Source organism: Lathyrus oleraceus, chromosome 2 (assembly GCF_024323335.1).
Source record: "Lathyrus oleraceus cultivar Zhongwan6 chromosome 2, CAAS_Psat_ZW6_1.0, whole genome shotgun sequence".
NCBI lineage: Eukaryota > Viridiplantae > Streptophyta > Magnoliopsida > Fabales > Fabaceae > Lathyrus > Lathyrus oleraceus.
Genome location: NC_066580.1, coordinates 26155934 through 26228022, shown reverse-complemented (window position 1 = coordinate 26228022; position 72089 = coordinate 26155934). Strand labels below are relative to the sequence as shown.

At 38.2% G+C, this 72089-nt stretch overlaps 1 protein-coding gene and 1 non-coding gene across 2 annotated transcripts; one reads left to right on the top strand and one right to left on the bottom strand.

Annotated features, from left to right (window-relative positions):
• Positions 1-21143: 21143 nt before the first annotated feature.
• On the bottom strand, positions 21144-21250 carry LOC127124249 (small nucleolar RNA R71). Its single transcript, XR_007803867.1, has one exon. It is a non-coding gene; the product is annotated as a small nucleolar RNA R71 (small nucleolar RNA).
• A 21542-nt stretch (positions 21251-42792) lies between these two features.
• Positions 42793-49636, top strand: LOC127121725 (L10-interacting MYB domain-containing protein). Its single transcript, XM_051052171.1, has 4 exons — positions 42793-43116; positions 45153-45692; positions 45927-46097; positions 49601-49636. Exons 1-4 carry the CDS (start codon positions 42793-42795, stop codon positions 49634-49636), a joined length of 1071 nt encoding a protein of 356 aa, XP_050908128.1.
• The last annotated feature ends 22453 nt before the right edge of the window (positions 49637-72089 follow it).

Here is a 72089-nt window from a genome sequence, read left to right as displayed (position 1 = left end):
TTGTGTTATTTACTGCACTTACTGTTAAGTTCTGCATAATTCCTGTCTGTGCAAAATTGGATGTCATAACAACCCGTGTGACATTCAAAGTCTGATAACTAGAATTTCAATTGGCATCAGAGCAGGCACCCTGCCTGTGAATTTCTGGGTGAGATCTAGGGAAGTTACTTTCTAGTACCATGGACAAGGATTTAGGACACTCAAACAGACCACCCATGTTGGAAGCCTCGTATGATAGCCTTCTTAAGGTCTCTAGACAGCAAAGTCTGGAGAGCTGTCAACAAAGGATGGGAACATCCAATGAGGACAGGTGAAGATGGAGTCAGTGTGCAGATTCCTGAAGAAGAGTGGGACAAGGAGCAAGAGGCATTAGCTCTTGGAAATTCCAAGGCCTTGAATGCATTATTCAATGGAATCAGCAAGAACATCTTCAGGCTGGTACACCACTATGAACTAGCTAAGGAAGTTTGGGATACCCTCAAGGTAACTCATGAAGGTACTTCCAAGGTGAAGATGTCCAAACTTCAGATGCTGACCACCAAGTTTGAAAATCTGAGGATGAAAGAGGATGAGACTATTCATGACTTTCACATGAATATTCTTGAAATTGCAAACACCTCTGGTGGACTAGGTGAGAAAATGGCTGAAGAGAAACTTATAAGAAAGATTCTCAGGTCCTTGCCTAAGAGATTTGCTATGAAGGTCACAGCCATAGAGGAGGCGCAGGACATCTGCAACATGAAGGTGGATGAGCTCATTGGTTCCCTCCAAACCTTTGAAATGGGCTTGGGTGAGTATGCTGAGAAGAAGAACAAAAGCATAGCTTTTGTATCTAATGCTGAAGAGGAGTCAGAAGCAGGATATACTGGAGGTGATGAAAGTATATCAGAAGCCTTAGCCATGCTTGGGAGACAGTTCAACAAGTTCGTGAAGAAGATTGATCAAAGAGGTAGACCCAATGTCAAGAACATCCCGTCTGACATTAAGAAAAGATCAACTTCTGATGAGAAGTTCAATCACGGCAAGGGAATCCAGTGTCATGGTTGTGAAGGGTATGGACACGTCAGAGCTGAATGCCCTACTTACCTCAAATTGCAAAATAAGGGGTTAGCTATCACATGGTCTGAAGGAGACTCTGAAAGTGAATCTGAAGGAGAATCTGCCAAACATGTCACTGCACTAACCAGTGTTTGTGCCTCTGAAGATGACTCAAGTGCAGATGAACTGACCTTTGATGAACTTGCTGCAGCCTATAAGAAGCTGTGTTCCACCAGTGCAGAAGTGCGTGGACAAGGAGAAAAGCAAAAGAAACTCATCAAGGAACTGGAAGATGAGAGACAGAAGCAACTGTCTGTCATAGAGGGTCTAAATGGTGAGATAACCCTGCTGACCTCCAAGCTGAATCAGATGACTAAATCCATCAGAATGATGAATAAGGGAACTGACACCTTGGAAGAGATTCTAAAGGTGGGACAGCAGTCTGGAACCAAATCTGGCCTTGGATTTGGGAAAAGATCCTCAACTGAACACAAACGCCCAAAGGCTAAAGTTCAGAAGTTCAAGCGGAAGTCAAAGCCAATGTCTCAACATCGAGGAACTAGGATGAATGATCATCAGAAGAGGAAATACCAGGAGTGGAGGTGTCACCACTGTGGTAGGCTTGGGCATATAAAAGCCTTCTGCTACTGGATTCATGGTTTCCCTAACCAAGCCTTGCATGTTAAGCCTAAGCATAAAACACATAAGCGCTATGTTCCCATTAAGAAGCAACAATGGTATGCTAGGATAGCACACACTGCTCTAAGGGCTTCTACCAGAGAAGACTGGTACTTTGACAGTGGATGCTCAAGACATATGACTGGTATGGAAAATCTACTGGTAGATATTCAACCTCACACTACCAGCTATGTGACCTTTGGTGATGGTGCCAAAGGAAAAATAAAAGGTGTGGGCAAACTGGACTGTTCTGGAGTGCCAAAACTGAATAATATGCTGCTAGTAAGAGGACTAACTGCAAACCTCATCAGCATAAGTCAGCTGTGTGATCAAGGGTTTCATGTTCATTTTACTAAGGAGCTATGCATTGTGACAAATGGTGACAATCAGGAAGTTATGAGAGGAACCAGGTCCAAAGATAACTGCTACCTGTGGGAACCTGAAGTCTCTAACTTTTCCACAACATGCTCCTCAGCCAAGGAAGAACAGGATGTGAAGCTGTGGCATAGACGTCTTGGACATCTCCACTTACGGGGAATGAAGAAGATTATATCCAAGGAAGCAGTCAGAGGAATTCCAAAGCTTCTGATTGATGAAGGAAGAGTCTGTGGAGAATGCCAGGTGGGCAAGCAAACCAAGATGTCACATCCGAAGCTGGGACATCCCACAACCTCCAGAGTTCTGGAACTGTTGCACATGGACCTAATGGGACCTATGCAGGTTGAAAGTCTTGGTGGGAAGAAATATGCATATGTGGTGATGGATGACCATTCCAGATACACGTGGATAAGCTTCATCAGAGAGAAGTCAGATACATTTGATGTCTTCAAAGACCTGTGCATAAGACTTCAAAGGGAAAAGGACAGTTGTGTGGTCCGGATTAGAAGTGATCATGGTACGGAGTTCAAGAATTCCAAGTTTGATGAGTTTTGCTCGTCTGAAGGAATAAGTCATGAGTTCTCCTCCCCTATAACTCCTCAGCAGAATGGAATAGTTGAAAGAAAAAATAGAACTATTCAAGAATCTGCCAGAGCAATGATTCATGCAAAGAAGTTCCTCATGCACTTTTGGGCTGAAGCAATGAATACCGCATGCTATGTTCACAACAGAGTCACCTTGAGAAAAGGAACCTCCTCCACTCTATATGAAATATGGAAAGGCAGAAAACCCACTGTGAAGTACTTTCATATCTTTGGAAGTAAATGCTACATTCTCACAGATCGTGAACAGAGAAGGAAGCTAGATCCCAAAAGTGATGAAGGTATATTTCTGGGATACTCCACTAACAGCAGAGCCTACAGAGTGTTCAACTACAGGACCAATGTCCTGATGGAATCCATAAATGTCATTGTGGACGACAAAGAGGAAGGAACCGATGTCATGGAGGATGTTGAAACATTCCTTGACAGTTCAACTGACAGTCCAGTCAAGTCTGAAGAAGTACAGGAACCTCCTCCTGAATGTGAAGTAGATGTAACCACCAAAGTGCCATCTATCAGAATTCAGAAAGACCACCCTAAGGATCTTATCATAGGGGATCCCACCAGTGGTGTAACTACTAGGTCAAGAGGAATAAACTCAAATTCCTGCTTTGTATCCAAGGTTGAACCAAAGAATGTGAAGGAAGCCCTGACTGATGAATACTGGATCACTGCCATGCAAGAGGAACTTGAGCAGTTCAAAAGGAATGAAGTCTGGGAACTAGTTCCAAGACCTGAAGGGACCAACATCATTGGTACCAAGTGGATCTACAAAAACAAATCTGATGAGAAAGGAGTAATTACTAGGAATAAAGCAAGACTAGTAGCTCAAGGATACACTCAAGTTGAAGGGGTAGATTTTGATGAGACATTTGCTCCTGTGGCTAGGCTTGAGTCCATCAGATTGCTGTTGGGGGTAGCATGCATCCTGAAGTTTAAGCTATTCCAAATGGATGTGAAGAGTGCATTCTTGAATGGCTACCTGAATGAGGAAGTCTATGTGGAACAACCTAAAGGGTTCTGTGATCCTAACCAACCTGAGCATGTATACAAGTTGAGGAAAGCCTTGTATGGGTTGAAACAAGCACCTAGAGCATGGTATGAAAGGTTAACCGAATTTCTGACCTCAAATGGATACAGAAAGGGTGGCATAGATAAATCCTTGTTTGTGAAGGATGAAGAAGGCAAAATCATGATAGCTCAAATCTATGTTGATGATATAGTCTTTGGTGGAATGTCAGAACAAATGGTTCAAAAATTTGTTCACCAGATGCAGTCTGAGTTTGAAATGAGTCTAGTGGGAGAACTGACCTATTTCCTTGGAATGCAAGTAAACCAAATGGAGGACTCTATGTTTCTCTCCCAAAGAAAGTATGCCAAGAACATAGTTAAGAAGTTTGGTATGGATAATGCTAGGCACAAGAGGACTCCTGCTCCCACTCATCTGAAGTTGACCAAAGATGATGGAGGGCCTAGTGTTGATCAATGCCTGTATAGAAACATGATAGGTAGTCTGCTGTACCTAACTGCAAGTAGACCTGACATTTCTTATGCAGTTGGAGTGTGTGCCAGATATCAAGCAGAGCCTAAGGTGAGCCACTTGAATCAAGTCAAACGGATTCTCAAGTACATCAATAAGACCTGTGACTATGGGATGCTGTATTGACATGGGTCTGAGCCTGTCCTATCTGGGTACTGTGATGCTGACTGGGCTGGGAGTGCTGATGACAGAAAAAGCACATCAGGTGGATGCTTCTTCTTAGGAGACAACCTCATATCTTGGTTCAGCAAGAAGCAGAATTGTGTTTCTCTGTCCACTGCAGAGGCTGAATACATAGCTGCTGGAAGCAGTTGTTCCCAACTGGTTTGGATGAAACAGATGCTCACTGAGTACAATGTCACTCAAAATGTCATGACATTGTTCTGTGATAATCTCAGTGCCATCAATATCTCCAAGAATCCCATCCAACACAGCAGGACCAAACATATTGACATTAGGCACCACTTCATCAGAGATCTGGTGGAAGACAAGGTGATCACTTTGGAACATGTAGCCACGGATCTTCAACTGGATGACATATTTACAAAGGCTCTGGATGCTACTCAGTTTGAAAACTTAAGGAGCAAACTGGGAATATGTCTCTCTGAGACCTTATAGCAACCACTGATGGTTGGGATAAATTGTTTAATATCTCTGCCTATTAAACAATTTATACTAGGCCATGATTGGTCAACAGATCATAGCTATGCTACTTGCAACAAGGGTGGATACAAGAGGGTAAGGAGACACCCTACTGTGAGAAGGCCAATGTACCTGCAGGAGTTCAAGGATGTTGTTCATGCAGGAGTGGTTCTGGATGTCAGAAACAAAATCATGGCATCTGATATGGTGGTACCTACTGTAAAGCAAAAGTGGGTGATTACTTGATCAAAGCTGTGAAGCAAGATCAAGTGGATGGTAACTTGGTTGAAACTGTGAAGTAAAACCAAGTCTGTAACTCTGTCGTTATTCTCTGGTTATGTTGTTGGCTTTGGCAACATTTTTGACAAAAAGGGGGAGTAACCCCTGACAAACAGAGTGGGTCTCTACAACAGACTCTCATGACGATAGATTTCTCCCCTGCAGCGATTGTGTGTTGAAGTTTAGATTTAACTTCTGTATGTGTGTGCTGCTGTGTGAAGTTTTTATTTAACTTCCATGTGTGTGAGTGTGCTGCCACTCTGAGTGTATTAGCTAGTATTAATTCCTGCTAGGTGTGTAATTCCGCTGCTATGAACTCTGTTATGGGGATCAAAGTGTTTTAGCCAAAAATTTGCCAAAGGGGGAGTTTGTAGGTGTTTAATTGGCTGCATTATATGGTAAAACACTAGATGGGTACTAATGTCTTGACTGATGTCATGACATGTATGTGTGACTACATTGTAGTCACTGCAGGACTAGCTAACACAGGATTTATTGAATGTCAAATTGGAAGCTGTGACATTCATACCTGTCAACAGATACTAAGGAATAGAACAGCAGGTGTTATGTTAGAACTTAGTATTTATTTCCAGTCTGGTTATCAAGGAAAGACCAGACCTGGCATAAGGCCTACTGACTGAATGTCAAACTGGATGTTATGACATTCATCATTGACAACAGCTACTGAACATTAGACAGAGTGGTGTTCTGCTATACTTCAGCATGTAACTTAGTTTGTTCTTCAAGAGAATAACAGAACTAACTTAAGGCCAAATGTGTAAATGTTAAGTTGGACACTTTGACATTTATTAATGTAAGCTGTTACTGTAGTATGGTCATTTTGATCATGTACAGGTCAGCAAAATTGTACAGTCTGTTTTCTGGAAAAACAGACTCAGCATATGGACCTTGATGTCAAGCTGAATGTCGTGACATTCATTCCTGACAACATATGCTATATTGTAGGTTGTTCAGTTTTCTGTTTCAGCTTTTTCTCAGACTATTCTTTAGGGATTCAACAACTGAGAGAAAATCCAGGAAATCAACAACCAAGCTACATTCAATGAACCTAACAAATAGCCTATTTGTTAGTAACCTAAATGTTGAATTTATGGGAACTCGCGTGACCTTAAATTCAGGAGAATACAGGTGCAAAAGCCCAGGGTACTGCAATATAAAAGGAAGGCGTTCCTTCAATCAGTTTCAGGGATTTTGAGGCGTGAAGATTTTGTGTGTCCATCATACTTCACTGCTGTATTTTTGTGAGTCTTGTATTAGACGTATCTTGTAAGCCAAGCCATTATCAAGTAGATGATAGCTTTGGCATAGGGTGTTCATTGAGTTGTAAGTGTTGTGTCACTCAAAGCTTTTAAGCGTGAGTGCTGTGTATCTTGATTAAAGCTGTGAAGCACAATCAAGAGTTGTTTGAAGTGTGACTTCAACTTGTCTTTAATATTGTTTAAAGATAGTAATCACTGAGGTGATTGAGGGGGAGTGAGTAGGAACTCTGATCTTAGGTTAAGATTGAAATTGCATTGGGTAGTGATTAAGTGATAAGTTGTAAACGGGTGAGTTTAGCTTTGAATTGATACTACTAATAGTGGATTTCCTCCCTGGCTTGGTAGCCCCCAGATGTAGGTCATGTTGGACTGAACTGGGTAAACAATTACTTGTGTTATTTACTGCACTTACTGTTAAGTTCTGCATAATTCCTGTCTGTGCAAAATTGGATGTCATAACAACCCGTGTGACATTCAAAGTCTGATAACTAGAATTTCAGGTACTTAAAGGTCTTATAGGAGGTAAAAAAAGGCTTTTAAGCTCATAAGTGGCTGCAAAAAAGAGAACAAGGTTATGCTTTAGATAAGGAACAAGATTCAATTAATTACTTCTTTATGCACCATGAGATAAGATACTTGCCTAGGAAGAAACATTGGCGTGTTATGGATCTTCAAGATTCCACACAACTAGCCTAATATGCATAATTGAATCCATTCTATTTCACTAAGGAATCTCTAGGAAAGAATAAACCTTAGATATGAAAGTGTTTAAGGTATATGAATATTTTGATGGTTGCATTTTAATGAGAGGTTATTGGATTGTTGTATGACGAAAGTGTTAGAACAAGATTTTGGTTCTGCAATTTATCTCTAAATTTTGATGATAACAAATGATGAAACATTTTGGTACCCTAATAAAATTCTCTAAGTGTGCAGGACTCTAACGAAAAACGAATCTGATGAAACAACATCTAACGTCACAAAAGTCCAGAACAACTGCCTTAGAGTTAAAGGTATTCGCTCTGACTCTGAACACATCGATGTCCACACCATCTGTCATCGGAAGAGTCTGAAACTCTACATCTGAAGGATCTCACATATGAAAACTCTGTTGATCCCTACATCAGAAGGATGTCTAATCAGAGATAAGTCAAGAAATTCTGAAGAAGACACTATAGTCAATTATCTGAAGAATACAAAGATCTAAGAAAAGAATCTGGATTCCACACACTCTGAATCACGCCCAACAAAACAGATTCAAGAACTTAACAACAAAGTATTCCAAATATAGTATGAATCTCAATATGGATAAACATTGAATACTCTCCTAAACTGCTATAGAAATGACAATAAAATTAATGTCATTAAGTCCCATTATTGGTAAGATATCAACATCAATGCTCCATTCAACGATATCATCTCCAAGCACTATAAAAATGTCCAACTATCATCATACCAAGACACGAAGCTATCCCACAAGAATTCTGAACATCAAAATTAAAACATACACAAAATTCTTGTTTTACGTTATCACACGAGTTGTTGCTCTTAGTGTGATTTTCTATTGTTCTTATTGTGTTCATATTGCTTATCTAGAAGCACTAAACACCTTCTTGTATTTCTAAAATAGTCATTGTAAAGTTCCTCAAGTGATTTGTGAAGTATGTAGACTTGAGAGGGATAAGAGATCATTGTACTCTTAGACGTTTGTTGTAATCTTTCTAGATTATTGGATTAAGTCCTTATTGAAGACGAAACCACCTTGGTCAGGTGGACTGGAGTAGCTTTGAATTTCAAGCGAACCAGAATAACTTTTGTGTTGTTTGTCTTTTATTTATGTGTGTGTAGAAACTCCAAAAAAATTTATTGTTTATGAAAACAATTCAAACCCTCATCTCTTGTTTTTTTCTACCTTCAGAAAGTTATATTGGTTCATGTAATTATGAGGTATATGATTCGACTAATTAATCACATGTATGAAGGCATGTTTTTGAAATCTAGGCTCAAATCATGGTGCAATTTGGTAAAGGGGTCAGTCGGGTTGAAAGTGGTTAAGATTCCAATAAGATGTGCATAAGACATTATGGCTTAGTAGTATTTTCGCTGACAAAGTAAGATACCTGGATTGGAATGAGGTACCTTAAGGCCTATAAAGTATTTGAGTTAGCCCAAATTTTTGATATAAAATGTTTGGTGGAGTACATGCTTGATCTTGTCAAATTCATTTAATTAAATGCTAGCAATAATGATTTCAAATTCCGTCAACGAAATTCATGCAATGACGATATCATCTACGTATACTAATAGAAAATCAAAGGACTCGTGAGTTTTTGTGATAAACAAGGAATAATCTGAGTTTTTTTTATGGAAGTTGTAGGAAATGAGCAATTATACGAGTCTTTCATACCATTTTCTACTAGTCTTCTTTAGGGCATACATTTAACACTCTAAACCCCAAAACTTATTTAAAATGATTTGCACGTCAATTTAAGGTGTCACCAACGACAACCATTTGAAAACACATCAAATCATTTGAAACTACACAACAATAGAAAATTTCATAACAACTTCAAAAATAAAGTAATAACTTCAAAATAAGGAAAACAACATCAACTCAAAAGAAAACACAACAACTCTCGTCCCCGATGTTACATGATCAGAGCACTAAAAACCACTAATGTATGTTAACGCGAGAAATAACAAAACGAAGAGTAGCTACAATAAGCCACATTTCATACACAACAACAATAATCACTCCTGAGTATCTACAAGATGTCCATGGTGGACAACATCCGGCAAAGGGGTGAGAAACACCATTCAATATGAACAATGTAAGGATGCGAAGGTAGAGAAATATGCGGCATAACGCACATTCAAGACACAATCAACATCAAGATAGTATCACACCCATTCATAACAACATGCACATTCATCAAGTATACACACTATTCATAATAATTCATTAATTGCGTCAAGTATTTCTTAACCAATCAACAACATGATGAATAATCAATTACATATGTAAACATGTATGCAATATGTCATACCCTAATTTTTACCCTTAAGATCCCATCTCATTTTCATCATTTTCATAGCATCAAACATCTCATATGTGTGTCTTTTATACATTACTAACCTCATGAAAATACAAAAATATGTTTTGTGTTGTTTGATTCTTTCACAAGGTAGGTGTGTTGGTTTAAGGAGCTCAAGTGATTGACTGGTCAAGATTATGGGCATTCCTCAGTAATTAAAGCTTCTCATTCATTCACAATAGTAAAGTGATTTCCATTCTTCATAATTAAGTTCAAGATTGCATCCATTCAAGATCAATAAGTTCCAAATTCATCTGATGCCTAAATTAGGGTTTTGATCAAGATTACTCTGATGTTGACTTTTTGATCAAGACATGATCTAATGGTTTGAAATATGATTCAAGGTCCTCAAGTGCTTAATTATGATCCACTCATGTGCTTCAATTGGCTAAAGAAGTTTGATTCATCGATCATTGAAGATTTGGAATTCATCTGATGAAAAGTCAACTGCTCAAAGGTCAAAGTTTGACTTTTGAAATATTTTGGTCAACCATGGGTTTCTCAAGTCAAGAATAATGAAAATATGGTTTATGAATGCATTTTATTAAGTTAAATCAATAAAATCAAGAAAAAGTTCAAAAATGTCAAGTTTAGGGTTTTTAAAATTTCTCTAAGTTATGAAATTGCATGTTCATGAAGCATAATTTACAAGTTTGTAACTTCTTCCTCAAGCCATCATTTTTCATGCTCAAAGGATGTACTTGTAGATGATGTTCCATTCTTCAAATTTGTAGAAATAATGAACCAAAGATATCATAAGGATTAGAAGATATGAAGTGATGAAGATGAGATCTCAAAGTTGTAAAATTGTTCAACACTTGGAAAATTTTCCAAGTTTTAGCAGTTAAGATTGTCAAAGTTGATATTCAATTATCTCCATGGTCCAAGCTCAATTTCTTCAAATATCCAACACGAAAGTTGTAGAGGATGGGAAAATCTTCCCAAAGATCCCATTGGCATGGATTTATCACACTTGAGCTAGGAGTTTTGAGAAGGAAAGTCACCATGTTAGGCCAAATTGAAAGTCCATCTTCATGTCAAGTTTCATGTTCAAACCAAAGTCAAACCTCAAGATATTGCTTTGCAGCCTATGATGCTTTTCAATATCAGCATAATGAGTGTTTTACACAAACCATTGATGCATTTCACAAAGGCTTGGACCATTATCCAGACAACATACCATTCATGGATCATTTTGCCATAAAGCTTCATTGCCATTTCCGTAAAGATCATTCTTCTTAACCACTTTTACTTGGAGCTTTGTAAATAGATTTTTCTTTGATCCTACTCTATCTAAACACCAGAAGCAAGACCCCTAAACTCAGGAAAAACACTCATGTTCTCCCTTAATCACTCCATTATTTCTTGGAACCATAATGGACCATTAACCTTTTTTTGTAACATGATGGACAAACTAGCATCAAGACACAAACAATACCAATTCCATTAAGTTCTAACACCAAAATCCAACTCTATAAAAATGCATCAAGGGCTCATAACTCAAACACACCAAGTTTCACACGAAAACTCCACAATTGAAATTTCAAAAACTCCATTTTCGAATTCCATATTTTCTCCAAGTTCTTGGTGTTTTTTTCATTGAATCATCATCAGTACACTTCATACAAACTTTTGTATGCACTGGAATTGATCTGAAACACCTCCATCACCATACCCATCTCTCACGTATTCAAGCTTGCAACTTGACATGGTCAGAAGAATTGAGAAGGTGTCAAAGCAAACTATCCATTGCAATACATTCTTGGAAGTCCAAGGGTGCTAAAGAAATCATTTTCCACAATTGAAAGTGCTTGAATCAAAGTCTCCATCTTCACCTACAAGGTACATTTTCGTGCACTTTGGAATCACTCATTTGAGCATCATTTTCACTCATTCTTGTTACCATTATGTTTGTTTTGACATGAGGAATGAAACCCCTAGGCTATTGTCCATTGATTGTTGATGTATCTCATTTAATTTTTGTTTGAAATTTTAGGGTTCATCTGGTTTTGTCAAAAATCCGTGAGTTAAAGTCAATATAAATGAAAAATAATATTATATTTGAATTCCTCATGAAATTCTAAGCAAGATGCTATATTCATATGTTTGATTTTGTACAAAACGAGAAAGTTGTATTTAAAAAAAGTTATAGTAACTATCATGAGGAAGATGAAGTTCTGAGTTTTTTTTTATATTTTATTTTAATATATTTTATGTTGGATGCACATTGTAATTGGCAAACCAGCCTTGGCACAGTGGTTGATGTGTTATATTTGTGACATAAGGGTCACGGTTTTGGTCCCTCCTAAACCCCATTTTACTCCTTTTTCTCTTTTTCTGTTATTTATTTTAATATTTTTTTCCTTTTTATTTTATTTATTATATCAATATTGAAAACCCAAAAACAATTTTATTCATTTATTTTCTTTTCTATATTTTTATATTTAAAAATAATATTTATTTTGTTATTTAGTTTTTAATTTTATATTAAAAAATCCACAAAAAAAACTGTATTATTTATTCCTTTTTATTTTTCATTTAAGTATGCTTTGATTCAATTTTTCCCATGATTAATTTGCTCCCATTTTGATTCATATGTGTTGAATACCTTGATTATACTTGGACTTAAACTTGATGATAACTTGTGTCTTTGATTTGTGCTTGAAGTACATGGATGTTTATGGTTGATGACTTGCTTTGAAACCCTAATGTATGAACCTTAGAGGCATGAAGCTTAATGACTTAAACCCTTGTATGATGTGAACTTTTATCATAAAATGATGCTTTGATGTGCTTTGAACTTACTCATAAACATTGCTTTAGTCTTGATGCATGACATGGTTGTTTAAGATTTAACATGCTTATATGCTTGTATGATCCATGTGTTATGAACTATTCTCTATGCCATACCTTTTTCTCAATTCTTTATTGATGGTCTTGATTAGTGTCTTAAGATGTTTAAGCTTGATACATGGTAGTGATTTTGTTCATATGTTTGCTTAGTGCATATTGTTAATCCATGATATTTCTTGCATGGTACTTGTGTTTATGTTTCAATCCAAGGGAAAGGGATTATAATTGACTTATTGTCACGTGCATATTCATTGTGTGTGTTTGTAGCTTCCTTTACTCAACTGGTTCCCTTTAGCCTCTTCTAAACCCTAGTCCAATCTTAGGATTTTTCAAACTTGAACTTCTTTCATAAAAATACCTTTACTTTAGGTCATTGAAATTTCAAACTTTCTTTCTTCATAAATGCTTTAAAAACACTTTAAGCATATGAAACTCTTTCTATAAGACAAACAAAAACACAAATCTCATTTAAAACTTTTGCCACTTGGTTTTATTTTTTATTTTAAACCCTTTCTCAAAAGAGACTAGACATGAATCATCTTTATAGTTGAGGTATAAACCTCCTACCCCATAGTAATGATTGAAATTGATGTTGATTCTTTTCCATGTGTAGGATTTAGTGGCATACTTGTAGATTTTATATCCAAGTTGAAGCTCTTCCTTCATAATGATGCAAAGATCCATCTTCTGATATTTGTGGTGGTTTAGATGAGTATTCTCCTTAATATGACAACTTATATCTTCTTCTAAAATTAACTAAACAAACCCTTTTGTTATTTGTATCCTGAACTACAGGATTTTGATCCTTCATTGGTACGTAGGCACAAGACTCTATGTCTTTTCAAATCAAAAAAGCAATAAAACACATTTCTCTTCTCATATCCCCAATCTTTAGCAAACAACAATAACCAAAGACAAATATCTCAAGAGGTTCCTATAGGATACTATGGATGATTAGGGTGCTAATACCTTCCCTTTTTATAACAAACCCCCGAACCTTCAATCTCTTTATTGCACTATTTTGCATTGCATATTTATGAGTTATTTAATCTTTTCCCCTTCCCTTGGATAAATTAAAGTTCGGTGGTGACATTTTGTTTTGAGAGTCAAGTTAACCTAATAGCTTGGTCTCGATTCTCACCGCGAAAGTGAGATCATAATATCTTATGAGTTTCCACCATGCTTCTGCGGTGGCGTGCAACAAAGATCTCTAGAGATAGCGGCGCAGAAGGAGCGCAGTGGAAGATCGTGAAATCGTGGAAAGGGAGATCTATTTCATAGTTGGAGAATTCGTTCAACCCACTTAGACCTGACCCGGTCCAACACCCATTGAAGGAAGATAACCTTTCAGCTTTTTCCCCCCAATTGTTTCACATTAAATTTGGTCGTTTTCATCATTTAAAGGAAGAAACTATTCCTTTCTACAAGGCTGATTTTTTTAGGGGAGAGTTAGGGTTAATTAAAATTTCAATTTGGGAAATATCAATTTATTCAATGATTCAATTATACCATTTATCCTATTCTTCCTTTCCTTCTAGGAATGGTCACCATTCCTTCTTCATCTCTCATCAATCATACGTTCGGAGTTATACGATTTCTATTCAATCGTCAATTTCTTATCTTCTTTATCAGAGTTATATGATCTCTTATCATACCTTCTATTATACCAAACTTGTTTTCAATGTCTTCATCAATTTTAGTTCGTGCATCCTCATCTGTACCACCAAAAGTTCAAAAAAATGCTCCTAGAAGCAAAACTTATATTGCTTTGAAGCACGATGTCCCTGTTGATGGAGGAACACAGAAAATCAAATACAATTTACTGTTCAAAATAAGTGATCGGAGGAGTGTACAGGCTGAAACATCATTTGGCTTGTACACAGATAAATGTTGGTGCATGTAAGTCTATACTTGAAGATGCTAGAGTCCAAATGTGGGAGATTTTAAAACCTTTGCAAAACAATTTACTAAAAAAACAACAGAGGGTGCAGATGAAATAGTAACAGGAAATAGGACATTGGAGGAGGATGGTAATGCTACGCCTGCAAAAAAATTCAAGAATAAGGGAATGAGTACTCAATCCCCCATCAACTCCATCTTCAAAAAGAATTTGAGAGAAGAAGCATGTCTTGAAATTGCTTCATTCTTCTACAATAATGACATGGCTTTTAATGTGGCAAAAAGTGTAGAATTTCAAAAAACGTTGGAGATGGTTTCAAGGCATGGTCTTGGATTCAAGTCACCTTCATACCATGAAATTAGAACAAAGTACTTGAAGCATAAAATGGAAGAGAAAAAGAAAGTCATTGAAAAACACAAGCTTATTTGGGAAAAGACATGATGCACTATTATGAGTGATGGGCAGACACACAAAAGAAGGAGAACAATTTTGAATTTCTTAGTGGACAACCCTAAAGGTACAATTTTTTAAATTCCATTTACGCTTCACACATTACAAAAATTATTGATGTAATTTTTAAGATGATCGATGACATTGTGGAAGAAGTGGGAGAAAAAGATGTTGTGCAACTGTCACTAACAATGCTGCAAACTACAAAGCAGCAGGTACAATGTTAATGGAAAAGCGAAAGAAGCTCTATTGGACACCATGTGCAGCACATTGCATTGATCTTAGGTATGAAAATAACTCAATTCATTTATTTAAAGTCTTCCCAAATTTCTTTATTACAAATTCATACAAAAGGAAAGGATTTAGTGAGACCCGCGATCGCTCGATTTGCGACATCATATTTAACTTTGGGGTGTCTCATAGACAATAAAGGAGGATTGATAAGAAAGTTCATATGTTATGAGTGGACAATGTTAAAATAAGTGAAGGAAAGTAAATTGAAGAAGTGGTTATGGATAAAGAGTTTTGGAAAAATATTGTTGTTTGTTGCAATGTTGCTTATCCACTAATCAAAGTACTTCGTTTAATGCATTCTGATGAAATTCCAATAATGGAATTAAATTATGAGGCAATGGACTGTTGAAAAGTTTTTTTCAGTGAGTATTCCTTTTATCGTCTCCACAAGGATTGATGTGATATTACCGTCGTTCTACAGTTTACAATGTCTTAAGCAAGGGTTTCGAATGGTTTTAGTTTGGTGAAAGTAACATTCATAAGAGTTTGTAGCAATGATAAAATTTTAGAAATATTAACATTTTAAAATACATATCAAGACTAGATTTCATCAACCTATATGTAGTGGTAAATTCATGATCATCAAGCTATGGATAAGCTAGAGATCTAATAACAAGAGTCGCCACCGCGCTTTTATTGTTTCCAAGGGAATAGGGAAAAAGTACAAACAAAACCCAAAAGTAAGAAGTTTTCAAATCAAAACTAATAAAATGTCAGAGATTACAGGTAAGGGGGTTGGTTACACAGAGGGAAGGTGTGAGCACCCAAAGTGTCCTAGGTACTCCTAGGGAGCCCTTTTTGTGTGCATATGTATTTGGTACAAAATGATGTTTACAAACAAATAGAATGGGGGGATGAGAAAAGAATTCATTAATTATATTTTTGTGTTTGACAAGACCTTCGGACTTGTGTCTACATACCAACATAAAAATGAGGGATCAAAACCTAGTAGTTCGTGATACAAATTTCAAAATGGATGCATTGCTTTTAACAAAAATTAAGTTTGAAAGGCACAAAGGCCTAAAAATTGTTTGAATGAGTTAGTTCTTTTTTGGCTTTTTGAAAGGTTAAGTCAAGTATATTTAAGTTTATTTACAAGTTTGATTTAAGAAAAGAAGTTTGAAAATACAATGGCATAAGGCCAAAGTTTCTATCTTTTTGCAAAGTGGTCAAAGTTTAGAACAAAGTAATTTCAATAAAAGAAGATTTTGAAAAGGGAGGGAGAGATTTTGAAATTAAAGAAATGGAGATAAGATGAAGAGACTAATCCTATGCACAAAATTAAAAGTTAAGAGTTGAAAAGATCTGACCAAATGGGTAGCAATCCAATAGACAAGAATGTCAATAGAAACCCATAATTCCCTTGGACATTTAGAATCAAGCAACACACAAATGCATAATTATATTATCTTGAAGAGCAAAGGCATCAAATAAATATAGCCACATCCAAGCTTTAGCCATTCCATGATCTTCTTTCAAATTAACCCATGTAACAGATGAATTCCACAAGTCACATGTTCAAAATGACAGCTTCACAATGATCATGTTGCAGATGAACTCAGAGGGATCTTGAATGATGTAACAGATGAAGTTTCAAATTGCAAACACTTGGTTTCACAGAAAGTTGGCATTGACCAAGTCCTTTAGCATAGGAATGTTGCCTAAGTTCTAAGTCCATTTGTCCAAGATCAAGCCAACAGTCCACACAAAAGTTTTTTAGGGTTTTTGTTGTTATTATGTACATTAATGGTCAAAGACCACACAAACAAGCAAAGTGTACACAAACAAGATATATCACACAATATGGTCCAAATGGACAAAGTGAAAATTGCATTAACATAAACAATTAGAATGGTATGAATAATGGCAAATGAATAAATGCTAAAATTAAATGACTTTAAAGTAAATGGCTTGAAATTAAAAGTTAGTTGTTAATGAGTTAGAAGTTAGTATTATTTTGCTTTTCATTTTTAGACATTCTTTGGAGAACACTCAACCCACTTATCACAAGCATGGATCCTTGAGTCAAGACATCTTCCAAAGGAAGGAAAAAAGGCCAAGTTTCCACACAATACCATGAAAGAGGGGAGACTTACAATCTCACTAACAAGAATGATGTGCCTCTTGTGTTACAAATTTAGCGCTATGTTAAGCAATCGTAATTGGACTTATGTAAAACTCACAACTATTTGAGGCCGGGCAATAGAATTTTGGTGTTAATGCATGTTAGAGACATAGTATAATGGACTATGCTCATGAAACATACCACACACAAAAAGAAATATGAAAAAGAGGTGGCCTAATCTCATCCATACTCATGTTAATTTTTCAATCAACTAGCTTTAAGACTTTGAGATATCATAGACCAAATGAAATGGATGCATAAAGAAGGGGAATGAGATGAAGAGGGAAGGTAAAGGATCAAAACTCAAATTGGTCAAAGGAGGACTTTTACCAAATTAATATCATCCATTCATTTTGGGAGATGGAATATACATTCCATCAATCCCCTAAATCCAATGATATTAACTTGACAAAGTCAAATCAACTTTGACCAAGGCCCAACAACAAGAGTCAAACTCAAACAAGTCATCACAATTGGTCAACAAAATTATTTGGCATTTATTCAAATTAAAAATACTAAAATAATGCATTTAAATTAAATATGGTTTGTCAAATTCCTAAAATCTCATCAAAACACCAAAGAAATGGCCATGAGATTTATCATAGGTCAAACAAGGTCAAAGGACCTTGGAGAAAAAATTTCAGAATTTTTAAAGACTTAAAAGTATTCTTAAACAATTAAAAATAATCAAAAAATCAATTAAATCATGAAAAATATTAATACGGATCCAAAAAATAAATTTAATTCAGAATATGAAAGAGGAAATTATTTGAATTTTTTTGGTGAAACTCATATTTTTTGGATCAATATTAAAATTAATATGAATTAATGAAAATAAAAGGATTAAAACAAAATTCAGAAAATAGCAAAAAATGTGAGCCACTTGATCTCCCTCATTAATTAAGGTGGCAGATCAAGTGGACTACAATGCGCGTTCCATGATGGAACCTAGTCAGCGCGCCACACGCGTGGTAATTAAAACCAACGCCTCAGATTAAAACATAATGGCAAGATCATGTGGTTGGGAGACGTGTCAGCGCACGACCGAAGCTGTAGCTCCAGTCTGCTTCTCCGGTGGATCTCACCGTACTGGTCCACCCTCAACCATCACTAAAATAAAAAAGAAGGACATGATCTGAAAGAAAAAATGGCGTAGAGCACGAATCTGACCTAAATTTTAACTAACTCCACATATATAGAAAGATATGAGGAGTTGAATTTTGAGGTGTGTCAACTGAGTTGCTTCGATTTGACCTCTAAGCAACTCAATCTTCTTGCCTACATTGGTAGGACTTCAGACAACCAAAGATCCAAGAGAATTGAGTAGAATTGAGAGAGAATCGAATAGATGAAGTTTTTTGAAAATTACCTTCAATGTTGTGCAGTTCTTGATGTTGCTTGCTCCAAACACGATCTGATCACACTTGAGAAGCTAGCAGGAAGTGATTGATGAGGTTGCAAGGCTTTGGATCCTGGAGTTTTTGAATCTCCAACAGTTGAGATTCAAACTCAAATTTCAAATTGAAATTTATCAGGTTTTCCTTTGGAATGAGAGGGTTTCAATGGGGGGAAAAGCTGGCGCGCAAGTGATAACATGAAATAATATCACATTTTTGGACTCGATTTAATTAAATTATATTATTATTTGTTTTGATTTATTTCATATCATTCGATATTACTTGGTATTTTCCTTCTATTTATTTCAGGTAACATTATTTGAAGCATAAGTGAAAAAGAAAGAAAAGGAGGTGCAAAAAAAAGGATAAAAAGCAATCCACTAAAGCCCAGCCCACAACTACAAGGAGAGGCGCTGTGATGCTGTGACGATCGCCACACAAGGTGTGACGAGCGTCACGCCCCCTGCTAAGTGTTACGAGCGTAACGCATGGTGTGACGGGCGTCACACCCCATTCCTATATTTTTGGCTTTGACGCGTAACAGAAGCACGTTCACCTTTTTCTTCGCTTGACCAGTTGACGCGTGACAAAACCTACTGAAGGACTTTGGAAGAAACGGTCACTTGATGGATGGATATAAATAGGACCAATTATGGAACCCTACAGGCTCTCTCAATTTTTTCCAGTTTTCGGCACCATGCATTATTTTTACCGCTTTTTAATTATCCAGCACTCTACTTTCCTAGCAATTTTTATTTCCTTTTCTTTTCCAGTCAATTTTCAAAGCATTCAATTAATTTTCTCACAATAGTTTCTACACCGGAAACTATTGTGTAACTTTTACTGGATCTAACCTTACGTTAGATCATAGTATTTTATTCCTTCGCCTTTATTTTACTGTCTGATCGAAGATTGTGAAGAACAAATCGAACCGGCTTGTGGTGGAGTGTTCAAGCATCGAAGCTAGGAAAAATCAAGATTTCTATTGATTTTACAGGTTCATCAATTTATTGTTTTAATTTATATATGCTCTGTACTACTGTTTATCTATACTGTCTGTCTGATATGGCTGTATTTAAGTATAATTATTGTTTAGGCTTATTTAGCATGTCCGGCTAAATAAACTTAGATATCGGTATGTAAAGTAAGCGGAATAAAGGAATCAAAACTAAGTTGGTTTAAATTTATTTAAAAATATAATCACTCTTTTTATGGTCCCAATTTACAGAGTTAATACCAAAGTCTTTGTACGAGAGTAAAAAGCATAAAGAAGTTAAAATCAATAGAACGACGGTTTGAGCTTTTAACTGGACAGTGTAAATTGGACATTAACTTTAAATCAGGGCGAAAGCAATTTTTAGAGTTAATTAAATTCTAATTATTTTCAAAAAGTATTTTTAAAGGTTAAATGTGAGGACGAGAGTTAAGCATTTAAGTTTAATCATATAATCTAAGTCAACAGAGCGAGAGTTTGAGACGAGGGTGTTTAAACGGTTAGTATTTTAATAAAAAGAGTTTCTATAGATTCTATTGTTTTCAAAAAGTGATTTTAGTTTTAACTAAATAGTGAGAGCGTACGTTAAGGTAAAATCATAGTCTATTCAACAGAGCGAGAGTTTGAGAAAAGGCTTTTAATCAATAGTGTCTAATGAAAGGACTTATTTTAAAACCAAGAAACCAACGAAGATTTGATTCCCTAATTACGACGAACTACATACCGATATCCGCGTTATTTGATATTTAATCTAGATCCAATTTTAGTTTTACTATTTCCCCTAATCATCAAAGTATCATCCGCCTTAGCTTTACGAAGTAACCCTAGAAAAACGGTATATCGATTCATTAAGTCCCTGTGGGATCGATATCTTTTATTACTACGCGATTAGACTGTGCACTTGCAGTTAATACCCCAATAGACTCATAAAGTCGCGATCAAGTTTTTGGCGCCATTGCCGGGGACTTTTATTTAGTCGATATCGTAACTCTTCTGTTACGCTGTAGAGACTAAGGCAATTTTTACTTTTTTTCCCTTGTTTTTCGTTGATTTGTATGCCACATACTCGCTCACAAGGCGAACCGTACTACTTACGAATCAACGATGTTGAACGATATCTCCGAGTCTTATGACGAATTCGAGAGTATCGTGCAACAAACAATCTTCCTCCAATCGAAATTCCTGATTTCAAAAATCTTCTTCCTTCGCCGATACCCGAGATGGCAGAACCAGCTCGTGCCCTTCGAGATTACGCCGCTCCATCGCAAGATGAGCCGCATTCGAGTATTGCTCCACCCGCAATCGAAGCAAACAACTTCGAACTTAAACCTTCGCTGTTACAAGCAGTGCAACAGAATCAATTCTCTGGAAATCCTACTGAGGATCCAAACCTTCATTTATCCGTATTTGTCCAATACGCTGATACTGTTAAAGCTAATGGTGTCACTTCAGAGGCAATTCGACTTCGTCTCTTTCCTTTCTCGTTAAGAGATGAAGCTAGAAGATGGCTTCAGTCTCTTCCTTCCAACTCAGTCACCACATGGAATGAGTTGAAGAAAGTCTTTCTTGCCCGATATTTTCCTCCAAGAAAAACAGCTATGTTGAGAGCGCAGATAAATGGATTTAAACAGAAAGATAACGAGTCTCTTTTCGAAGCCTGGGAAAGATACAAAGACATGATGAGACTTTGTCCACACCATGGTTTAGAGGACTGGTTAGTAATTCATACCTTCTATAATGGTCTCTTATACAACACAAGATTAACGATAGACGCCGCCGCAGGTGGTGCGCTTATGGATAAACCTTACGCTGACGCTTATCAACTTATCGAAAGCATGGCCCAAAACCACTATCAGTGGGGAAGCGACAGAACAATGGTAGAAAAACCTCAAACGAAAACTGGCATGTACGAGATAAGTAGCCTTGATCATGTTAATGCAAAAGTGGATGCTCTTGCCCAGAAAATTGAAAGTTTAAATGTATCACCTCCAGCCACCGTGGTTGCCGTAACTCAAAATTGCGAAGTCTGTGGAATCCAAGGTCACACTCCTACAGATTGTCAACTCCTAACAGGAATCCAAGCAGAGCAAGTGAACTATGCTCAAGGAAATCCTTACTCGCATACCTATAACTCAAATTGGAAGAACCATCCTAATTTTTCATATAAGAGTAATAATGCTTTATACGCACCAGGACAGGCTCCCAGTCAAGCCCCAACTATACCTCCTGGATATCAAAAGCCGACCCCATCTACGCCTAACAATAACGTTCCTAGGAAATCCAACTTGGAAATCATGATGGAGAACTTCATAGCTTCTCAACAGCAAACCAATAAAGATTTCTTAAACCACACACTAACGAACAAATTAAACAACTAGCAAGTAAAGTAGATGCCCTGGCTACCCATAACAAAATGCTGGAAACACAAATCTCACAAGTAGCTCAACAACAAGCGCCTACTACTGCCCCAACTGGTACATTTCCTGGACAACCCCAACCTAACCCGAAAAGCCACGCTCATGCAATTATATTAAGAAGTGGAACAAAGGTAGAAGGACCATCTGATCCAAGAATTGAAAACCAAAACTCTAAAAAGTCAACTGAGGAAGAAAATAAACCTAAGGAAAAGGAAGAGAGTAATAAGGAAACCGTAGAAAAGAAGGAACCTTATGTACCTCCACCGCCTTATAAACCACCTATCCATTATCCTCAGAGGCTAATTAAAACCAAAGACGCGGGCCAATTTAAAAAATTTGTTGACCTACTGAAACAACTAAACGTCACCATTCCTTTTACAGAAGCTATTACACAGATGCCCTCATATGCTAAGTTCTTAAAAGAAATTCTTTCTAATAAAAGGAAACTTGAGGATAGCGAAACCGTTACACTCACTGCTGAATGTAGCGCTATAATCCAGAATATGCCTCCTAAACTTAAAGATCCTGGTAGTTTCTCTATACCCTATCACATAGGAAAAATTGTCATAGACAAAGCTCTATGCGATTTAGGAGCCAGTATCAGTGTTATGCCCTTGTCCATATGCAAGAAACTGGAAATGGGAGAATTAAGACCAACTAAAATGTCTGTGCAATTAGCAGATCGTTCCGTTAGATATCCCGTAGGAATTCTTGAAAACGTTCCCGTGCGCAGAGGTCAATTCTACATTCCCACCGACTTTATAATTATGGACATAAGAGAAGATAAAGTTACCCCCATTATACTGGAAAGACCCTTCTTAGCAACCGCCGGTGCTATCATAGACGTAAAACGAGGACGACTCACTTTCGAAGTAGGAGAAGAGAAAATTGAGTTCATTCTTTCCAAATTTTTGAAAGCACCTGCAATAGGTGACACATGTTACTTCATGGATATCATCGACGAGTGCATAAAAGAAACAGAGTTAGAAAATGACAAATTGTCTGACTATCGCGCAGAAGACAGACTAAACCAATGTTTAGCAATAACACCAGATACTACGCAATGCCTTAAGAAACCAACCCTCGACCTGAAAACACTTCCCAAAAATCTGAGATATGAATTCCTAGACTCAGAACTTGAACGACCAGTGATAGTTAATGCAGACCTAGGAAAACTCGAAACCGAAAAACTCCTACATATCTTAAGAAAATATCCAACCGCACTAGGATACAACATCACCGATCTTAAAGGGATAAATCTTTCTATTTGTATGCATCGCATCATGCTAGAAGAAGACTGTAAAACTTCTAGGGAACATCAGAGGAGATTAAACCCGATCTTGAGTGAGGTAGTGAAGAAGGAGGTAACGAAGTTATTAGAGGCAGGTATCATATATCCTATATCCGATAGCAAATGGGTTAGTCCTGTACACGTAGTACCAAAGAAAGGAGGTATAACAGTTATCGAAAATGAGAAAGGAGAAACTATAACCAAACGAATCGAATCGGGATGGAGAATGTGCATTGACTATAGGAAACTAAACAAAGCAACCCGAAAAGATCATTTTCCTTTACCATTCATAGACCAGATGTTAGAACGATTAGCAAAGCATTCTCATTTCTGCTATCTGGACGGTTACTCAGGCTTCTTTCAAATACCAATTCATCCTGATGACCAAGAAAAGACAACGTTCACATGTCCTTTCGGTACCTTCGCTTATCGACGAATGTCGTTTGGCTTGTGCAATGCTCCTGCAACCTTCCAAAGGTGCATGATGGCAATATTCGCCGATTTTCTCGAAAACATCATGGAAGTCTTTATGGATGACTTTTCCGTATGCGGGAAAAGTTTCGAAGAATGTCTTGAAAACCTAGAAAGAGTTCTAGAACGATGTGTAAAAGTAAACCTAGTACTTAATTGGGAAAAATGTCACTTTATGGTACAAGAAGGAATTGTTTTAGGACACATCATATCAAATAGAGGAATTGAAGTAGACAAAGCCAAAATAGAAGTAATCGAAAACCTTCAACCTCCGAAAACTGTGAGAGAAGTACGAAGCTTCTTAGGACATGCCGTTTTTATCGACGATTTATTAAAGATTTCTCTAAAATAACTAAACCTTTAACCGGACTATTAATGAAAGATACTGAATTCATCTTCGACAAAAAATGCTTAGAAGCATTTCAAACGCTTAAACAAGCATTGATCTCCGCGCCCATAATACAGACCCCGGATTGGAATGAACCCTTCGAAATAATGTGTGACGCAAGTGACTACGCCGTAGGCGCTGTTTTAGGACAACGAAAGGATAAAAAACTTCACGTCATATATTATGCGAGCAGAACTCTAGATGAAGCGCAAATGAATTACGCCACGACTGAGAAAGAACTTTTAGCAGTAGTATTTGCACTAGATAAATTTCGTTCCTACTTGGTCGGAGCTAAAATAATCGTTTACACTGACCACGCTGCCATTAAGTACCTCTTAACAAAAAAGGATGCTAAACCTAGACTCCTAAGGTGGATCTTGTTGTTACAAGAATTTGATTTGGAAATCAAAGATAAAAAAGGAACTGAAAACGTAGTAGCAGATCACCTTTCTAGACTTGAAAATCTGGAACCGGAAAGAACATCAATCAATGATGACTTCTCGTACGATAAACTTATAGCTAATTTGGAAGAAAATAGAGCTGATGAACAGGTAGAGACCACCTTGGTTGTATGCGTTACACCATGGTACGCCGACTTTGTCAATTATTTAGCTGCCGGAATAGTTCCACTTGATTTATCCTACCAGCAAAAGAAACGATTCTTCCATGAAATGAAACATTATTATTGGGACGACCCTTTACTTTTCAAAAGAGGCCCCGATGGTATTTTCTGTCGGTGTATACCTGAAGAAGAGATAGAAAGTATAATCCAACATTGTCATTCCGTTCCTTATGGTGGACACGCAAGTACATCCAAGACCTGCTCTAAAATCCTACAAGCCGGTCTCTATTGGCCAAACATATGGAAGGATGTGCATGCTGCTGTCAAGAAATGTGATAGATGTCAACGCACAGGAAACATATCTAGACGTGACGAGATGCCATAAAAGGGCATTTTGGAAGTAGAGATTTTCGATGTATGGGGAATAGATTTCATGGGACCTTTTCCACCTTCTTTCGGTAACAAGTACATACTCGTAGCGGTTGACTACGTATCAAAATGGATTGAAGCTATAGCTTCTCCAACAAACGACACACGAGTAGTAACTAGACTCTTTAAGAATATAATCTTTCCAAGATTTGGTGTCCCAAGAATAGTAGTCAGTGATGGTGGATCGCATTTCATATCTAGGATACTCGAAAAATTATTGTTTAAGTATGGCGTAAAACATCGAGTGGCGACACCTTACCATCCTCAAACCAGTGGACAAGTGGAAGTGTCTAACAGAGAAATTAAACAGATATTGGAAAAAACAGTCGCCACCTCAAGGAAAGACTGGTCATCAAAATTACCTGAAGCTTTATGGGCTTATCGAACCGCTTACAAAACTCCCATAGGAACAACCCCATTTAAGCTTATTTATGGAAAATATTGCCACCTCCCAGTAGAATTAGAACATAAGGCCTATTGGGCTATTAAAAATTTAAATTTAAACTATAAGGCCGCCGGTGAAAAGCGAATTCTTGACATAAACGAATTAGAGGAACTTAGACAAGACGCCTACGAAAATGCCAGAATCTACAAGGAAAGAACGAAAAAATGGCATGATAAACGTATATCAAGAAAAACCTTCAAACAGGGCGATGTAGTCCTTTTGTTCAACTCTAGACTTAAGTTATTCCTAGGAAAACTACGCTCTAGATGGTCAGGCCCTTTCCAAATCACCAATGTCTTTCCCAGTGGAGCTGTGGAAATTAAAGGAAAATCTATTGAACCATTTATCGTAAACGGGCAGCGTCTAAAACATTATCATTATGCTGAGAACAATGAAGACTCGCAAGTCCTGCACTTAGACGTAATGCCCCCAGAATTTATAGATTAACATTTAATAGTTTTATGTCGAGCTTGCGACATTAAACAAAGCGCTTCGTGGGAGACAACCCACAAATTTTTATTTTTATTTCTTCTTTGATTATTCTCTTTTTAATTTTATTTAGTTTTCATTCTCCGTATTCTTTATTTTAATTAAATTTTTCTTCTTTTTTTTCTTCTTTCGGCATTTGGCCAAATCCTGACTAAAACTCTTATTTTTCTTTTCTTTAGTTAACACTAACCTGATGGGACAAATTGAGCGTATGGGTATCAAATTCAGAGGGAAAGCTCAGAGACAAAAATTCTAAGAACTAGCAGAGAGAGAGATGCACCCAAGTTTCTATGCTGATGATTGGGCAATGACTGCCCTTGGACTAAGAGAGAGTGTCCTGTATCTGCTGAGTCAAATAGGGTGGGAAACCACACCTATTCGAAGATAATTTGTTACTTACCGGAGGCTAACTCTAGAATTCCTTAGCTCCCTGATCTATCTACCAAACCATGGAAAAGGAATAAGCCGAGGTTTCATTCAGTTCGGGATGTTCAATATGGAGTATCAATTTAACATTCAAGACTTTACTAACCTTTTAGGGTTCTCTACCTCTTTTGATACATTCACCATGAGCCAAGAAGACCTTTTTGAATATAGAGAGCTTGAACATTTTTGGGGAAGCTTGACGGGTAATGACGACCCTGAGGAACATGAGTTTCTTTCTGGAAACATACATAACCCAGCTTTTCGTTATTTCCACAAGATCCTAGCACACACTCTTTTTGGGAAAAAATCAAACATCACCACAGTATCACGTGATGAACTCTTCATAATATTTTGTGCTTCTCAGAACCGTCCAGTGAATGGTGCCACCTATATGTTGGCGAGCTTCGACCGTCTTATTCAAAGCTGACCGTGCACTGATCCTAATAGGAGGACTGATAACCATGATTGCTAATGCTATTGGATTGCGCCAACCCATGCTTGATTTGAACCCTTTCTGTGGCATTGAGCCTATGAATATACCTTTCCTCTTCAACACTATGTTTATAGGAAACCTTGGACCTGAAGAGTTTGAACTAATAATTAATAACCAAGCTTTCTACCTATTCACCATGCCTAGTCCGATGACTAGTGTCCATAACCGAAACAATTGGCTCTACAACCTGAATGGAATACCTTCCCCTGTTAGATCTATTGAATCCATCCAAGACTATGAGATTTGTGACGACCAGATTCCTTATGCTGAGTCTGATCCACAGACACCTACAGGTTACCATGATGTTGCCTCTCCACCTCATCCTATCCCGACCGCGGAATCGACAATACCTGATCTTAGACATCATATGCCCGGAACTGATTACAACACCGCCATTCAAGCCTTGATGTCAGAACAAGATGCCATCAGAAAAGAGTTAACTAATATGGGACATGAATTTCTGGGATACATGAGTAGTATGACAAATCAATTTCATGAGTTACTACACCGTGTCAATTCCTTTGCCCCTCCGGCCAGAGATCCTGCAAGTGACTAGAAGTTTTTAGTTAATTAATTTTAGTTTTAGGGAATCTATAGTTTCGTTTAACATTGTTTTAATCTTAGTATTTGTTTTTCCATGTTTTCTTTTACCTTCAAATGTTACATTATGTTTATTTTATGAAGCTATTGCATTATTGGTTAAATTTTATTTTATTTTGATTTATGCAATACTGTATGCTGCTTACATAGCCTATTAGAGAAAAAATATTTATACACTATAGTGTGTAGTAGAGTAGCATGCATGGCAGTACAAAAATATAACAATAGCAAAATATAATAAACATAAACAACAACAAAATAAAAACAATAAAATAATAATAATAACAAATTATGAAGCACCCACGTAAGTGACCGTTGCAAGCTGACTGGCGTGACGAGCGTCACACAATCCATCACGGTCGTCACGCAGGTGCATGTGACGCCCGTAACACCTTCCGTCACGAGCGTGACAACTTCAGAATAGGTGAACGTTGGTGACCGTTGGGGACACGACCGTTACCCCCACCTTTTTATTTTCCCCATTCATTCACATCTTTACTCCATCCCACTCACATTCCTCCACATTTATTTTTCTCTCACCCACTCCTCTTCCAACTTCCAAAAACTTTTCCTATAAATACCTACATTCCATTTCTCCCTAAACCACATCATTCCAACAAACCACTCTATACAAATACATTTGCATCCTCTTTCCTTCTTTCAACCCACCTATCAATATGGCGGAAAACCAACAGTTCAGAAATATTATCTTCCGATCCGAAGATGATAATTATCAACGGGAGCAGTTCGATCGGTTTCAACAACGAGATGTCGTCTCCACCAGGTATCCTGATTTAAATTGTTTACAAGAATTAGGCTTACTTCAAGGTGTGCAATGAATGCTTCAGCTTGCTGATTTAACCTTTCTTTACACACACAATCAACCTACCTACCCATCACTCACCTTAGAATATTTAAGTTCCTATTCATACACCACTCCAACCGGTGAAGACGAATACTTAACCGGTACCGCAAATTTCCGCATGTTCAACACCGAGTACTCACTATCCCAAGATCACTTGAGTGCATGCTACACTTCCCTGTAGGAGGCCAAGTCCACCCAAGAATCCCTCTGAACTCACAGTGGCACATAAACGCCTTCGGCCTCTTTAGAAAAATATCCGGTGTGGAAACAAACAACTGGGATGTACTACTTGCTTCACACATACATAACCCAACCATTCGGTATTTTATCCGCATCCAGCAAAACACCATTTTTGGTCGACCCAACAACAGCAAAGTCAACGCGAAGGAATTATTCTTCCTCCACTGCGTCTTTGAAATGGATACAAAGGTAAACGCCACTTCTTTCTTACTTCACCATATTCGTACCCTTTGTGCTAGAGGTCGTCAACCTTTTGTGATTGGAGGATTGATAACCTCCATAGCACTTGGTCTGAATCTAGGGGACCGACTTCAAAATTTACAATCTCTACCACCCCTATTTATGGATATAAGCTATTGTCGCTCCAGCCGCTTAATCAAAAATAGGGTAGGCGGAAGGTATTATCTTATGGTGAATAACCAAGAAGTCCCAAGCGTTGTTTTGCCCAACATTACCCTCACAGATGTCACAAACCCCGACCGATTCATCTACGATCTGAATGCTCCCGAACCTACCGAGCCTACATAAGCAAACCCGCCCCCGGACGAGTTTGAGGAAATGGAGCAAGGTGATCACGGCCCTAAACAATAGTCAGCCCCGCTTCACCCTTCCGATAATGCAACTGGTCCATCCTCCCGACGTCGTCGAAGAAGAAGGCCAGTAACTAAGGATGACATCATGGATGCTATTGATGCTGTGCAGGCGCAAAATCTTGAAGTGATGCAACTGATGCGCCAGATGCAACATCAACAGGAAGCGAGGAATGCAATAACCGACCAGCGGTTCACTGACTTTCTCAACAGGTTTGATGACTTGGAAGTACGTCAACGCTCACCGGGTCCGAGAACAAGAGGACGCAGGCAAAATTGAGCATATTTATTTAATTTTCCTTTCTTTTCGCTTTTCTTTAAAACATTGGGGACAATGTTTCATTTAAGTGTGGGGGGGAAAACTTTGTTGCAGTTATTATTATTTCTCTTTCAACATTTCTTTTTCAAGTATGTTACTTCCCTTTCATTGTTATTTCCCTTTCATATATATAAAAAAAATATCTTAAGTCAAGTCCCTAGTGTGAAAATTTCGTATTATCTATTCCCCTCAATTTTCTTGAGCCATAACAAAAATTTAAAATTCAACACACTCAATAAGTATAAAGGTTGCTTATTTTATAAAACTTGAGTGAAATCAAGACAAAATTATTACCACCTTAACGCTCTAAAAAACCTCAACATGTTAGATCGGGATAAGTACCTATTATATCAATTCCTTGTACTTTTAGTCTTATAGTAACCCCGAGTAGTTTATATGAGAAGTCGGCACCATCTTAATAGCAAACTACGTGGAGAGCCGATGAATATAAGTGAATGATTCTCAAAACCAATAAAAAAAATATATATAAGGAAATGCACTAATTAAGTTAGGTGATCCTTACCAGATCATTTAATCCAAAGGTTGCGGACCCTACAACAGCACAATATGAAAGATCCATTATGAGTTGGTTCAGCAGGTATCTGGTGCTGAACTTGGTAGGGCGGACTACGGTCCGATCCCCCGCAATTTGCAATGGACTAAATAACGAAGTTATCCAACTTATATACCAGAACTTCCAGCTAAAAAGGGGAATCAGAATCGCTAACCGGTTACTCCACTATGTGCGCGAAAAGATAAAGGGCTTAATGTGATTTCGCTAGAATGAAAACGGGTGAAACAAGAGTAAAAGAACTAGGCTAGCTATAATAGCATGACTCGAACTGGTTTGCATAAGGTGGGGTTATCTGAGGTTGTAACGGTAGTTGTTGATGTTAAGATTAAGCTCAAGTTATTTTTTTTAAACAGATTTACTTGCGACCTACTACGAATTGATGAGTGTTTGGAAATTTCATCTGGCTAGTATTTTAAACCGATTTCTACATTGAATCTTGCTTGAGGACAAGCAAAAGTCTAAGTATGGGGGAGTTTGAAAACATGAAATAATATCACATTTTTGGACTCGATTTAATTAAATTATATTATTATTTGTTTTGATTTATTTCATATCATTCGATATTACTTGGTATTTTCCTTCTATTTATTTCAGGTAACATTATTTGAAGCATACGTGAAAAAGAAAGAAAAGGAGGTGCAAAAAAGAGGATAAAAAGCAATCCACTAAAGCCCAACCCACAACTACAAGGAGAGGTGCTGTGATGCTGTGACGATCGCCACACAAGGTGTGACGAGCGTCACGCCCCCCTGCTAAGTGTTACGAGCGTAATGCATGGTGTGACGGGCGTCACACCCCATTCCTATATTTTTGGCTTTGACGCGTAACAGAAGCACATTCACCTTTTTCTTTGCTTGACCAGTTGACGCGTGACAAAACCTACTGAAGGACTTTGGAAGAAACGGTCACTTGATGGATGGATATAAATAGGACCAATTATGGAACCCTGCAGGCTCTCTCAATTTTTTCCAGTTTTCGGCACCGTGCATTATTTTTACTGCTTTTTAATTTTCCAGCACTCTACTTTCCTAGCAATTTTTATTTCCTTTTCTTTTCCAGTCAATTTTCAAAGCATTCAATTAATTTTCTCACAATAGTTTCTACACCGGAAACTATTGTGTAACTTTTACTGGATCTAACCTTACGTTAGATCATAGTATTTTATTCCTTCGCCTTTATTTTACTGTCTGATCGAAGATTGTGAAGAACAAATCCAACTGGCTTGTGGTGGAGTGTTCAAGCATCAAAGCTAGGAACAATCAAGATTTCTATTGATTTTATAGGTTCATCAATTTATTGTTTTAATTTATATATGCTCTGTACTGCTGTTTATCTATACTGTCTGTCTGATATGGCTGTATTTAAGTATAATTATTGTTTAGGCTTATTTAGCATGTCCGGTTAAATAAACTTAGATATCGGTATGTAAAGTAAGCTGAATAAAGGAATCAAAACTAAGTTGGTTTAAATTTATTTAAAAATATAATCACTCTTTTTATGGTCCCAATTTACAGAGTTAATACCAAAGTCTTTGTACGAGAGTAAAAAGCATAAAGAAGTTAAAATCAATAGAACGACGGTTTGAGCTTTTAACTGGACAGTGTAAATTGGACATTAACTTTAAATCAGGGCGAAAGCAATTTTTAGAGTTAATTAAATTCTAATCATTTTCAAAAAGTATTTTTAAAGGTTAAATGTGAGGACGAGAGTTAAGCATTTAAGTTTAATCATATAATCTAAGTCAACAGAGCGAGAGTTTGAGACGAGGGTGTTTAAACGATTAGTATTTTAATAAAAAGAGTTTCTATAGATTCTATTGTTTTCAAAAAGTGATTTTAGTTTTAACTAAATAGTGAGAGCGTACGTTAAGGTAAAGTCATAGTCTATTCAACAGAGCGAGAGTTTGAGAAAAGGCTTTTAATCAATAGTGTCTAATGAAAGGACTTATTTTAAAACCAAGAAACCAACGAAGATTCGATTCCCTAATTACGACGAACTACATACCGATATCCGCGTTATTTGATATTTAATCTAGATCCAATTTTAGTTTTACTATTTCCCCTAATCATCAAAGTATCATCCGCGTTAGCTTTACGAAGTAACCCTAGAAAAACGGTATATCGATTCATTAAGTCCCTGTGGGATCAATATCTTTTATTACTACGCGATTAGACTGTGCACTTGCAGTTAATACCCCAATAGACTCATAAAGTCGCGATCAGCAAGGTGTGATTCAAATGAGCACAAAGGTCATGTACTTGTAGCATGGATGAATGATATTTGCACACTTTCAAATTTTGTCCAAATTTAGCAATGTTGATGGCACGAGTGCATGGGCATGTGCAGGCCCATGATGCAATGCAAAAAGGTCCAAAATCAATCCAAATGAAGTCTGAATGGAAGCTTGATTGGAAAGGCAAAGTGAACTGAAGTTTTGAAGTTTGATTCTTTCCAATTATGCAGCCCTGTTAAAGCCATGTGCAAACCTAGCAAACCTCATCCAAAATGCATGAACTTGGGTTCTTTGGAAAGCTTAGATCAAGGGGAACAAGTTTTATGTTCAACACTTTTCATTTGGAGCTTGGAACATGGAGAATTTTGAGGTGGAAGTTTGGAAATTTCAACATGTTGAAATTTTTTCTAAGTATCAAGCCATATATCTCAATATTCCACCTTGCTTAACTTTTTATGTGAGCTTCAAATGAGAAAAGTGTCTTCATCAAAGTTATAGATATTTAAAAGACCTTCAAAATGGTCACAAATGTAATGTCATTTGGATTTGGAATGATAGAGTTATGCATTTTTGAAGTTTGGAAAAATCACTTGTTCAATGGTATAGGTCAAAAATGACCTATAATGTAACCTCATATCACATGCTCATAAAAGTTGAATTAGCTCTCACTCCAAACATAAAAGTTGAAGTAGACATCTTGAATTTTATTGTAAAACTTGGAAATATTTCATATCATAAAAATTGAGCAAGGTATGGCCTTGGGAAGTTGACCTTCAAATTAGGGTTTAGACAAAATGACCTATAATGTTTCAACATAGAAAATGATTTTCCAAGCAAAACTAGCTATAGGCCTCAACATGAAAGTTGTTTGGAATGTTATTTAGAGTAACTTTACTCTTGTAATCATTTTCATATGGTGAAAATTGTAGGAGATAGGGTCTAGGGAGACCCAGTTTTGATTAGATGAATTCATATGGCCAACCACCATCAACCAACTTGCTAACCTTCAATTATTTGGACTTTCTTGGCTCATGGTAGGTAATATATGCATAATATGATGAATTTTGAAATTTACCTTGAGAGATTTGATCAAATGGTAAGATAGCTTGTTGGAGAAGTTACTCAAGATACCCAATCAAACTAGGGTTTCCAAGGCAAATCACCTTCACACTCTTGAAGAAAACTTGATCAATATAACATGTAGGAATAAATGGAACTCATATATGATGCTCATAACCCTTCTTGGATCAATTCATGGTTGTGCTCTTTGTCATGAGGGTCTTAAACACTAAATATGAACTTGATAGATCAATGGAGATCATGCCCTACCTACAAAAGATTTAGGCAAATGCAAAGACACATTTTTGGTATTTTGGTTAGTAAAATGATAATATACAAGTATGATACAATCAAAAAGTGCTTGGTGATCTCTCTCAAAACAAACCCAATGAATGAGGGGTAAAGAGAATGCCAAGGTATGATCCCAATGCTAATGCTTATGATGAAATTGCATGAGGGATCTTAGGGTCAAAATTGGGCTCTTACACTATTTTATATGTATTCGATTAATCAAGCATGTGAACTTCATTTATAATCAGCATAACCATATATCGCTCATGTCTAAGACTGTATTGCGAGTTTTACCATATTGATTAATCGATGATGTCTCAACCTATTAAATAATACAAATAACATTTATGATCTGATACAAAGTGAATATAAAATTCAACTTCCATGTCTAGACATGGTCTTTGATAGATGATAAACTTAGGTCAAGACTTAAAAGATCTTTCTCAACAATGATTTAAACCACAAATATTCAATAAAAGCAAAGGTTATCATCTACATTGATTATCAAGTTGTTCAACAAGTAAGATTGATTACATCTAATCTTGATGCAAGAGGGTTTAGCCACCAATAACCATGGTAGCTTCTTCAACAAGTAACAAGAAGAGATTCACAAGCATCAACATCGAAAAACTCGAATATTGATGCTTTGAAACCTTGATTATGAGTTCTTGATGATTTTTCGTTTGAAAATTCCTTTGGGATAAAGTTAGAGTGAGATCTCCCCCAAAATATCTAGCTAAAAGTATATATAACATGGGCCAAAAAGTGAAATCGCGCTAAGCCCCGTCAGAGCCTGCTTAGCACGATCGACAAAAAATGAACTTAAACCGCCTTGATTCACACTAAGTGCGCTCCTAGCGCATTCCTATAATGAATTTCCAAATTTCCTCCTGTCCCTCTTTCCCTAAGCGTGCTAAGACCGCGTTTAGCCTGTTTTGGAAAACTTGGAATCTTCACAAATGTAACTTTGGGTCTTGCTTGGTGCCTTTAGGTTTCTCATGCTTCTAATATGCTTTGAAACCTACAAATTTGCACCAAAATGATCAAACAAAAGCTATTTACATTGATAATGTTAAAAACTACATATTTACATATAAAACTAAGGTGTTAACAAGAAACTCCTTTGAGATCAAGTGGAAAGAGCCACAAAATACTATGGATTATTTACACAAATTAGCCCTTAACAACTCTCCCCAAGTTAGAACTTTGTTTGTCCCCAGACAAAAGTCTTTCAAACCCAAAAGAACCAAAAACAACCTCCAATAAAACGGGAACAACAAGTTGTTAAGAACGAAAACAATTTTATGGTTCAAATTCAAAAGCATAACCAAAGTAAAGTTTACCATTATTCTCAAACAAACCATGCTTATGAAACAAATGATAAGTGCACATTTCATACCAAAATTTCTAACACAATGCAAATTCAAACATGAATCACACCTAAACACACATTCATCAGTGGATGAGAAACAAACATGAGGGACGTTTACTCTCATCCAACAATCCTGCTAAGATCCTGATCAAATTACGCATTCATCAACAAATTATATCGAAATCACAAAAGCATGAATCACTAAGGACTTTCAAGGGTTATAACTTGGCTTGGGTAACAAGAAAGAGTCATTTCTCAAGTTTTTGAAACGAAATTGCCTAATCTTATGAGAGAATTCACACCCCACATTCTTAAACAATCACATTATCTTTACCCTTTTTCTTTAATTCATTGTTACAACCATGAGCTCACTTGTTGGCATAAAATTCTTGCCATTTTCTTTCTTTTTCAAAGCTCTTATTTGCATTGCTTCTTTTCTATTAACATTTTTTTCTTTTTTTTCAACCACTTTATTTTTCAATCTTATCAACCAACCTCTTTCTCCCCAACTTTGAACACAACCACAATTTATGGTTGAAGGTTCAAGTGTTCTCCAACAAAAAATCAAGATCCACTTCACAACTCAATGATGAACTTATTTTTCATGTACAATTTTCACAACTCAATCATCAATATGGATCTTGAAACAAAAGTTCAAAGGGGTTAAACAAATTCTCACTCAGTCACAAGGTAGGTTGATGCTTTTTCTAAGCCAAAAGGTTATGCTCAATTAATTAAAAAAATGCCTTGATCACTTTCGTGCTTTTATAAAAATCAACAAAAATGCATGATTAAACATAATAAGATCGAGTTAAAACAAGGAATGTTGGTCTCCTGCCTTTAGTGCTCAATCGATAGCTTCCTCACACTTGTTTAGGATCTAAATCGATTCATCTATGAACATGCATTGCAAAAGAATTTATGGTGTGATGCTTCCACAAATTACAAGTTTCAAATTCATGGTAAGCTTAGAAAGCAAATAAACATGTACCTTATACGTGTTACTTCTTTTAAGCACTATCATTACCATTCAATTGTATGTTGATCCACTAAATCTTGAAATGATCACTCGGTTCCTTCAAGTTAATAAAACTTAGGAACAAACACAAAAGATTCAACTTAATTGAAACTAGACTTTAAATTAAAATACACCACATAGACTATAAAACTTAAATTAACAACTTAATATATTAATCAAAAGCCACCAAAACATGGTGTATCCAAAATTTAAGGAGACATGTAATGCCCTTAAGGTGTTCACAAATCCTCATCCATAAAAGGATGCTACAACACAAATTCATTAAACATAAAATAGCATAAAAGTTAACTTCTACACAAACATTACAATACTACTTAAAATAAACAACAATTACTAAAAACCATGATCAAACCATTCAACCCTCATCACTATCGCTCGCCTCCTCTAGGTTAATGGTCTTTCCACTAGACTCATCCTCAGCACCGCCAACATGTCCAACATCGCCACCCCTAGTTGCCCCTACAAAATGAAATGGCATGTCTCCAAGCCAATCAACAAAAGAAGAAAATTCATCTCTGGTTGGTAAATGGTGGTCAACACGAGGCTCGCGAATATGTAAACTACAACCTGCGCATGGAATCATGTAAGTAAGAAAAAGCTTTATGGTTTGCCTGGAGCATATCCCAAGTGTACATGCATGTGAATCTCTCATCATACTACTGCTGCACAGGAGGAGGTGGTGCTGGTGCTGGTGCATTTTCAGGAAGTATTCCTCTAGGTGTACAATGCCGACGATTATAATAATCATTCACAACTCCTTCAATAGTTTCATGAACCACTGAAGGAATTGCAAAACCATCTCACGTACATAAACCCATAATAAGTCTTGGAAAAGCTAAGGTGGCCGGAGTTCTGGTACCCAACCTATGACCACTCGAGGCAATAATTATGATCTCATTAGAATTAACCCGAGCGACATCAACCTGCCTCTTATCAAGAATGTAATGCAACAAACAAGCAGTGTCGATATTAATGGATGAGGTATGACTCTTGGGCCTGATGTTATAAAGAAGCGGGATCTTGATTACCTGAGCATTCACATTCATATCCTTCCTTAGAAACTTGACTGGAAGCCCTAAAGCATTTATAACATACAACCTTCTCGGAAAAATCAAAGCCTATTTGACAAATTCTATGTTCCAATCAGCAAGACGCACCCTCTTATAGTAATCACACTCTTCACCCTCCTCTAAAGTAAGAGGGTTGTCCATATAGTCATTAATATTATCTCGTGTGAAAGAGACTTCTTTTCCCCTTACAAAGGTGGTGAAGGGATACCTCATACCTTCAATAGGAAGCACATTGGAATAGAATTCCCTCACAATCTCGTAGTTCAAATTTGTGGGAGGGGTTAACAACTTGTTCCAGATCTTGCATTTTATCAAAGCAAGTCATCCTCGGTAATCCCCTTAAGGGTTGATGTTTAACGTCCTCTCTAACCATATGTTTTTAGAAGCCAACTCAGGGTACCGTGCTTCTTGCTCAGCCCCTAAAAAAAATTCTCGGTTGAATGCAGGAGTGCTCTGTAAAGATGAGGAGCCAACATTAGTTCTTGCCCTCTTTGAAGAAAGATCTCTTTGACACATATGCCAAAAAATCAGAAAAACCAACATACAACCAGTAAAGATAAGCATACCAATTTAAAATAACTCTATACACCCTCTCTAAACCTCGCATCATGCACCACATAACAACAATTTTTAGAAAAAAATTGTGCGCACTACATGGTGCATTAATCCCCAAGGAGGCGCGCTAAGCACGCTCATGAAAACTCCAAAAAATCTCAGCTTTTTCAATGGTTCTTTCTATACCCAACCACTACACACAGTCCAAAAACATTGCAACCTAAATTTACCATATACTCTTGACACAACAATCAATTTCACAGAAATTACATGTTCCTAACCTAGGGTTTGAGAAGCATTCCTAACCAAATCTAACATGCAACAAAAAATGTTTGAACTAACAACCTAATGACAACATAAAATTGGAATGAAAACTGAACATACCTTAGTTTGATTGAAGGAAGAGTAGAGAGAAGATACACACAAAGTAAGATTGAAGAAATGAAGCTCTAGGGTTCTCAAATGGGAGAAGAGTGAAAGAAAGATGAAAGACTAAGGCTTTCTGGCTGAAAACCACTGCCAAAACGCGTTATAGCCTAATATGATGGGTCTGGGTCAAACTGGTCCATTTGAACAAAGGATTTTTTTTCACCATAAGTGGCAGCACGCTAAGCTCACCCTGACCGCGCTAAGCGGTAACAAAGAAACATGGTTTCTTAACTTTGGCCACCAAATGCATCCTGAACCGATTAAATCAAAACTAGCTAAAATAACAACACAAAAACATATAAAAAAATTAGAATGTTGGGGCGCCTCCCAACAAGTGCTTGTTTAATGTCAATTAGCTTGACGGTTTGGTGGTGAATTTAAGGATCACCAAGAGAAATTGTAGTTATCCCCCGATCGAATTCACCACCAAGATATATCTTTAATATTTGTCCATTCACTGTCTAAACCTCTTTTGACATCGGGTCCTCTAAGACAATCGCACCATAATGTTTCACCTCTTTCACTATAAACGGTCCTGACCATTTTGACTTTAGCTTGCCCAAAAAGAGTTTAAGTCGCGAATTGAACAAGAGCACCATTTGGCAGGCCTTAAAATCCTTGTAAATAATCTTCTTGTCATGACAACTTTTTACCTTTTCTTTGTAAATCTTGTTTGAATCATCATAGGCATGATACCTCATTTCTTCCAACTCATGCAATTGCATCTTTCTTTTGTCTCCGGATAACTTAGGATCGAAGTTCAAAAACTTCAAATCCCAGAATGCTTTAAGTTCCAATTCAACCTGGATATGACAAGATTTATCGTATACCATTTGGAACAGGGTTAGGCCAATTGGAGCTTTGTAAGCGGTACGATACACCCACAATGCCTCATCAAGTTTTAGATACCAATCTTTTCTCGAATTAGACACCTTCTTTTCCATGATTTTATTAATCTCTCTATTGGATACCTCGACTTGACCATTTGCTTGCGGATGGTACGATGTCGCCACTTTGTGTTTTACACCAAAATGCTCCAAGGCTTTTTCAAGTTGTGAATTGTAAAAGTGTGATCCTCCATCACTTACCAACACTCTAGGAGTACCAAAACCGGAGAAAATATTTTTCTTTAAGAACTTGATCACCGTTTTACCTTTGGGTTTTTGTGAAGCAATCGCTTTAACCCATTTGGATACATAATCCACCGCCACTAGGATGCACTCATTAGAAACGAATGGGAGAAATGGGCCAACAAAGTATATGCCCCAAACAATCAAATACTTCAACTTTCAACAAACTTTGTAAGGGAATTTTGTTTCATTTTCCAATTCCTCTAACCCTTTGACAATTGTCACAACTTTTAGCATGCACGTGCACATCTTTAAACAAAGAAGGCCAATAAAATCTTGATTGGAGGACTTATGTTTCCGTTCTTAAACCATTATAGTGCCCATCATAAGGTGAGTTGTGACAATGCCAAATAATACTTCTAGACTCCTCCTTTGAAACCCACCTTCTCAAAATATTATCAACCCAAATCTTAAACAAATAAGGTTCATCCCACATATAGTATTTTGCATCAGACAAGAACTTATTTTTCTGGTTCCAAGTTATATATCATCCGGTATTAACCCAGTTACTTTGTGATTTTCAAAGTCAGCAAACCACTCTCTAACTTGCACCATGAATAATTTTTCATATGAAAACTCTTCTTTTATCTCAATTTCTTGCTTGGTCACCTCAACATTGACCAAATGGGATAAGTGATCTACCACCAAATTCTCCGAGCCCTTTTTGTCATGAATTTCTAACTCAAATTATTGCAACAAAAGGATCCATCAAATAAGCCTCTATTTGAATCAGGTTTGTTGAGCATATACTTTATCTCCGCATGGCCAGTGTACGCAACAATTTTCGAATCAATGAGGTAGAACCTAAATTTCTCTAATGCATACTATACTGCAAGAAGCTCTTTTTTAGTTGTTGCATAATTTATTTGAGCTTCATTCAAGACTTTACTTGCATATTGTATGGAATGAAAATGTTTTGTCTTTCTTTGACCAAGTACTCCACCAACGACATAATCACTCATATCACACATTAATTCAAAATCGAGTTGCCAATCAGGCGCGATGATTATAGGTGCGATAATCAATTTTTCTTCCAAAGCATTAAAAGTAATCAAATAAGCATTATAAAAAATAAAAGACTTATATTTATTAAGCAAGTTGCTTAAAAGCTTTGCAATCTTGGAAAAGTCTTTGATGAATCTTCGATAAAAATCTGCATGACCCGAGAAACTTCTAATCCCCTTCACGTTCAACGGTGGTGGTAATTTTGCAATGACTTCAACTTTGGTGATCAACTTCAAGGCCTTTGGAGAATACTTTGTGGCCGAGCACAATACCTTATGTAACCATGAAATTGCATTTTCCCCAATTGAGAACCAAGTTGGTTTCCTCATATCTTCCTAACATGGTATCCAAATTTATAAAACATAGATCAAATGACAGATCAAATACAGAGAAATCATCCATAAACACTTTGATGGATTTTTCGATCAAGTCAAAAAAAATAGCTTATATACACCGTTGAAAGGTTGTTGGTGCATTACATAATCCAAAAGACATTCTTCGATAGGCAAAAATACCAAAGGGGCATGTAAAAGCAGTTTTCTCGCGGTCTTTTGGATTGACTATGATTTGATTGTAACCCAAATATCCATCCAAAAAGCAATAAAATTCCTGACCCGACAATCTCTCGATCATTTGATCCATGAAAGGTAAAGGGAAGTGATCTTTCCTCATAGGTTACTTAATCCTACGATAATCAATACACATTCACTACAAGAAAAAAAATGTGATTTGTGACGGTTTTTTAGCAAGTTACGACGGTTCCAACTCTCACAAAATCGGTTTTGCTATAATTTCTCAACCGTCGTAAAAGTGTGTCGCGGGGATATTTTACGACGGTTCTGAAAACAGTTGTTCATATTTGTGATGGTTCTAAACCGCCGTCTAACTATAATTGCGACGGGTCTAAATGTGTAAACTATTTTTGTAAATTACATCGGTTATAACTGCTGCAAATTGTGAATATTTAAAAAATATAAAATTCCATCCCAATTGTTAACTCTATAAAAACACTAAAATAAAAATTAAAAACTAAAGTCTAAGGCCATGTTTGAATCCCTTTCTAAAAACTGTTTTTTTGTTTTTAAAAATTAAAAAATTAAAAATGTATTTGGCAAACTATTTTTAAATTATAATTTTTAAAAACTGTTTTGTGTTTTTAACTTTTAAAAACTAAAAAAATAAAAGAGCTGAAACATGTTTTTAATTTTTTAATTTTGTTTTTTTAAATTATAATTCAAATATTAAAACACATTGGAATTGAAAACAACCTATTTTATCTTATTCTTCTCTCTCTTAGACAAAACCCACACAATCTTCTCTCACACACACCAAAGAAAATGCAACAAAGAAAAAGTGGATCTTCGATTTTTCACTCAGCAGTATCTGATTTATAGTTTATGATCTTCAATTTCTTCTCTATAATTTGTGATTCGGATTTTTTAGGTTGGTATTTTCACTTTTCTTTGGTATTTTCTTCATCTTGAACTATTGCCAATAGATTTCACAGTATGTAATATTCAAGTTTAGATCTAGTAGAAATTATATGAATATTTTTGTTTAAAATTTTGTTGGATTAACCCAATTTGATATGAATTAGTTCTGCATAATCTATCCATTTGTGGAACTAAATTTAGAATTTTAGATCTAGTAAAATTTACATGCTAAAATGATAATAAAATCATTTTTGTTTTGATTAGTTGTAAGGAAATTACATTTTAGGATGTTGTTTTAGAGTAGAATAAAATTGTTTGTTCAATGATACTATCATTCATTTGAGAAAAGAGAAAAAAAATTCAACCAAAAATTCCCAATATTTATGAGTAGAAAATACTAGTGTAATTAGAACATTGATTCTTGTGATGATATGTATAGATATGGAAGGTGGTTTTGTAAATGTAAGACAATAACTGAGGAGGTGTGTTAGCATTACAGGTGAGAAGGTATGTTTATCTTGATGTGGTTAGATTGAGTGGTCTTGAAAAGCTCATAGATTGTTCTAATATTCAAGTAAGTAAGAAGATTAATGTGAGTTTAAGAAGCAAATAGTAATGATTATAAGTAGAATGAAGTAATGTAGATTGTGAAATACAGGGGTATACGATTCTTGGTTGTAAGGAAAGTTTTGTATTGATTAGTTCTAAACAGGTTTGAGATTTTGAAAAAGCATGAAGAATAATAGCTATCGTCCGTATTTTGTTGCGCCAGGCTCCTCCTAGACCAGACCTGCCTCTTCCTCGATTGCACCTACTTCTATTGGGGCACCTGCCATTGCTGCACATGTAACAAACTCTCTGTTTCTATGCCATGATAATCTTGTATGTTCTTCAAATTTTTGAATAATTCATTTGTTGAGAAATAGTTTTCATTGGACTTGAGGCAATAAAATATGTTTATGTTTTTTATTCTTGTGAATGACTATGTGTGACTTTATTTTAGATTTCCTAAGTTGCTTATTTTTATGATAGATGGCAACTAATGTTGACATTAGTGACTCAAAGCTTTGGCCTGATTTTGTAACTAAAGCTTTCATTGACATTATGGTTGTTGAAGTTACAAAAGGAAATATGCCAAATGGTGTGTTTCATAATAGAACATGGACCTCAATGACTACTAAGTTGAGTTCCATAACTAATCGATCATTTAACGCCGGACAACTAAAGGCAAAAATGCATAGGTTGCGGGCCATGTATCGTAAGTTCTATTCACTCTTGCAAAATACCGGATTTGGGTGGAACGCAGAAACAAACACAGTTACTGCAAGTGAAGAGGTCTGGAGAAATTATCTTAAGGTATGTTGCTTATAATTTATAATTTGGGATATTTGAATGTTTCAAAAGATGCTGTCAAATTTGTTTTTCAATATTTCTTCTATATATTTCATTGTATTGTGATTTATATTGGCTGGATATTTTTCTAAATTTATTATAACTAGGGATAAAGGGGGAGTGTGGTAACTCTAGAGCCTATTTTCCATGGTTCTTAAGAACTAGTATTTTACTCTAGTTATAAGTTTCTATTAAGAACATGGTTGATACAATGTATTTGCTAGTTACAACAGAACTTGTACAATGCAATATTGGAATTGATTTCTCTGTTTTCTCCAATCCAATAGAACTTCAACAACACAAGAGCAATCACAATTGTTAATAATATGTAACCTCATGGTGAATTAGATTCATCTAGGCAGTACAAATTTTAAGATTTAAAAAAAAAGAGAAAGAGGGAGAGCTATACTGTTATAAAGTTGTTATACATAATGGACAATTTATTATACATAAGAGTTATATTGTTATACATAAGAGCTATACTGTTATATATAATGGACAATTTGTTATATATAAGAGTTATACATAAGACGGAGAGCTATATTGTTATAAAGGTGTTATACATAATATACATATTCAAAACATTTGTTAACCATAAAGTTGTTATAAATAATGGACAATTTTTACTCTAGTGATTTTCTGTGATGTTTCGGTTAATTATTTATTAAGTACTGTAATTACTTAGAAGAAACAAAGTTGAGAACATGTGAATTTGGAAACTCAGTGGGAAATTCAAAGGGAAAGTAGTCACTCACTATACAACTGACCAAAACATGCTACTGATAGTTATGAGAGGGGGAAGCAAGGATTTTCTCAAGGGTCTTCAGAATAATAAAGATATTTTGGACCTCAAAAATCGGGTTGAAACATTTGGTTCCCAGTTTGAAATGCCAGGATTCAATATTTGATTTCAATATTGTAAAACAGGCACCATCCATTCATGCGTCCCTGATATTATTAGTTTATTACTATGATATACTTCTTTGCCTACCATGTTTTGAATTACTTTTCCATGGTAGCTCATTAGATTTGATTATTACTCTTATATTTATCAAGTTAGCTCCTGTAAACTAAATATGCAGATCATACACCAAACTCTGCAATTTTCCGATTATTATTTAGCGACAGTACAGATTATTCAAGTTCTATGCAGTTCTCATTAGTCACAACTTTTGTGGCTACCCTTTTGTTTACGAAGAAACATCAACAAAATTAAATAAGTGTTACTATTGAGTGGTCACATCGATGTGTAGTTTAAGTGAACATGAGATTATTTTATAGTCATCAGTGACTCTGCTTATATGCTTGTTCCTGTTTTTGGAGCCTAATACTTGAGGTTATTGCCACCAGCATCATACCATATATAACCAAACTTTATAATTTATAGTACACTTTCTTGTAATTAAGAAGTAGTCTTAGTTTGTACATTTTATAGTGCTTTAACTTCTGGTAACAGCTGTTGAACAAGCAACAACAGAAGCAACATACATTTCTTACCTACGGTATGATGCATTATATTACTCTTTCTCTTTTGTCTGTATGTTTGCACTTTCTGTATTATTTTATTGTTTGATTTTAAAGCTTTTACTTATACTGAACCCTCATAAGGAGGCAAGTCATGAATTTGCGGCAAGGGACAAAAAGCATGAGGTACGGTTAGAATTAATACAAATGGATGCAGGGAGTGGGCAGATTAGAAATTGGACGTTATTCTTAGGAGATTCTAGGCTTCTCAAACTTCCTAGCCTATCATTTATTATGTCATTTTTATCACTTTTTTATACACTGTAATCCACGTCAGAACCACTTTGATTCTGTTTGTTATACCAAAATCAATATAATTGTGTTGATTCCTCTCTTTTATGTCAATTTACAATTAAATTCCTCTTTGATAAAACATTTTATTGTTTGTTTAACAATTTGATCACAATGCATTTACTGTTTGTTAAATATAGTTATAATGTTTTGAAAGTTTTTAATCTATTTGCAACTGATTTTAGGTACATGATAAAGCTTCTCAATTTCAAAAGAAAGGGTGTGATCATTATAAGTTGTTGGAAATCATATTCAACAAAAATAATGCAACTGGAGTACTTCATCATTCATCTACTCAAGACCCTCCAAATACAGATGAAGAAAATGAGCTTGACAATCAATACCTTAACAATGGGAGTGCGAGTCATGTATGTGTTAATGATGATAGTTCAGACGATGATCTACATGAAGTTGAGCACATCACACGTAGTGGAAAGAGACAAGTTCAAGTACGATCCAAGAATGAGTCTACATCACATATGATGGGAGAGGTACTTTCGGCATGGGCTAAAGCATCTTTGGCAAAAGCTGAGAGGTATAGGGATAGGAGTGTGGAGGCTACTTCACGTGTAACATCAGACTGCTCTCTTACTAAGTGTGTGACTGTTCTGGATGAGATGGAAGACATTCCACATGATGCATATGGAAAAGCTTTAGAAAAGTTTATGAATCCTAATTGGAGAGAAGTGTTCATCGCCATGTCTGTTGAGAGGAAACGTGGATGGGTACTTAGACTTTAAGGATAAAGTCTTACTTAAACTTATGGTGATAGTAATGAGACATACTTCTCTTAGTACTTTGTTTATTATTTTTATGATTGTGTACTTTGTTCTGTTTGCTGACAATTGTTTGTGTTTTTATGCATTATTTTGAATTTTATAGTTATGTTATAAAACCTTTTTATTTCCTTTTTATTGAATGTACCATTCTTAAAGTTTTGTTATTAAATTGTATGACAGGTTCTAACCAGAATTGATATTGATGAAAGTGATGATTATACTTTTGATGCAAGTGATGATGAATTCACAGAATTTATCTTTAATAGTATGATTTATAATTATCATCATAAATACTTTAACAAAGCAAAGGTGTTGACATCTTCGTTGACTGGTCGTGAGTTTGTTACTGAAGTATTAAATGGATCTGGTGTAGCACCTCAAATTTGCACCTATCATTGTGCATATCATTTCATATTAGATCATAGCATATCATAAACCATTGCATATCATTTGCATTATCCTCAGTTGCCTCAAGAGCAAGCAAGCCAGAATTAGGTCAAACTGATCAGGAGATCAGTCCACCAATCAAGCAAAGGTGTTTTTCAAGGAATCAAGGCCCTAGGGTTTGCCCAACAAGTTCACATGACTTGGAGGTCTTTTTGAAATGTTCAAGTCAAGGGTTGAAGCCTCAATGGTCATCAGATCAATGCATAGCCAGGCAAGAAACCCTAGAAGGTCAACAGTCAGTCCAAGCAGTGGATGGTGGCCATTCTTGTGGAATTTGGGCACCATGGTCAATAATCAAGAGTTCATATGTCTTGGGACATCATTTGAAGTCAAAATCTCAAGGAACTAGGGTTTGGAATTCATCAGAAGTGCACAGTCAAGTCCAAAACCCTAGAAAGTCAAAGTTGGTCAACTGTGGTTGATTCTTTGGATTTGATGGATGGAAATGGTTTGAAGGAGCTTGTTCATGTCCTAATAGGCCTCATGTGTCATGGAAATCAACATCATGGAAGAATTTAAAGCCAATCAGAAAATTTCCTGAAATAGAAAGTGGACCTGTAATTTCAACTGCCAAAAATGGAAACTTCTTGATCCTCAACTTGCATCATGATACAAGCTTCAAATGAATTTTTGCCCAACATGAAAGTTGAAGATCTTGTTCTCCCATTTTCAAAAAGTCCAAGAACTCTCAAATCCCATGTGTGGTTGTCAAGATATGATCAAATCATTTTCACCAATTTTTGAACTTCAAAGGGCCATATCTCTCAAACCATAAGGCCAAATTTGGTGGGGTTTTTTCCTACAAACCACATTTTTCATCCTCTTTCCAAAAATATAAATTTCATGACCTAAAACCTTACCATTCAAAATGGCATTTTTGGACCTTTTTCACTTAAATTCAAAGTTTGACTCAAGTTTGACTTTTTGCTTCTTTGACTTTTTCTTGACTTGACCAATTGAGAAATGTTCTAAACCATATTTGTGACTTGTCTCAAGCTTTAAAGCATGTTCATAACACCATTACACTCCATTTTTGAATCAAAATGCAAAGTAGGCCAATGGTGCAAATAGCTTCACAAGTGGAAGGCAATGTTAGCAATCAGCAAGCAAAGGCAAAACAGCATTGGTTTGAGTCATGTGCAGCCTGTTGAGGCCCAATTCGACCAGGGTTTTGCACCCTCCACTTCCATGTTTGCAAAGATTAGCAAAAGGCAAATGACTCATTAAAAACAAAACCAGTTTAGCACTCACTTAAAGGAGCCTAAACAGACCATATAAAAGATGAGTTTCAGCATTTGCAACCCTAATTTGACAGCAGCAAGAACCAGAATACTCTCCTCTCTCTCAACTGCATTTTTCTGCTCGAGTAACATTTTCACAAAAAACCCTCAAAGCACACAAGAAACCCTTGCTTGCTCATTCATCTAAACATAGTTTGGGAGTGCTTTTGACCATCATTTCTCAACTGGAACACCTCCTATTAGTACTGCATCTCCAAGCATTCAACCATGGTGAATTCGAAATTGGACATTTTCCTGCATCATTGAGCCAAGCAACCTCAAGTACCCTTCATTGCAAAGCATCATCTTCATCTGTTGGTACCTGAATCATTCAACACGACCCTGTTTCACATTTTCTTCAAATCCAAGTAAAAATCTCGATCTCTCCATTCCCTATACTAGGCCATGTTTAAATAGTTTGTGTTGTGTTGAGTTTAATGGACTTTGAATGAACTAAAATGGTCAAGTATGCTGTAAGATATTTTGGTTTGAAATATGTTGTGTGAATGTGTTTTTCTTCGATTTGCTCTGCTGGGTTTGATTTAATGAAAATGCACCCCATATTTGTGCTGCCCTATGCTTAATGATGCTCGTAGTACCTTTGAATTCGATTTCTGGGTGTATGAAATTTTCGAGTACATGTTAGTGATGATGTTGTTGCTGCTGTTCATGAACATACCCTGCCCAGAATATCTCATGATTATGCTTGTGTTGTTGTTGGCTGATGATGCATGATGTTAGTGTTCATGATTTGTGCTCATTTAATTGCATGATGATTGTTGTATGCTGGTCGTATGAACATAAAGATACCAATGCCATGCTTAAACCCTAGCTCGTGTGCATAAACCCAGAAAGTATGAAGGTGATTGGTTGCTTTTGCCATTGTCACTGTTTCATTGGGGGCGGGCCAATCAGAACATTTCCTGGCCGCCCCTGAAACGCAGTCGTTTCACTAAGTGGCCTCAGTATTCACACAAAGGCCACGGTTGACTTTGGTTTGACCCCATATGCATTGCATTTTGTTCATACTTCATTCAATTATTTCCTCATCTTTACAAATTAATTTCTCCTTCATTTTTCATCAAAAAATTATGAAATTTTTTACACATGTTCACAAATGAGTCTAGAATTTAATTGTGAATTTTAATTAATTTTCCATTGGTTGGTTTTTAATTGACAATTATTTTCTCAACATGTGTGCATGAATGATACCCTTGGCCATTTCAATTGTGAAATACTCATGTTATATCCAATGCCTTTGAGTTTTTTTGTGGTGAAAATAGACTCCTTGACCTTCATTTCCATATAAAGTTTGTGCATTTATCATTTGTGGATTGAGAGTTATGATTTTATGAAGTTGTGTATTGCATTGGGTGTCATACCATGATCATGTATTTTCACAAGTTTTGTTAACACACTTCCCCACATCCAAATGACTCCAAATTTTGCATGAATGATCCCTTGTATGTCTAGTTGGTATAGGAATTTTCTTGGAATTAACCTTGCTGTTTTCCATTTGATTGAGAATTTTCTTCCATACTTGGTCATTTGTTGACTTTTTGTGCTATGCCTTGCCAAATCTTTTTGTGAAATTCTCAAATCTTATCACATGACCATGAAATTTCATATGTGCATACTAGACATTTCAAGCTTTTCATTGGTGTTAATCTCATTCATTTCTCATCTGTTTTCAATTTGATATGATTTTTTGAAGTTGACCCATGCTTGTTGACTTTCACTATGCTTGCTTGAACTTGGTTTGACTTCATGATTTTAATTGGCTACCTTCCTCTCATCCAAATGCCATGAAATTTTACATGTATACCATGTTAGATGTTAGGATTGAATGTGATTATTTTCATAATTTTTGGGATTGTTTGAGTTGACTTTTGATGCAAGTCATTCTGTTGACTTTTGTGTGCTTCCCATTGCCATGTGTTGACTTTAAATGTCCATGAAATGATCATAATGCATGATTTGAATGTGGGCCCAAATGTGTTAGCTTCCCAAATGTTTGACTTTGACTTTGAGTTGACTTTTCCTTGCTGCCTTGACTATTTCTTTCATGCTTGACCCTAGGCTAGTCCTAGTGGTCTTTTAGCTTACAGTTGAGTTCATCTGTTTCAGGTTAAGCCAATGCTTCAAAAGATCACTCAGTTTTGATTGAGTTTGGTTATGTACATCCCATGCTAACCTTTGTTTTGCAGATGGTTTGACTCATAACTTGAGTCTTATGCTTTGCTCAGTTGATCCCCTGTGTTGACTGTTTGCCATTTCTTTTGATTTAAACTTTTGACTTGTTTACTAATAAGTTTGACTTTTTCAGGTACTTTAGTTGCCTAAGTTCTTTGAACTTGCTTGCTTGCTTTGCTATTTAGCATTTGCTTTGAGGTATACATACTTCTTCTTCATGTAGTCTGGAGACCCGGTCTGTTATTTGACCGGGCAAACTGTCTGAAGTCCTCCTTAAGAGGCAATGCCTGTGTTTGTTTAAAATTGTCCCAAGCAGGAAAAGTCCTCATTTGAGGCAATTGGTGGAAGGTAGGGATATGCAGTCTATCCCCCACTATTCAGTGTGTCTTCTGTCTTGCTCACACCACTGTGTTGACGCACTTCAGATAAAAACCCAAAATCTTGTGCAATTGCACAGTTGAGTCAGTTTTAAATGTGTAGAAGGGTTCCCGCTTTCTGAACCCACACATTCTTGTCAAATGCTCTCCCTGATTAGGGATAGAAGCAATGAGGCACACCCCTCATCTCCTATTCATCTGCTTCACCTTAGCCTCTCAATGGCAAGGTTAAGAGCAACACTTACCCCATTCCAGTTGGCCCTAGTGCCTAACCTTTGATGTTTGAGCCCCCCTTGTTGGTGTGTTTATCTTATGCTGTATGTGTTTGTGATTGTTTTGTTTGCCTCTTTAGGCTTTAGTTTGTGCTTGCCCTTGTGCAAGGTAGGTTGTGTGGCTTAACCCTTGTGTGAGCCATACTTAGAGTTGTTAGGCCGAACTACGGCAACTCTGATTCTCACGTTCAGGTGAGATACGTAGGCACGAGACGCGATGTCTTGCCGAGTTTGACTAACAACTAACAGCTAATCCTTGCTTGTTTTCGCCCTCGTTGCAATCCTTTCTCTCGCCCTCGTTGCGATCCTTTCTCTCGCCCTCGTTGCGATCGAGCCTTTTCCTTTCTCTCGCCCTCGTTGCGATTGAGACTTTCCCTTTCTCTTGCCCTAGTTGCAATCGAGACCTTTTTCCCAGCCTGCCGAACTACGGCAACTCTGATTCTCATGTTCAGGTGAGATACGTAGGCACGAGACGCGATGTCTTGCCGAGTTTTGACTAACAACTAACAGCTAATCCTTGCTTGTTTTCGCCCTCGTTGCAATCCTTTCTCTCGCCCTCGTTGCGATCCTTTCTCTCGCCCTCGTTGCGATCGAGCCTTTTCCTTTCTCTCGCCCTCGTTGCGATTGAGACTTTCCCTTTCTCTTGCCCTAGTTGCAATCGAGACCTTTTTCCAGCCGGCCGAACTACGGCAACTCTGATTCTCATGTTCAGGTGAGATACGTAGGCACGAGACGCGATGTCTTGCCGAGTTTGACTAACCACTAACACTGATTTCTTTTCTCTCACCCCTGTTGTGATTGAGATATCCCCTTTCTCTTGCCCTAGTTGCAATCGAGACTTTGCTTTTTCCTGTGTCTGTTCAGGATAGGTTGGCCCTTGTGCCATTTAGCTAGAAACCTTAACTTAGGGTTGACTTTGCATGACAACATCTAGGCTCGAGTCGTAGTCTCCCTAGAGTTGTGTCTCCCTCTGTTATCTGGTTAGGCTAGATCCTTTATCCCTGCGTAGGGGAACTACATCGCCCTGATCTTCACACCAGATGAAGTATGTAGGCAGGAGATTGAGCTGATCTCTCCGGGCGCCCTTTTTCTTTTTGTGTGTGTTTGGCAACTATTAGGCTCGAGCTCTAGTCTCCCTTTTAGTCTGTTCGTTCGCCTTTTCTTTTCTTTTGTGTTTGTTTGACAGTTATAGGCTGAGTCCCCGACTCCCTATCTATCTGTTGTGTTGTTTTGGTTCGGATGCTGATGTAAGTCCAACGATTGGCATTCAGGCTCCACGTTTGCCTGTGTTTTGTCTTGTTTGTGTGCGTGTCAGCCGAGCTACGAATGCTCTGATTCTTCTCTCGTCCGAGAAGATACGTATGCATAGGATACGATATCCTAGCGAGCATGTGTCGTTTCCCCAGTCCGAACTACTTGGACTCTGATGTCTATGCCTGATAGACTAAGTAGGCCCAGGATGCGACATCCTGCCGAGTTCAGTTTCAGTCAGTCTCTCGCTTTCTTTCAGCCAGTTGTGTGTGTGAGTTTTGAGCAGTGTTTAGCAACCAATTTTCCTTTCTAGTGTGCGTGGATCCCGTAGAGTACTACGGATGCGTAGGGTGCCTAACACCTTCCCTTCGCATAACCGACTCCCGAACCCATCCTCTTTGGTCGCGAGACCATGTTCTTTCCTAGGTTTACTTCGAGCGTTTCCTTTCCCTCTTTTGGGATAAATAACGCACGGTGGTGGCGGCTCTGTTGTTTCTTTCTTTTCCCGCCGGTTTTTCGCGCGATGCGACAGCTGGCGACTCTGCTGGGGAGATAGAGAAGTTGACCTATGCTGGTCCATCTTCCCTGAGCGAGTCTCTCCTAGCGCTCTCTAGGATTAGGGTTTTGGTTGCTTTCTGCTTGTTGTATTTTATTGCATTCATTGTATATATGTACATTTACTGTTTGCATTTATTGTGTACACTTATGTTTGCATTCTTTCATTCATATTCATCTGCTTTGAGGCTGTGTTTCTCTGTTTGGGGGGGATTACTTGAGGTAAAAGGCCCAATACCCAGGCTATGAGTGAAATCTAGGAAACCTAGGAATAGAGTGATTCATGGGAAGCGGGTGGTATGGCGCCACTTAGCGGAACATTGATATCACGAGCAGTTCAGACCCTGGTGGGGTACTGTCGTTACATACTTCGGGTGTGTATATGACAGTATTTCTGCGAAAGGTTATTTATGCTGCGTTTCTCTCAGCTTTACCCTGGCCTAGACTACACCCGTGAGTGGGGAAGGGTTGATCATTACAGGTACAGTCGGTGACTCCTGGTATTGATGGTGACTACGAGTTATATCTCTGGACGCCGGAGGTTCGACCCTGGTATTGATCATAGGGTTCCGTTTATTTCGGATCCCTGGGCTGAATTTGAGGGTACTCGCTCAGATGGTGACTCAGTTCTCCAGACATGGGTTCAGATGCCAGTTGATCAGATTGACTTTGGGTTTCAGATGGTTGTGATCAGAGTTCAAGCCGAAGTTCTGACCCTGTGCCTTGAGACGCACAGCCTGACCAGTCATGTTCGCATCATTTGCATCATAGCATGTTTATTTTCCAAAAATAGTAATGCATGAAAATGAAAAAAAAGTTAACTCGCATACACATATCCTTTTCAGGATCATTCATGATAAAATGGCATCTGCATCATACACATATCATGCACATATCATCCTTGCATTGCAGACATGTTTGGGGACAAGACTTCTCACTCCGGTTCCTTTGTTGAGACAGGATAACTGATCGAAGACCACACCGGCATTCAACCAGGCTCAATCAACAGAGAAGTATGGATCAGGTTCAGGATCTCTCCATGTAGAGCCAGCCCTTAAGCAGAAAGTGTCTATCCTTTCCTGCCATTTCCCCACTGAGATACATCCTCGTGGATGACGGTTGCTTCCGTTCCCTCCCAACACATTGGGATGGGTTTTCCCTATTGAGTTCTTTCCTCATTAGGATGAGTCTTGTTTCAGTCTGCCTTTTTTGGATCGATCCTGAATTGGCTGTCTTTTGTGCCTCCCTGGGGCATAAATTTATTTTATCCTCAGCGGAATTCTTGTGGCCTCTACCTACAAACCGGTAGTTGTAAGTCCTATCTTTGTGGTTTTCTACCCACAAGCTGGTAGTTTTAAAATCCCACTTTCATCCCATGGCGGAGTTTGTTTGTTGGCTTCTACCTACAAACCGGTAGCTATAAGTCCTATCTTTGTGGTTTTCTACCCACAAGCTGGTAGTTGTAAAATCCCACGTTCTCCCCTTGGTGGAGTTAACCCTTTGTGCTCATCCCGATGATGACTGGTTACTTTTCCGTGGTTGTCTGCCTACAAACCGGTAGATGCAATCCCCTCTTTGTGGTATTAATGGTCTTGTCCCCTTTGGATACTTGCCTTGATCAAGCAGTATTGTCCCCATTGGGTCTTCACTTTCTTTTTGGATACTTGCTCCGAGTTAGCAACTTTATCCTCTTTTGATTGGTCATCTTTTGCATACCTATTCCTGGTACCCGATGCCTTTCTTTTCGGTCGATTATTCATTTAACAACCTACAACCCGGTTATGGATAATCTTCCATGCGAGGTTGTTATCTACGTTTTGACGGCTATAGATAATATATCTCATGCACTCTTTGGTCAATCTTTCGATTGTTATCACCAGCAGAGTAAGATTCGTATTCCCTTTGGAATCGGATGTTCATCCTTTAACAAGTTTGCCTTTGCTCTCTTCAGGATGTTTTCGGTCGTTTATCCATCTAACAACCTACAACCCGGTTATGGATAATCTTCCATGCGAGGTTATTATCTACGTTTTGACGGCTATAGATAATATATCTCATGCACTCTTCGGTCAATCCTTCGATTGTTATCACTAGCAGAGTAAGATTCGTATTCCCTGTGGAATCGGATGTTCATCCTTTAACAAGTTTGCCTTTGCTCTCTTTAGGATGTTTTCGGTCGTTTATCCATCTAACAACTACAACCCGGTTATGGATAATCTTCCATGCGAGGTTATTATCTACGTTCTGACGGCTATAGATAATATATCTCATGCACTCTTTGGTCAATCCTTCGATTGTTATCACCAGTAGAGTAAGATTCGTATTCCCTGTGGAATCGGATGTTCATCCTTTAACAAGTTTGCCTTTGCTCTCTTCAGGATGTTTTCGGTCGTTTATCCATCTAACAACCTACAACCCGGTTATGGATAATCTTCCATGCGAGGTTATTATCTACGTTTTGACGGCTATAGATAATATATCTCATGCGCTCTTTGGTCAATCTTTCGATTGTTATCACCAGCAGAGTAAGATTCGTATTCCCTTTGGAATCGGATGTTCATCCTTTAACAAGTTTGCCTTTGCTCTCTTCAGGATGTTTTCGGTCGTTTATTCATTTAACAACCTACAACCCGGTTATGGATAATCTTCCATGCGAGGTTATCATCTACGTTCTGACGGCTATAGATAATATATCTCATGCGCTCTTTGGTCAATCTTTCGATTGTTATCACCAGCAGAGTGAGATTCGTATTCCCTGCGGAATCGGATGTTCATCCTTTAACAAGTTTGCCTTCGCTCTCTTCAGGATGTTTTCGGTCGTTTTATCCATTTAACAACCTACAACCCGGTTATGGATAATCTTCCATGTGAGGTTATTATCTACGTTCTGACGGCTATAGATAATATGTCTCATGCGCTCTTGGGTCGAAGTCGTCCTCCCCAGCCGAGTAAGATTCGTATTTCTGGTGAAATCGAATGTCCATCCTTTAACAAGACTGCTTTTCTAGCCCTCTTCAGGATGTTGAGTGTTTTGGAACACCAACCAATTCACGCTTTGGCACTCAGGCCAATCTTCCGGTATTCAGACCGAAGAAGTTTCCGACGATCAGGTCGATGTACTTACGACACTCAGACATTGGTTATCCCTGTGTTACCATTTATTTTGGTACCCAGGTCGACGTTTCTGTTTCGGTATTCAGGCCGATTTCTTTTCCGTTCCAGACGGATTGTTCTTTCAAGACTGTTTCTTTGCCGATCCTGACAGGCATTCTTGTATCATTTTCAGTCGGTGCAAATTTCTACGGTTCTTTGGTATTCAATCCCTGTTTACCCTGAAAGTCTGACAGCCACTGCTATCATCCGTTCGGGTTCCCAGCTGATTGAATAGGGGCAGCTGTAGCACCTCAAATTTGCACCTATCATTGTGCATATCATTTCATATTAGATCATAGCATATCATAAACCATTGCATATCATTTGCATTATCCTCAGTTGCCTCAAGAGCAAGCAAGCCAGAATTAGGTCAAACTGATCAGGAGATCAGTCCACCAATCAAGCAAAGGTGTTTTTCAAGGAATCAAGGCCCTAGGGTTTGCCCAACAAGTTCACATGACTTGGAGGTCTTTTTGAAATGTTCAAGTCAAGGGTTGAAGCCTCAATGGTCATCAGATCAATGCATAGCCAGGCAAGAAACCCTAGAAGGTCAACAGTCAGTCCAAGCAGTGGATGGTGGCCATTCTTGTGGAATTTGGGCACCATGGTCAATAATCAAGAGTTCATATGTCTTGGGACATCATTTGAAGTCAAAATCTCAAGGAACTAGGGTTTGGAATTCATCAGAAGTGCACAGTCAAGTCCAAAACCCTAGAAAGTCAAAGTTGGTCAACTGTGGTTGATTCTTTGGATTTGATGGATGGAAATGGTTTGAAGGAGCTTGTTCATGTCCTAATAGGCCTCATGTGTCATGGAAATCAACATCATGGAAGAATTTAAAGCCAATCAGAAAATTTCCTGAAATAGAAAGTGGACCTGTAATTTCAACTGCCAAAAATGGAAACTTCTTGATCCTCAACTTGAATCATGATACAAGCTTCAAATGAATTTTTGCCCAACATGAAAGTTGAAGATCTTGTTCTCCCATTTTCAAAAAGTCCAAGAACTCTCAAATCCCATGTGTGGTTGTCAAGATATGATCAAATCATTTTCACCAATTTTTGAACTTCAAAGGGCCATATCTCTCAAACCATAAGGCCAAATTTGGTGGGGTTTTTTCCTACAAACCACATTTTTCATCCTCTTTCCAAAAATATAAATTTCATGACCTAAAACCTTACCATTCAAAATGGCATTTTTGGACCTTTTTCACTTAAATTCAAAGTTTGACTCAAGTTTGACTTTTTGCTTCTTTGACTTTTTCTTGACTTGACCAATTGAGAAATGTTCTAAACCATATTTGTGACTTGTCTCAAGCTTTAAAGCATGTTCATAACACCATTACACTCCATTTTTGAATCAAAATGCAAAGTAGGCCAATGGTGCAAATAGCTTCACAAGTGGAAGGCAATGTTAGCAATCAGCAAGCAAAGGCAAAACAGCATTGGTTTGAGTCATGTGCAGCCTGTTGAGGCCCAATTCGACCAGGGTTTTGCACCCTCCACTTCCATGTTTGCAAAGATTAGCAAAAGGCAAATGACTCATAAAAACAAAACCAGTTTAGCACTCACTTAAAGGAGCCTAAACAGACCATATAAAAGATGAGTTTCACATTTGCAACCCTAATTTGACAGCAGCAAGAACCAGAATACTCTCCTCTCTCTCAACTGCATTTTTCTGCTCGAGTAACATTTTCACAAAAAACCCTCAAAGCACACAAGAAACCCTTGCTTGCTCATTCATCTAAACATAGTTTGGGAGTGCTTTTGACCATCATTTCTCAACTGGAACACCTCCTATTAGTACTGCATCTCCAAGCATTCAACCATGGTGAATTCGAAATTGGACATTTTCCTGCATCATTGAGCCAAGCAACCTCAAGTACCCTTCATTGCAAAGCATCATCTTCATCTGTTGGTACCTGAATCATTCAACACGACCCTGTTTCACATTTTCTTCAAATCCAAGTAAAAATCTCGATCTCTCCATTCCCTATACTAGGCCATGTTTAAATAGTTTGTGTTGTGTTGAGTTTAATGGACTTTGAATGAACTAAAATGGTCAAGTATGCTGTAAGATATTTTGGTTTGAAATATGTTGTGTGAATGTGTTTTTCTTCGATTTGCTCTGCTGGGTTTGATTTAATGAAAATGCACCCCATATTTGTGCTGCCCTATGCTTAATGATGCTCGTAGTACCTTTGAATTCGATTTCTGGGTGTATGAAATTTTCGAGTACATGTTAGTGATGATGTTGTTGCTGCTGTTCATGAACATACCCTGCCCAGAATATCTCATGATTATGCTTGTGTTGTTGTTGGCTGATGATGCATGATGTTAGTGTTCATGATTTGTGCTCATTTAATTGCATGATGATTGTTGTATGCTGGTCGTATGAACATAAAGATACCAATGCCATGCTTAAACCCTAGCTCGTGTGCATAAACCCAGAAAGTATGAAGGTGATTGGTTGCTTTTGCCATTGTCACTGTTTCATTGGGGGCGGGCCAATCAGAACATTTCCTGGCCGCCCCTGAAACGCAGTCGTTTCACTAAGTGGCCTCAGTATTCACACAAAGGCCACGGTTGACTTTGGTTTGACCCCATATGCATTGCATTTTGTTCATACTTCATTCAATTATTTCCTCATCTTTACAAATTAATTTCTCCTTCATTTTTCATCAAAAAATTATGAAATTTTTTACACATGTTCACAAATGAGTCTAGAATTTAATTGTGAATTTTAATTAATTTTCCATTGGTTGGTTTTTAATTGACAATTATTTTCTCAACATGTGTGCATGAATGATACCCTTGGCCATTTCAATTGTGAAATACTCATGTTATATCCAATGCCTTTGAGTTTTTTTGTGGTGAAAATAGACTCCTTGACCTTCATTTCCATATAAAGTTTGTGCATTTATCATTTGTGGATTGAGAGTTATGATTTTATGAAGTTGTGTATTGCATTGGGTGTCATACCATGATCATGTATTTTCACAAGTTTTGTTAACACACTTCCCCACATCCAAATGACTCCAAATTTTGCATGAATGATCCCTTGTATGTCTAGTTGGTATAGGAATTTTCTTGGAATTAACCTTGCTGTTTTCCATTTGATTGAGAATTTTCTTCCATACTTGGTCATTTGTTGACTTTTTGTGCTATGCCTTGCCAAATCTTTTTGTGAAATTCTCAAATCTTATCACATGACCATGAAATTTCATATGTGCATACTAGACATTTCAAGCTTTTCATTGGTGTTAATCTCATTCATTTCTCATCTGTTTTCAATTTGATATGATTTTTTGAAGTTGACCCATGCTTGTTGACTTTCACTATGCTTGCTTGAACTTGGTTTGACTTCATGATTTTAATTGGCTACCTTCCTCTCATCCAAATGCCATGAAATTTTACATGTATACCATGTTAGATGTTAGGATTGAATGTGATTATTTTCATAATTTTTGGGATTGTTTGAGTTGACTTTTGATGCAAGTCATTCTGTTGACTTTTGTGTGCTTCCCATTGCCATGTGTTGACTTTAAATGTCCATGAAATGATCATAATGCATGATTTGAATGTGGGCCCAAATGTGTTAGCTTCCCAAATGTTTGACTTTGACTTTGAGTTGACTTTTCCTTGCTGCCTTGACTATTTCTTTCATGCTTGACCCTAGGCTAGTCCTAGTGGTCTTTTAGCTTACAGTTGAGTTCATCTGTTTCAGGTTAAGCCAATGCTTCAAAAGATCACTCAGTTTTGATTGAGTTTGGTTATGTACATCCCATGCTAACCTTTGTTTTGCAGATGGTTTGACTCATAACTTGAGTCTTATGCTTTGCTCAGTTGATCCCCTGTGTTGACTGTTTGCCATTTCTTTTGATTTAAACTTTTGACTTGTTTACTAATAAGTTTGACTTTTTCAGGTACTTTAGTTGCCTAAGTTCTTTGAACTTGCTTGCTTGCTTTGCTATTTAGCATTTGCTTTGAGGTATACATACTTCTTCTTCATGTAGTCTGGAGACCCGGTCTGTTATTTGACCGGGCAAACTGTCTGAAGTCCTCCTTAAGAGGCAATGCCTGTGTTTGTTTAAAATTGTCCCAAGCAGGAAAAGTCCTCATTTGAGGCAATTGGTGGAAGGTAGGGATATGCAGTCTATCCCCCACTATTCAGTGTGTCTTCTGTCTTGCTCACACCACTGTGTTGACGCACTTCAGATAAAAACCCAAAATCTTGTGCAATTGCACAGTTGAGTCAGTTTTAAATGTGTAGAAGGGTTCCCGCTTTCTGAACCCACACATTCTTGTCAAATGCTCTCCCTGATTAGGGATAGAAGCAATGAGGCACACCCCTCATCTCCTATTCATCTGCTTCACCTTAGCCTCTCAATGGCAAGGTTAAGAGCAACACTTACCCCATTCCAGTTGGCCCTAGTGCCTAACCTTTGATGTTTGAGCCCCCCTTGTTGGTGTGTTTATCTTATGCTGTATGTGTTTGTGATTGTTTTGTTTGCCTCTTTAGGCTTTAGTTTGTGCTTGCCCTTGTGCAAGGTAGGTTGTGTGGCTTAACCCTTGTGTGAGCCATACTTAGAGTTGTTAGGCCGAACTACGGCAACTCTGATTCTCACGTTCAGGTGAGATACGTAGGCACGAGACGCGATGTCTTGCCGAGTTTGACTAACAACTAACAGCTAATCCTTGCTTGTTTTCGCCCTCGTTGCAATCCTTTCTCTCGCCCTCGTTGCGATCCTTTCTCTCGCCCTCGTTGCGATCGAGCCTTTTCCTTTCTCTCGCCCTCGTTGCGATTGAGACTTTCCCTTTCTCTTGCCCTAGTTGCAATCGAGACCTTTTTCCCAGCCTGCCGAACTACGGCAACTCTGATTCTCATGTTCAGGTGAGATACGTAGGCACGAGACGCGATGTCTTGCCGAGTTTTGACTAACAACTAACAGCTAATCCTTGCTTGTTTTCGCCCTCGTTGCAATCCTTTCTCTCGCCCTCGTTGCGATCCTTTCTCTCGCCCTCGTTGCGATCGAGCCTTTTCCTTTCTCTCGCCCTCGTTGCGATTGAGACTTTCCCTTTCTCTTGCCCTAGTTGCAATCGAGACCTTTTTCCCAGCCGGCCGAACTACGGCAACTCTGATTCTCATGTTCAGGTGAGATACGTAGGCACGAGACGCGATGTCTTGCCGAGTTTGACTAACCACTAACACTGATTTCTTTTCTCTCACCCCTGTTGTGATTGAGATATCCCCTTTCTCTTGCCCTAGTTGCAATCGAGACTTTGCTTTTTCCTGTGTCTGTTCAGGATAGGTTGGCCCTTGTGCCATTTAGCTAGAAACCTTAACTTAGGGTTGACTTTGCATGACAACATCTAGGCTCGAGTCGTAGTCTCCCTAGAGTTGTGTCTCCCTCTGTTATCTGGTTAGGCTAGATCCTTTATCCCTGCGTAGGGGAACTACATCGCCCTGATCTTCACACCAGATGAAGTATGTAGGCAGGAGATTGAGCTGATCTCTCCGGGCGCCCTTTTTCTTTTTGTGTGTTTGGCAACTATTAGGCTCGAGCTCTAGTCTCCCTTTTAGTCTGTTCGTTCGCCTTTTCTTTTCTTTTGTGTTTGTTTGACAGTTATAGGCTGAGTCCCCGACTCCCTATCTATCTGTTGTGTTGTTTTGGTTCGGATGCTGATGTAAGTCCAACGATTGGCATTCAGGCTCCACGTTTGCCTGTGTTTTGTCTTGTTTGTGTGCGTGTCAGCCGAGCTACGAATGCTCTGATTCTTCTCTCGTCCGAGAAGATACGTATGCATAGGATACGATATCCTAGCGAGCATGTGTCGTTTCCCCAGTCCGAACTACTTGGACTCTGATGTCTATGCCTGATAGACTAAGTAGGCCCAGGATGCGACATCCTGCCGAGTTCAGTTTCAGTCAGTCTCTCGCTTTCTTTCAGCCAGTTGTGTGTGTGAGTTTTGAGCAGTGTTTAGCAACCAATTTTCCTTTCTAGTGTGCGTGGATCCCGTAGAGTACTACGGATGCGTAGGGTGCCTAACACCTTCCCTTCGCATAACCGACTCCCGAACCCATCCTCTTTGGTCGCGAGACCATGTTCTTTCCTAGGTTTACTTCGAGCGTTTCCTTTCCCTCTTTTGGGATAAATAACGCACGGTGGCGGCTCTGTTGTTTCTTTCTTTTCCCGCCGGTTTTTCGCGCGATGCGACAGCTGGCGACTCTGCTGGGGAGATAGAGAAGTTGACCTATGCTGGTCCATCTTCCCTGAGCGAGTCTCTCCTAGCGCTCTCTAGGATTAGGGTTTTGGTTGCTTTCTGCTTGTTGTATTTTATTGCATTCATTGTATATATGTACATTTACTGTTTGCATTTATTGTGTACACTTATGTTTGCATTCTTTCATTCATATTCATCTGCTTTGAGGCTGTGTTTCTCTGTTTGGGGGGGATTACTTGAGGTAAAAGGCCCAATACCCAGGCTATGAGTGAAATCTAGGAAACCTAGGAATAGAGTGATTCATGGGAAGCGGGTGGTATGGCGCCACTTAGCGGAACATTGATATCACGAGCAGTTCAGACCCTGGTGGGGTACTGTCGTTACATACTTCGGGTGTGTATATGACAGTATTTCTGCGAAAGGTTATTTATGCTGCGTTTCTCTCAGCTTTACCCTGGCCTAGACTACACCCGTGAGTGGGGAAGGGTTGATCATTACAGGTACAATCGGTGACTCCTGGTATTGATGGTGACTACGAGTTATATCTCTGGACGCCGGAGGTTCGACCCTGGTATTGATCATAGGGTTCCGTTTATTTCGGATCCCTGGGCTGAATTTGAGGGTACTCGCTCAGATGGTGACTCAGTTCTCCAGACATGGGTTCAGATGCCAGTTGATCAGATTGACTTTGGGTTTCAGATGGTTGTGATCAGAGTTCAAGCCGAAGTTCTGACCCTGTGCCTTGAGACGCACAGCCTGACCAGTCATGTTCGCATCATTTGCATCATAGCATGTTTATTTTCCAAAAAATAGTAATGCATGAAAATGAAAAAAAGTTAACTCGCATACACATATCCTTTTCAGGATCATTCATGATAAAATGGCATCCGCATCATACACATATCATGCACATATCATCCTTGCATTGCAGACATGTTTGGGGACAAGACTTCTCACTCCGGTTCCTTTGTTGAGACAGGATAACTGATCGAAGACCACACCGGCATTCAACCAGGCTCAATCAACAGAGAAGTATGGATCAGGTTCAGACCGAGCTAGCTGAGATGAGGGCAAACATGGCCCAGTTCATGACAATGATGCAAGGGGTTGTTCAGGGGCAAGAGGAGCTGCGTGCCTTAGCCCAGAGACAGGAAGTTGTGATTCCAACATCCAACCGTGCTTCGCCTGTTGCTGCACCCGCTCATGAGACTATCAATGTTGCTGCTCCCACTAACGACTACGCCGTCGGGGATGAACTTGAGGGTATAAGAATCAATGGACAGCCTCTTGCTGCAGAGGTCAATGTCAGAGCTACCCGGGCTCCGATTCGTCATCCAGCTCCGTTTGTCAACCAACAAGAGGACACGTTTACTCTCCTCGGTGAGGACTATGACATTGTGAAAACCGAAGAGAGGGATAGAAAAGTGGATGCTCTTGCTGAGAAAGTCCGAGCCATGGAATGTCAGAACTCCCTTGGGTTTGATGTGACCGACATGGGTCTGGTGGAAGGGTTGAAGATCCCCTACAAGTTCAAGGCACCCTCATTCGACAAGTACAATGGCACTTCCTGTCCTCGCACCCATGTGCAGGCGTACTTCAGGAAGATCTCTGCTTACACTGACGATGAAAAGATGTGGATGTACTTTTTCCAAGATAGTCTATCTGGGGCATCTTTGGACTGGTACATGGATCTGAAGCGAGAATCAGTCAGAAGCTGGAAAGATTTGGGTGAGGCCTTCCTAAGGCAATACAAGCACAACATGGACATGGCGCCAAGCCGAACTCAGTTACAGAGCTTGTATCAGAAAGATAAGGAGAGCTTCAAAGAGTATGCCCAGAGGTGGCGTGAACTAGCCGCAAGAGTGCAACCTCCTATGCTGGAGAGAGAACTGACTGACATGTTCATTGGAACCCTGCAAGGTGTGTTCATGGATCGTTTGGGAAGTTGCCCGTTCAGCAGCTTTTCAGATGTTGTCGTCTGTGGAGAACGAACTGAGAGCCTTATCAAAGCAGGGAGGATACAAGATCCTGGCTCTTCAAACTCTTCCAATTCTAAGAAGCTATACTCTGGGGCACCCAAAAGGGGAGAGAATGAAACAAATGCTGTGCACCGTCGGAGGAGTGCAAACAGAGGACAGTATCGGCAAGTTGCTGCTGTGACTATCCCAGCAAATCAAACTCCGCAACAACAGAGAAGACCAACTCAGCAGTATCAGACTCCACAACGTCATCCTCAGCAGCAGGCTTATCAGCCTCCCATTGACAATCAAGCTGGTACGAGTAATGAGAGGAAGAAGATCATTTTTGATCCAATCCCCATGTCCTACGCCGAGCTGTATCCCACTCTGATAGAGCGGAACTTGATTACTCCCAGAGACCCGCCTCCCATACCTGTCAACCCTCGGTGGTGGTATAGGCCTGAACAGCATTGTGTCTATCACTCGGGTGCTCCTGGTCATGATGTGGACAGTTGTTTCCAGCTGAAGGTGAAGGTTCAAGACCTTGTGAGGTCAGGTATTCTGATCTTGGAGGATTTAGGTCCCCATGCTAATCAAGTTTGAAGACAACAAGTCCTGGGCTGGCGCCGACTTTTCTTCAGAAGGGTTGTTCAGAAAACCAGAAGCCGCTGATGCAAGAAATACTGACAGTTGTCGTCCCCGATGGGATCTATCACAATTGGGTCACTGTGGGCTTTCCTACAGTTGTTCATAAGTCTCTGTAATAATCACTTTGTTTAAAAACCCTTCTCCCATGCCAAAAGGAGAAGTGATGGCATTGTTGGCAACATTTTGTGCAATGATATTTTCATTCAAATAAATTCATGTTAAACATTTGTTTTTCCATTTGTTTTCTCTTTTCGCTTTTTGCATGAAATTGGTGATCAAAAAAAAAAACCTTTAAAAACAGGAATAAAAGCAATCTTTTCATCTGCATAACGATTGTCTTGTTTGATTTTCAAAGAGCTTTTCATATCTAAATCATTATGCAGGTTATTTCTCAAACCCATTGAACATAATGATCGGACGTCATCTCCCAATTTTGAATTCCCTGTATTCGAAGCGGACGAAGATGATTGTTGAAGGGATTCCCGACGAGATTTCCCGACTTCTTGAGCAAGAAAAGAAGATCACTCAGCTGCATCTCGAGAATCAGCAGAACAGCCAACTGGGGCATCAAAAAAAAATCAATAAAAAAAAAGAAGAAAGAGAGGGTGCAAAAAAAATCAAAAGAAATCCAAATCAAAAGAAAGAAAAAGAAAGAAAAAAAAATAGCACCCTCAAAGTCCCAAGTTGGCTGATGCTAAATTCGATCGAAAAGAAGAGATCAACTGCCATGTGTCATGGTCAGTCATATCAGCAGAGAGTAAAAAAGCATTCGACAAGAGGATCAAGCCTCGTGTGTTCCGAGGGACCTTGTGCTCAAGAAAGTCTTGTCTTTCGTGCCCGATTCCAGGGGCAAGTGGACTCCAAGCTATGAACGTCCAGCCTCTTCAGGCAATGTTTTGACATTTACAACAATGGATGAAGAAGTTCACTCGTCCTGTGAATCCAGATGCAGTCAAGAAATACTTCGCCTAAAACAAAAAATCAAAAGCTCGCTAAGTCGAACACCCCAAAGGGCGACTTAGACAAAAAGGAGCGTCTCGGTGGATTGAAAACCCGAAAGGGCGATCCAGGCAAAAGTTAGAGACATTGAAAAAATTTGCATCCCGCTAGATTGAACACCTCACACTGGGGTAATCTAGGCAAAAATTAGGGATTTGGCAAGTAACTGCATCTTAACAAGACTGTGCTGTACATCTGTCATCCGTCAGGGATTCTCGATCCGTCGTCGACTGAAGCTTTGAATACATCGAAAATTCGGAATGGTAGAGGAAAGGTCATTATGTTCAATGTAGCCCTCTCCATTATATATCACCGATTTCAAACTTGTACAGATCTATGGAGTCTCGCCCTTTGCAGACTACCATTCCATTACATCTATTTGAGCTTTTATCCCATTATTTGCACTCTTATTTGTTTTCAACTCAACAGATGTTTTGCATGTTTTAAGTGATAGAGTATCATTGTTTTCAAAATAAACAAATTTTTCAAAAAAAAATTGTTCTTAAACAAAGTGAACCGTCACAATGATGGAAGGATACTTAGGAGACCCACAGTGCTCTCCCGAGGGTGGTATGATTACCAACAGGTAAGACAATTGTTCGTATCTCGAGCATGACTGTATCTTTGTCCTGCAGAACCTCGTATGGTCTCTCCTCAGTGAAGTTGCCCGATGCAGTGTTGGTTGAAGTTGTTCATCTTCACGTTCCCGGCAGTACAGATTCTTCCTTCAAATCCCTGTTAGCTCTTTGGTGGGGCATCCCCAGTAGAGTACTGTTTGAGCCTTATCGTGGGGCATCCCCGGCAAGTTTGCTGTTTCGGACATTATTGTGGGGCAGCTCCCCTAGCAGAGTGTTTACTGAAGACTTCAACTTTCGCCTCTCCAGCAGAGCAGTCTTCATCTCTCCCCCGACGTGGGTGTTTTTCTTTGAAGATTCAGTATTTGGTAGATCAACATCCCAGTACTATGTCATTCTCTCAGATAGATCCCCCAGTGGAGTTGTTCGCGTAAGGAGCTTTATCAATGCTTTTGTATTTCTCATCAGAGATCTGGTTGCTTCTCGGTATCTCAGATTTTCATCACGAGTTGTTGTGGCGCATACGCCTGTATGTTGAACTCTGTTCTCCGGTTGTGACCGACGATCCCTCCGGAAGCCTCTTGTGGCTCTTCCTCCCATGCAGGATAAGTGTTCCCTGTTGTCCCAGTCTCTAGTGGATTTTCTTTGCTCTCTGGTGGCTTTGGTTTTCTCTCCGGACGGTTGATTCCCGGACCTGTGTGTTGGGCATGTCTTGTATCAGCATTCATCATACATTTTCAGGTAGAATGCATACATGCATAATCATGGCATTCGGATTCTCATGTTGCAGCTGTTGCCGTGTATCTGTTGATGGTTGTCTCCTGCTATTTGGTAATACAAATCTCTCCAGTAGATTTTCCTCAAGCAAAAATGGGTGTGTCTGATCTCTCCATGTAGAGCCAGCCCTTAAGCAGAAAGTGTCTATCCTTTCCTGCCATTTCCCCACTGAGATACATCCTCGTGGATGACGGTTGCTTCCGTTCCCTCCCAACACATTGGGATGGGTTTTCCCTATTGAGTTCTTTCCTCATTAGGATGAGTCTTGTTTCAGTCTGCCTTTTTTGGATCGATCCTGAATTGGCTGTCTTTTGTGCCTCCCTGGGGCATAAATTTATTTTATCCTCAGCGGAATTCTTGTGGCCTCTACCTACAAACCGGTAGTTGTAAGTCCTATCTTTGTGGTTTTCTACCCACAAGCTGGTAGTTGTAAAATCCCACTTTCATCCCATGGCGGAGTTTGTTTGTTGGCTTCTACCTACAAACCGGTAGCTATAAGTCCTATCTTTGTGGTTTTCTATCCACAAGCTGGTAGTTGTAAAATCCCACGTTCTCCCCTTGGTGGAGTTAACCCTTTGTGCTCATCCCGATGATGACTGGTTACTTTTCCGTGGTTGTCTGCCTACAAACCGGTAGATGCAATCCCCTCTTTGTGGTATTAATGGTCTTGTCCCCTTTGGATACTTGCCTTGATCAAGCAGTATTGTCCCCATTGGGTCTTCACTTTCTTTTTGGATACTTGCTCCGAGTTAGCAACTTTATCCTCTTTTGATTGGTCATCTTTTGCATACCTATTCCTGGTACCCGATGCCTTTCTTTTCGGTCGATTATTCATTTAACAACCTACAACCCGGTTATGGATAATCTTCCATGCGAGGTTGTTATCTACGTTTTGACGGCTATAGATAATATATCTCATGCACTCTTTGGTCAATCTTTCGATTGTTATCACCAGCAGAGTAAGATTCGTATTCCCTTTGGAATCGGATGTTCATCCTTTAACAAGTTTGCCTTTGCTCTCTTCAGGATGTTTTCGGTCGTTTATCCATCTAACAACCTACAACCCGGTTATGGATAATCTTCCATGCGAGGTTATTATCTACGTTTTGACGGCTATAGATAATATATCTCATGCACTCTTCGGTCAATCCTTCGATTGTTATCACTAGCAGAGTAAGATTCGTATTCCCTGTGGAATCGGATGTTCATCCTTTAACAAGTTTGCCTTTGCTCTCTTTAGGATGTTTTCGGTCGTTTATCCATCTAACAACCTACAACCCGGTTATGGATAATCTTCCATGCGAGGTTATTATCTACGTTCTGACGGCTATAGATAATATATCTCATGCACTCTTTGGTCAATCCTTCGATTGTTATCACCAGTAGAGTAAGATTCGTATTCCCTGTGGAATCGGATGTTCATCCTTTAACAAGTTTGCCTTTGCTCTCTTCAGGATGTTTTCGGTCGTTTATCCATCTAACAACCTACAACCCGGTTATGGATAATCTTCCATGCGAGGTTATTATCTACGTTTTGACGGCTATAGATAATATATCTCATGCGCTCTTTGGTCAATCTTTCGATTGTTATCACCAGCAGAGTAAGATTCGTATTCCCTTTGGAATCGGATGTTCATCCTTTAACAAGTTTGCCTTTGCTCTCTTCAGGATGTTTTCGGTCGTTTATTCATTTAACAACCTACAACCTGGTTATGGATAATCTTCCATGCGAGGTTATCATCTACGTTCTGACGGCTATAGATAATATATCTCATGCGCTCTTTGGTCAATCTTTCGATTGTTATCACCAGCAGAGTGAGATTCGTATTCCCTGCGGAATCGGATGTTCATCCTTTAACAAGTTTGCCTTCGCTCTCTTCAGGATGTTTTCGGTCGTTTTATCCATTTAACAACCTACAACCCGGTTATGGATAATCTTCCATGTGAGGTTATTATCTACGTTCTGATGGCTATAGATAATATGTCTCATGCGCTCTTGGGTCGAAGTCGTCCTCCCCAGCCGAGTAAGATTCGTATTTCTGGTGAAATCGAATGTCCATCCTTTAACAAGACTGCTTTTCTAGCCCTCTTCAGGATGTTGAGTGTTTTGGAACACCAACCAATTCACGCTTTGGCACTCAGGCCAATCTTCCGGTATTCAGACCGAAGAAGTTTCCGACGATCAGGTCGATGTACTTACGACACTCAGACATTGGTTATCCCTGTGTTACCATTTATTTTGGTACCCAGGTCGACGTTTCTGTTTCGGTATTCAGGCCGATTTCTTTTCCGTTCCAGACGGATTGTTCTTTCAAGACTGTTTCTTTGCCGATCCTGACAGGCATTCTTGTATCATTTTCAGTCGGTGCAAATTTCTACGGTTCTTTGGTATTCAATCCCTGTTTACCCTGAAAGTCTGACAGCCACTGCTATCATCCGTTCGGGTTCCCAGCTGATTGAATAGGGGCAGCTGTAGCACCTCAAATTTGCACCTATCATTGTGCATATCATTTCATATTAGATCATAGCATATCATAAACCATTGCATATCATTTGCATTATCCTCAGTTGCCTCAAGAGCAAGCAAGCCAGAATTAGGTCAAACTGATCAGGAGATCAGTCCACCAATCAAGCAAAGGTGTTTTTCAAGGAATCAAGGCCCTAGGGTTTGCCCAACAAGTTCACATGACTTGGAGGTCTTTTTGAAATGTTCAAGTCAAGGGTTGAAGCCTCAATGGTCATCAGATCAATGCATAGCCAGGCAAGAAACCCTAGAAGGTCAACAGTCAGTCCAAGCAGTGGATGGTGGCCATTCTTGTGGAATTTGGGCACCATGGTCAATAATCAAGAGTTCATATGTCTTGGGACATCATTTGAAGTCAAAATCTCAAGGAACTAGGGTTTGGAATTCATCAGAAGTGCACAGTCAAGTCCAAAACCCTAGAAAGTCAAAGTTGGTCAACTGTGGTTGATTCTTTGGATTTGATGGATGGAAATGGTTTGAAGGAGCTTGTTCATGTCCTAATAGGCCTCATGTGTCATGGAAATCAACATCATGGAAGAATTTAAAGCCAATCAGAAAATTTCCTGAAATAGAAAGTGGACCTGTAATTTCAACTGCCAAAAATGGAAACTTCTTGATCCTCAACTTGAATCATGATACAAGCTTCAAATGAATTTTTGCCCAACATGAAAGTTGAAGATCTTGTTCTCCCATTTTCAAAAAGTCCAAGAACTCTCAAATCCCATGTGTGGTTGTCAAGATATGATCAAATCATTTTCACCAATTTTTGAACTTCAAAGGGCCATATCTCTCAAACCATAAGGCCAAATTTGGTGGGGTTTTTTCCTACAAACCACATTTTTCATCCTCTTTCCAAAAATATAAATTTCATGACCTAAAACCTTACCATTCAAAATGGCATTTTTGGACCTTTTTCACTTAAATTCAAAGTTTGACTCAAGTTTGACTTTTTGCTTCTTTGACTTTTTCTTGACTTGACCAATTGAGAAATGTTCTAAACCATATTTGTGACTTGTCTCAAGCTTTAAAGCATGTTCATAACACCATTACACTCCATTTTTGAATCAAAATGCAAAGTAGGCCAATGGTGCAAATAGCTTCACAAGTGGAAGGCAATGTTAGCAATCAGCAAGCAAAGGCAAAACAGCATTGGTTTGAGTCATGTGCAGCCTGTTGAGGCCCAATTCGACCAGGGTTTTGCACCCTCCACTTCCATGTTTGCAAAGATTAGCAAAAGGCAAATGACTCATTAAAAACAAAACCAGTTTAGCACTCACTTAAAGGAGCCTAAACAGACCATATAAAAGATGAGTTTCAGCATTTGCAACCCTAATTTGACAGCAGCAAGAACCAGAATACTCTCCTCTCTCTCAACTGCATTTTTCTGCTCGAGTAACATTTTCACAAAAAACCCTCAAAGCACAAAAGAAACCCTTGCTTGCTCATTCATCTAAACATAGTTTGGGAGTGCTTTTGACCATCATTTCTCAACTGGAACACCTCCTATTAGTACTGCATCTCCAAGCATTCAACCATGGTGAATTCGAAATTGGACATTTTCCTGCATCATTGAGCCAAGCAACCTCAAGTACCCTTCATTGCAAAGCATCATCTTCATCTGTTGGTACCTGAATCATTCAACACGACCCTGTTTCACATTTTCTTCAAATCCAAGTAAAAATCTCGATCTCTCCATTCCCTATACTAGGCCATGTTTAAATAGTTTGTGTTGTGTTGAGTTTAATGGACTTTGAATGAACTAAAATGGTCAAGTATGTTGTAAGATATTTTGGTTTGAAATATGTTGTGTGAATGTGTTTTTCTTCGATTTGCTCTGCTGGGTTTGATTTAATGAAAATGCACCCCATATTTGTGCTGCCCTATGCTTAATGATGCTCGTAGTACCTTTGAATTCGATTTCTGGGTGTATGAAATTTTCGAGTACATGTTAGTGATGATGTTGTTGCTGCTGTTCATGAACATACCCTGCCCAGAATATCTCATGATTATGCTTGTGTTGTTGTTGGCTGATGATGCATGATGTTAGTGTTCATGATTTGTGCTCATTTAATTGCATGATGATTGTTGTATGCTGGTCGTATGAACATAAAGATACCAATGCCATGCTTAAACCCTAGCTCGTGTGCATAAACCCAGAAAGTATGAAGGTGATTGGTTGCTTTTGCCATTGTCACTGTTTCATTGGGGGCGGGCCAATCAGAACATTTCCTGGCCGCCCCTGAAACGCAGTCGTTTCACTAAGTGGCCTCAGTATTCACACAAAGGCCACGGTTGACTTTGGTTTGACCCCATATGCATTGCATTTTGTTCATACTTCATTCAATTATTTCCTCATCTTTACAAATTAATTTCTCCTTCATTTTTCATCAAAAAATTATGAAATTTTTTACACATGTTCACAAATGAGTCTAGAATTTAATTGTGAATTTTAATTAATTTTCCATTGGTTGGTTTTTAATTGACAATTATTTTCTCAACATGTGTGCATGAATGATACCCTTGGCCATTTCAATTGTGAAATACTCATGTTATATCCAATGCCTTTGAGTTTTTTTGTGGTGAAAATAGACTCCTTGACCTTCATTTCCATATAAAGTTTGTGCATTTATCATTTGTGGATTGAGAGTTATGATTTTATGAAGTTGTGTATTGCATTGGGTGTCATACCATGATCATGTATTTTCACAAGTTTTGTTAACACACTTCCCCACATCCAAATGACTCCAAATTTTGCATGAATGATCCCTTGTATGTCTAGTTGGTATAGGAATTTTCTTGGAATTAACCTTGCTGTTTTCCATTTGATTGAGAATTTTCTTCCATACTTGGTCATTTGTTGACTTTTTGTGCTATGCCTTGCCAAATCTTTTTGTGAAATTCTCAAATCTTATCACATGACCATGAAATTTCATATGTGCATACTAGACATTTCAAGCTTTTCATTGGTGTTAATCTCATTCATTTCTCATCTGTTTTCAATTTGATATGATTTTTTGAAGTTGACCCATGCTTGTTGACTTTCACTATGCTTGCTTGAACTTGGTTTGACTTCATGATTTTAATTGGCTACCTTCCTCTCATCCAAATGC

Excerpts from the sequence above, each read along its gene's own strand:
- LOC127121725 (XM_051052171.1), top strand. The coding sequence starts at position 42,793 with ATGGCAACTAATGTTGACATTAGTGACTCAAAGCTTTGGCCTGATTTT. Across the intron at positions 43,117-45,152 it reads TCTGGAGAAATTATCTTAAG|GTACATGATAAAGCTTCTCA; the intron begins GTATGTTGCTTA and ends AACTGATTTTAG. Across the intron at positions 45,693-45,926 it reads TTGAGAGGAAACGTGGATGG|GTTCTAACCAGAATTGATAT; the intron begins GTACTTAGACTT and ends ATTGTATGACAG.